The following is a 64,221-nucleotide window of genomic DNA, read 5'->3' as shown; positions in this document are numbered from 1 at the left end:
ACTGTCCAGACAGACGCTGAGCTCGTGGACAGACTCACTGCGTGGAGACAGATAAACCACCCACACGCTGAGGACCTGGTCTGCCTCCTTTTGTTCCCAGCTTCCTGTGCGTGGAGTCCCGGGGGCGGTGGGGCCTGGGGGCCCACTGTGGGGTCTGCTGTCGGCCGGGGCCGTGGAGGGACTGGACCCCCTGGCCGAAGCTCAGGCCAGTCCGTCAGCGTGCCTGGCCCCTCGCCTGACCTGAGCCTTGAAGCCTCGAGGACAGTTTCCTGGGCAGGAGTCCCGAACCCCTTTTGCTTCTTTATAAAGAACAGGGCTCTCACAGGAGCCAGGAGCCCCCGGGTCTCGGTCTGTCTGCTGGGCACATGCCGTGGCCCTGGGTTCCGGCCTGGCCTGGCACATTTCCACCCAGCTGAGACCCGGAAAACCTGCTCTTGGGGGCCCCGTCCCCCCACCTAGTCACACAGGTGTCAGGGACACCCAGACCCCCAAGATGAGCTCAGGGTTTGTGCTGTTGCCCAGATCCCCCTTGAGGCTGCGTGTGGGAAGCAGCTGGCCGCCGGAATGTGCACGTCAGCGTGTGCACACATGTGCACACTTGTGTGCACCTGCACAACCCCAAACAGCAAGGGGAAATGATGGGGGGATCTTAAAAGAACCCCATGAGGAGGTGGGGCTCCATCGCAGACCTGCCCTCGGTACCCATGTCTTCATGTTCCCTCTGGCGTCTCTCTGTGACATGGGAATTTTGGACAGAACAGTGCCCCTTGAAAGTGTACCCCAAAGGCCGACAGCTTGCTAGAGATCCCCATTGTGCGTGGCTCCTCTGGGGAGTGGCGGTCACTCGGTGGGCTCCAGCTCCACCCCAGGGGAGAGCCACTCAGCCCCGGGGCGCCCAGGGTGCAGGGAGGAGAAGCAGCACCCTACACAGGTAGTGTCTGCTACCTCCAGGACCCCAGGGCCACAGTGGGGGAGCCCAGCAGGCCTCGCCCCCTTGGGCAGCATGTCCTGCAGAAGAGGAGGGCAGGTGAGCCTGTCGCCGGCCTCCTCAGGCCCCTATGCCCTCCGCCTGGCTGCAAGGGCAGAAGCCCAGGCTCCGGGCTCCCCAGTGCGTGAGGAGTACAGGTTTTCAGGGTGCCTAGGAGGGGCTGTGGGGAACTTGGTGCACCCTGACCTGGAGGTGAGTGTCATGGCTGGGGGCTGGCCTGGGGCTGCAGAGCCTGGGGACAGTGGAGGCGCCAGGCGCACAGCCTGTTCTCAAAACCACCGCAAGATCCAAGGACCCCACCACCACCACCTCCACCGGGAAGCACCTGCCACCTGTGATGTGATGTCGGGGCAGGAGCCCACCCTTGTCCCGGGGACAGGAGGCTTGCGGGCCCGCCCTTGTCCTGGGGAGCTGCTGTGCTCCCGCTGTGCGCCTCCCCAGCTTCTCTCTGGTTCTCAGTTACTCCGCAGTCCGGCCGGCGCAGGGGGTGCCCAGGGCGGTTTCTCCCGGGTCTTGGGCCCGTCCCAGCCCCTCGGGCCCCTACCCAAGGACGAGTGCTCGGGCCTCCGATGTCAGCCCACCGCTGGGGCCCGCTCAGTCGGCTCAGCAGGCCCTGCTCTGTCCTCCCGGCAGACCTGGGGCGGGCAGCCCCAGAGACGTGCGGTCGAGACAGTGTCCCTGAGCCCCGGGTGGAGGCCAAGGAGCAGCCCTGGCTGGTGGGTCTGGGCCACAGAAGGGACAGACAGAAGGAAGCACTGTCCCCAGGATGGGCAGTGAGGTGGGGAGTGGGTGGAGAAGGGGGGGTGCACGAGGGGACCCAGGGCAGGTGGCTCTGTGAGCCCTGCGCTGGCTTAAACGCGCCATTCCTTGAAAGCAGGCCCTGGTCTGCGGGGCAAGGCTGGGCCCCCCACTGGGCGGGAAGAAACCCTTCACCCTCACAAAATGGGGGAGCACTGCCACCTCCGTGACACTGCCCCCCCATGCAACCTTCCTGCCGGGAGAATGAAGCCCCCTCGTCCAGGAGACGAGGGACCAGGGAGACGTCCCGTCTCCTCGGCCATGTCCCCTCCGCCCCCCTCCTGGATCTGATGGCGGAGGGTGTGGGCGCAGGTGGTGGTGAGGGGCGGCAGCCGGCCCTGCTCCTCCAGCTGCCTGCACCAGCCTGGGCCAGCGTCCAGCCTGCGGGGGGCCGGACCGCCCTGGTCTGCGCTGTCCCCGGTGAATGTCCCGGGCCCTGCTGCTGCTTAGCGCCGGGGGCAGCTTCCCTGAAACCGCTTTTCCGGGGGCACGGGCCTCTGTGACAGTTGGGGGTGAGTTTTGCAGCCACACGCCGGACAGCCCAGTGCTGAGAGCCGGGCGCAGGCGGCGGGCAGGACGGCGAGGCTAGGGCTGAGTGGCCGCTCGCTGCCCTCCCCAGGGGCCGGGCCCTCACGCCACCCGTCGGATCCAGGGTTGAACCTGAGGAAACAGCTGCTTCCGGCTCCGGCTCTGCGGGCAGCTGGGCGGTGCCGGCTCCTCCCCCCCCGTGGAGAGAGGGAGGGCTGCTGGGCACGGCCCCTCCCAGCCCACGTGCTGGCCCTGGTGTCCAGGGCCCGAGGACGCCGTCTCCTGCCCTCCTGCCCACTGGGCTTCCTCCACGGTCAGCGCTTCTGCGAGCGGCCGAGGCGCGCCCCTCAGCCCGCCCGCATCCCTGGGTGGCCGGCCAGGCCTTCCCCACTCCGCGCTGCCAGTGTTGTTGCCACTGGCCCGCTGCTGCTGGCCCGGCCTCTGGCCGAGGGCCCCGCCGTCCCCGCCGACCCTCTGCCTGGCCCGCTGGACCGGCGGCGGCAGCTCGGTAGCGGGAGTCCTGGGTCTGAGCCACCACACCCCGTGGAGCCGCTCCCTCCCCAGCAGCCGGAGAGCAGGGGTGCGTGAGGGGGAGGCGCGGGCAGCTCCAGGCTTGGACAAGGTCTGCATTGCTTCCCGGTGCCTCGGACCTGCTCGGGCTCCCCCAGGTGCCAATCCATCCATGGGCAGAGAGGTGCCCAGGGCTGGGCAGCTGGGGTGGGACCAGGGGTACAGCCCCTTCCCACCCAAGGATCGAGCTCAGGCCCCGAATCCAGGAGCCCAGAGGGGGAGCAGCTCAGGGCTGCTTTCCCAGCCGCTGGGTCTTGAGTCAGAAGACAGGCGTCGTGCCAACCCCCAGCTCCAGGTCTCCTGGGGCCATTGCTGGCACAGGAGCCAGCTCCTTGACCACCTCCTGGGTCACACCCCAGGTATGGAGAGTTCCTGCAGCCTGAGGGCGTGGCCAGGCGCTGTGCTCCATGAACCCCCCCCTCCATTCCCCCACGCAGCGCCCCCCCACCCCAACGCCCCGGTCTTCCCCCCCGGCCTCCGCCATCCCCCGGCCTCCACTGCCCATGCTTTTCCCGGGCAGTTCTGGCCTCGCCATTTCCTGGTCACCGTGACCGGGCTTCAGGCTGCACCCGCACTCTGCTGGGGGCCGCCCAGATACTTTCTCAGGCCAGTGGCCCCCCTCACCTGGCCCGGTCCCCTAAAAACTCCCACACTGGGTCCGACCCTGCACTCTCACTGCGGGCCAGACAGGCTCGCAGCTCAGGCAAGGACGGGGCTGTCGGGGAGGGAGAGGGGAGGGAAGGGTGGGAGTCGAGGGTGGGAGGGCGGGCGGGCGAGGGGGGCAGAGGTGGAATGGAGGGAGGTAGTGGGGCTGGGGCGGGGAGGGCCGGAGAGGGGGAGCCTGAGCCGGCTCGGGGAGGCTCCGGAGGCCTGCAGGCGAGGAGCCCTCTCCCCACAGAGGGAGGCTGCTCACTTGGGGTTCCAGACTCTCAGGCGGCCCTTGCCGCTCCTTCCAGGTCCGCTCTCCAGCGGGCCCTCCTCGCCCTGCAGCCCCGCCCGTCTGGCCGCCAACCAGCCCGGCCAAGGGGGTCTCGGCTTTAGCCCGCAAAGCCCCACGCCTGGGCAGCCCTCGGGGAGCTGGGCCCGGCTGCGGTCAGGGCGCGAGGAGGGCGGCCGGGGCCGAGACCCGTCGCAGACCCGACCTCTGGCCAGGGCTGGAAACACTTTCCCCTGAACCAGAGAAACGCCGGGGTAGCGCGGGCAGCGCCACGCTGAAAAGACGCGGGCGGCGCGGAGCAGGCTGCACGGTGCAGGGCAAAGCTGAGGAGCACGGCCCTGGCCTTTTTATTGACAGGAGAATCCTCCAGCAGCGCTGGCGAGGGGAGGGAGGCGAGAGGAAAGGGGAGGAAGGGCACCAGAAAACCGGGGGTCCCGAGTCCGCCCCCAGGCCCTTCTCACCCGCCTGGTGACTCCGTGCCGTCATGGAGACCACACCCTAGTTCCCCGGCCAGGGCTTCCCTCTCCGTCAGCTTCCGGGGTCCCATACGATACGTCGGTCCTCGCCCTGGACGTTCCCGGGCGGGACGCGTGGCCTTCCCAGTGATCCAGCTTTGTGCGCTTGATGGATCCGAAGGCGCCTTGCAGGGCTGGGCTCTGCACCCGACTGACCGGGCCCTTCTGACCTTGCTTAGGATTTAGAACTGTGGGCAACAAAATAGGGGCCGGACAGGCCGCTTAGGACTAGCAGACCCACGCCCCTGGGAATGAAAACTGAGTTCAATTAAGGGGAATCTGGGGCCCCGAGGAAGCAGCGGGTGCTTTCGTTTCCTGTGAAACGCAGACTCGACAGAGCAAACGTCAGGAGTGAGGCAGCGGCTCCCGGGTGGGGGGGCGCCCTCCGGGCCCCGGGGCCTCTGCTGGTGCTGAGCAGGTGCAGGGCGAGGCCCGTGGCCCCCGGGCGCAGGGCCGGCAGAGCGGCCCGTTCCTGGCAGGTGCACGGGGTCCTGTGGGTCACGGAGTGCGGGCCGCCGTGGTCAGGAGGAAGCCAGGACCCAGGGCCGCAGCACCTGGCGAGCCGAGAGACGATCACGGGGTTCCGCCGCCTTCTGCACGGATGGGGATGGCGCGGGTGGGTTTTCTAGCCCCGACGCCTCTCTGTCCTCTCGCAAGGCCCTCAGCCGGCCCGGTCGGCGCTGCGCTGCGGGCGGGGTTCTGCAGGGCTCCCCTTCCGTGTGCGGGCTGCCAGGCTTGCCAGCCAAGTCACGCTTGGCTAGCGAGAGCAGTGGCGCATTTCTGCCTTACTGGGAGGAAGGGGTCAGGGTCCCTGGACGGCCGTGGGGCTGGGCGCGAAGAGGCGGCCCGTCCACATTCCTGTTTCGTATCTGGGCGTTGGCTCTCGGGGCTCGTGTTTCCTGGAGGCAGATTTTTGTCCACGGAAAATGAAATTTTATCTTATCTGGGAAAAAACCTGAACGGTAACTTAGACGAGCACAGATTCACGCCTCCCTGGACACTTCCCTCCTGGCCGCCGGGGGCCGGGGCGGCCTGTGCCCGGCCTCCCGCGCTCGCCAGCCCCGGGCTGGCTCCTGGCAGCCAGGTCCGCTCGGCCGCTCCCGCCCCCCACGCCCCCTCCTGCCTCCGGCCAGCGACTCTTCTTGCTCTTTTCCTCATCCTTGAAGTCAGCGTCGAGTTCATTTTTCTTTTCAATTGTTTTTTCTTACGTCGTCGCCGTCCCGTCGTTCTCCGGCCCAGCCTGGGAGGCCGTGGCGCCCCTGGTGGCCCTCCCTGCCCCGCCCCGCGGTCAGCGGCCTGTTGTGGCTTTTCCTTGAGCTTTCGCTCCCCTCCTCCATCCCGCCCTCCAGTGTGGGCCTTTCTCCTCCATGGTCCCGGCGGCTCCCTCCCCGCGGAGGCCAACGGCTGATTTGCCGGAGGAGCGCCTGACGCTGCCAGGGCATGCGCTTGTTTCCATCTTCCCTTTCTAAAACCTTGACCTGTTTCGCCTGAAGGTTTTTATTCTATTTATTTATTTTTAAAGATTTATGCACTTATGCACACAAGAGCTGGGGCACAGGCCGAGATACGGGGGTGAGGGGACTCGCCAGAGGCAGAGCGGGGAGCAGAACAGGCAGACGGACTGAGATCCACGGCTGAGGGGCGCAGCAGGAGACAGGCGGGGTCTGCCGCGCCCCGTGGGTAGCTCCCTGGCCGGCCGGGGGTGGAACTCCCGCTGCAGAGGCTGCGACAGCTCCACAGCGCCGCTCGGCCGCCCGCGCCTCCAGGGAGGCCGTCGCGGAAGGTTTTGTCTTGTCTTGTCTCCCGCGCGGCTGCGGGAGGGCGGCCGGCCCGGGGCTCACCCGGCCCCCGCGAGGCGGCTCTGACTCGGCCACCGGGTCACAAGGGAGACGCGACGGATGCAGACAGAGGTTCCTCGTCCTGCCGGACCCCCCCCCCGCCCCTCCCTCCCCAGGGCCCTCCAACCTGGCCCCGCGCCAGAATCTTGCCACTTCCAGAACATTCTGCACGCGGGCCGCACAGCGCAAGGCCTCCGCGGGCTCCGCGCTCAGCGGGTTCTCTGGGGCCGGGCGGGCGCGGGGGTCTCCAGCCGGCCCTGGGCGCAGCGGCCCCACCCGCCGGCGCAGGACCAGCCGCCCGCGCGCCCCAGCAGCGCCCGCGGCCCGACGCTGCGAGACGGGGCGGCCCCGCGCGCTCCAGGCCCAGCGCGGGGCGGGCGGGCCCGGCGGCAACTCGGGCTCGGCCGCCGCGTCCGCGCCCGGGCCGGGGCCCTTCTCGGCCGAGCGGCTGCGGCCGGCCCGGGCCCTCCCGGCAGGGGCGAGCGGCGGCCGGGGACCCGCAGCAGCGGGGCGGGGAGGGGGGGCTGGGCCCGGCCCTCCGCCGCCTCCCTCTGGAGACTCTCCCGGCAGAGCCTCCCCGCGCCCCTCCCCGGCTCCCCGCTCCTCCCGGGGCTCCCCGCGCCCCCTCCGCGGGCCCGCGCGGGCGGCCCTCGACGTCCCCCGCGCCGGGCGCCCACACTCGCCCTCCTCGCACGACCCGCGACGCGGCGCCCCCCCCCCCCCCCCGATGCCGGGCGCCCCGCGGGCTGGGTGTGGGGCGCTGCGGACAGCCAAGGGGGGCAGCCCGCGCGGAGGCGCTTCTCCCGCCGGCGCCGGGGCGGGCGGGCGTCGGGGGCGCCGCGGCAGCGTCGGGGTCGCGCAGGGGCCCCCGGGCGCCGGGGCCTGCGGGGGTCAGACGCCCCCAGCGCCGGGGCCCGGCCGGCCACGTGCTGCGGGAACCGCGCCGCGCCCCGCCCCGCCCCGCCCCTAGTCCCCCCGCCCCGCCCCTGCCCCGCCCCTGCCCCGCCCCGCCCCGCCCCCGCCCCGCCCCTAGTCCCCCCCGCCCCGCCCCTGCCCCGCCCCGCACCCCCTGCCCCGCCCCGCCCCGCCCCGCTCCTAGTCCCCCCCCCGCCCCGCCCCTGCCCCGCCCCGCACCCCCTGCCCCGCCCCGCCCCGCCCCTAGTCCCCCCCGCCCCGCCCCTGCCCCGCCCGGCACCCCCTGCCCCGCCCCGCCCCGCCCCTAGTCCCCCCCGCCCCGCCCCTGCCCCGCCCCGCACCCCCTGCCCCGCCCCGCCCCTAGTCCCCCCGCCCCGCCCCTGCCCCGCCCCGCACCCCCTGCCCTGCCCCGCCCCGCCCCGCCCCTAGTCCCCCCCCCCCGCCCCGCCCCGCCCCTAGTCCCCCCCCTGCCCCGCCCCGCCCCGCCCCGCCCCTAGTCCCCCCCCGCCCCGCCCCTGCCCCGCCCCGCCCCGCCCCGCCCCGCCCCGCGCCCGCCCCGCGCCCCCCCCCGCCCCGCCCCCGCCCCGCGCCCCCGCCCCGCTCCGCACCCCCTCCCGCGCCCCCCCGCCCCGCCTCGCCCTGCCCTGCACCCCCCCGCAACCCCCCCGCCCGGCCTCGCCCCGCCCCGCCCCGCTCCTAGTCCCCCCCCCGCCCCGCCCCTGCCCCGCCCCGCACCCCCTGCCCCGCCCCGCCCCGCCCCTAGTCCCCCCCGCCCCGCCCCTGCCCCGCCCGGCACCCCCTGCCCCGCCCCGCCCCGCCCCTAGTCCCCCCCCGCCCCGCCCCTGCCCCGCCCCGCACCCCCTGCCCCGCCCCGCCCCTAGTCCCCCCCCCCGCCCCGCCCCTGCCCCGCCCCGCACCCCCTGCCCCGCCCCGCCCCGCCCCTAGTCCCTCCCCCCCGCCCCGCCCCGCCCCTAGTCCCCCCCCTGCCCCGCCCCGCCCCGCCCGCCCCTAGTCCCCCCCGCCCCGCCCCTGCCCCGCCCCGCCCCGCCCCGCGCCCGCCCCGCGCCCCCGCCCCGCCCCGCCCCCGCCCCGCGCCCCCGCCCCGCTCCGCACCCCCTCCCGCGCCCCCCCCGCCCCGCCTCGCCCTGCCCTGCACCCCCCCGCAACCCCCCCGCCCGGCCTCGCCCCGCCCCGCCCCGCACCCCCCCGCGCCCCCCCGCCCCGCCCCGCCCCGCCCCGCCCCGAGCCCGGCTTTCCGTCGGCCGAGCGCGCCACCGCCCCTTTAAGGGCGCGCCCCGGAAGCGCTCGCGCGACCCCGGAAGCGGACGCGGCGCCGGCCGGAGCTGCCTGCGCGGGGCCGGGCGGGCGTCGCGGTCGCGGCGGGCGCCGTCAGCGCGGGGCCCATGGGGCGCGGGGGCCCGAGGCGCTGACGCGGACGCCCATGGACGCCCCCGCGGGCGCGCCGCCGCCGGTGGTCTACACCATGGAGAACAAGCCCATCGTCACCTGTGAGTGCGCCGGCCCCGCCCGGCCCGCGCCCCCGCCCCGCGCCCCCCGCCCGGCCGCCTGCGCGGCGCTCGGGCCCAGGGGCGCGCGGGGCGGCCCCGCCGGGAGGGCGCGCGGCCGGCCGGGCCGGGCCGGGCCGGGCCGGGCCGGGCCGGCGGCGCCCCCCGCCTGGCCTCCGGCGCCGCTCGCCGCGGGGTGGGCCCGGCGCTGCCGGCGTGCGGAGGGCGCCGAGCTCCGTCCGCGGCGGGGAAGCCCCGGGGCGCCGCGGCGGGACTGGAGCGCGGGCGCTGGGAGGGCCCGAGGGCCGCCGCCGCCTGCGCCCGGGAGAAGCCTGGCGCGGGGACGCCCGGCCGAGCCCTCGCCTGCCCGCTCGCTGGTGCCCGCCCGGGCGCCTTCCCGGCGCCGCCCGCTCGAAGTCCGCGCTGCTGCCGCGCCTGGACGCGGGGACTCCCGGGAGCCGCCTCGCGGCTCGCCTCCCGCACCTCGGCTCTGGCCGCGGCGTCTGCCCCGGGCTCCCTGCAGGCGCAGGCGGGCGCGGAGCCCTCACGTTGGGCTTCGTGTCCCCCAGACCCTGGCAGCTGCGCCCCAAGTGCCACCCGCCCGCTGCTGGGGTCCCCGCCCTTGGGGCTCCCCGCCCTGGGGCACCCCGTGCTGCTGATGTGGTGCCTGGGCTGGGCTGGTCGGTGCTCAGCAGGGTTTTCCCCAGTTTCTGAAGAGGACGTCCCGGGACTCCCTTGGGTCAGGCGCTGCCCCCCGACCCCGTGTTTGAGGTCCACGTTTCATGGTCGCGGTCATGCGTGTGGCGGGGGGGGGGGGGGGGGGGGGGGGACACGGCCACCCCCACCTCCCCCAGGCAGGGCTCAGAGCGAGAGCTCTGCGGACGCTGGCCTCCTTGGAGTCTCAGCAAGGACAGTGGCTTTAGTGGACTTGCAGGGGATTGAGGGAGGGGGTGTGGCGCCCCCCCCCCATGCCCGAAGTAGTGGCAAGCCAGGCCCGGCCCTCTACCCTCCCGTCCTCCCGGGGCGCAGGGCAGGGAGGAGCTGGCCTGAGCCGCGTAGACAAGGCCAAACCCACCCCGGGCTGTGGGGCTCCGGGTGTGCGTCCTCCCAGCCCACACTCTGTCTCCATCTCTGAGATGCCGGCCTCGGTCCCTGAGGACGGCTGCGCCTGTTCACTGCTCAGCGAGAGCGCTTCTGCTTGTCTGCAGCTTTTTTCACAGGCTTTAGAACATTCTGCTCTAAGTGGAAGCGAGTTGTCCCGAGGCCTCCTGGGGCGGTGCTGACCGCGGCCGGCCCGGTGACTCCACAAGGCCCGTGAGCCGAGGGGAGGCCCGGAGGGGCACGTCCCGACACCTCGCAAACTGTGCCGGCGATTCTCTGAGGCGGAGGGAGGCGTGCGGCCTGCCGTCGGGAGAGGGCCACGGAGGCCACGCCAGAGAAGCCGTGGCCCTGGGAGGCCTCTGAAGGGTGGGGCCGACAGCGGTGCTGGGAATGCCCAAGTTCCTGTTCCGGGGCTCAGGTGCTTGTGTTGGGACGGGCCCAGCGGGCTCACCCCCTACTCTGGCCTGTCAGCTCCGCGTCCCCGGGTTTGGGGCGTCTCTGCTGCAGTATAGAGACAGCTGCACTCCCCAGCTCCCGACTCCTCCCCAGCTGCGGGCATCAGCTTGAGGGGCCCTGCTCCCCACAGGCCGCCTGGTGCCCACCGGGTCTGCCCTCCCTGAGTCTCTGTGTTTGGGGCTCCCGATCTGCCGGATCCTGCCCTGGCGACACCGGCACAGCCCCTTGTGCGGCTGGACCCCAGCCGGTCTGTGCCCGGCTAGCATTTGTGATGGCGGGTGGCAGGGTCAGCGCTCGGTCCCGGGCACCCAGTCCAGAAGTGGGTGCTGGGGACAGCCCCTCTGTTTTCCCGACCAGAAAGCAACCTGCAATGTCAGTTAAAGGGACGATGCACACAGATGCGCCTCGGGGAGCCAGCGCCCCAGAGAAGCACTGGGCAGCCGGCAGCCCTGCTCCCTGGGGAAGCTGCCTTCGGGTGCGGCTGGGTGGGGCTGAGGGCCTGCTGGCTGCCCCTGGCTCATCGTCTCTCCCGCATAGGGTCACAGCAGTTAGATCTTAAGGTGCGTGACCCAGGGTGTGCGTCGCCCCACTTGTGACCAGGCCCCGCCTGCACCACCTGCAGGCTGCTGGGGTACAAGGGTGGGTGTGCAGAGGGCACCAGAACACCAGCCGCGGGGGCGTCAGCCTTCTCTGTTCACAGCCGTGCGTGGCTGGTGATGGTTTTGTGGAACCTCCGAGGCCGGATGGGGTATTTAACCTCGGAATTAAATAGTGGGGTCCGGACAGTATATTAACCCTTGCTAACAGCAGCCGTTTGGAAAAAAGGATGCAGGTGAATGCAAGTCTTTATCTCACGCCAGCCTCCGAGCACCGCGGGAGGCGGGCCCTGCAGGGCCCGCACGGCCTGGGCCTGGGCAGGCTTGGCTGCCGCTGCGTTGACTTTCTGTGATTTGGGGTGCCTGCCTTTCATCGCGGTGGCGCCTTATGCTGTGAGCATAGCGGTGGCTGGAAAGCACAGTCGGCACTGGCCTCGGCTCCTCCGGAGGGTCCGGCGCTCTTCCGTGGGCTGCGCCTGCCTCTGCTGGCTGTGGGTTGGCTGTGCCTGTGGGCCCGCGGGCTCCTGCACGCCGCTGGGGGATTGGCGCGTAGCCCGGCCCTGGGTGAACGTGAGCGTCAGTGGAGAAGTGAAAGCCCCTGTGCGCGGCCCGCGCGCGTGCCTGGCCGCCGTGCGCTCCGAGGAGCTTCCAGGAGAGCAGCCCTTGGCGCACGCGGGTGACTCGCAGCGTTTGGGTTTTCTCCCCGCGCTGATGACGCTGAAACGGCCCCGCGCGATGGCTGGACCCCCAGCTGGTCTTCCCCTGGAAGCCCCCCGCCAGGGCCGTTGACGCATCCGTCTCAGCAGATTCGGGGCCGGCCCACGCGACATTCTCTGGGCCCCGGGGTGTCGTGTGCGCAGCCCCCAGGGGCCGCCCTGCGCCCTCCCCTCCTTCCCACTCCTCAGCAGCCTCCTGTCAGCTGCTCTCGACGTGGCTTTTGCGTGGGTCTTCGGCGTTGCGGTGTTAGAGGGCGTTTGGTACTTTTCACTGACACGTTGATGACCTCGGAGTCCCCCTGACTCTCGCGGCAGCGTCCGGGCTGTCAGCAAATGCTGTTTTCCAAAACACGCCTCAGTTCCACCACCGCTCCCCGGCCCAAGCCCCCTGCGTCCCCCCGGCCTGCTCCAGCCGCCTTCTGCTGGCCCTGGCTTCTGCCCCGGGCTGGCAGAGAGGATGCCCTGCCGGCTGAGGCCAGCCCTCCCGTGCCTGACCCGGGTCAACCGCTCAGGTGACCGCCAGAGACTTCGTGGGCCTTGGCGCCCAGACCTACATCCTCTGGCCCCCGGCCGTGGCTTCCTGGCTGCTCCCGGGACCCCTGCGGCCTCCCCCGACCCAGGCTCTGCAGGGCTGAGTCAGGAGAGCAGTTTGAAATTTGCTTCCGAATCACCCCAAGGGGAAACTGTCCTCCCAACTCTGCCCTGGACACTGGGCTCTCCTGGCCTCTCGTTGCTGGACGAGGTTCAGCTTGAGACTCGCCCACCTGGCGAGGGGCCCCTGGGGTTTTCCAAGCAGCCCTGTGAGGCGCTCACCCAACCCGCGGGCGGTCCGTGAGGTCTGCGCGCTTCTGGAGTCGAGTGGCCTCACCTCTCCATGTCCAGCCTCGCGGTCGGGTCCTTCTCGGCAGCTCCTGGGCCCATGACTCGCTGCTCCCGCCGGCGCACTCTGCTGCGCTGGCCGCGGCCTGCGGAGCCTCTGCTGGAGTTGTGTCCGCTGTGGTCCTGAGTCTGGTGCTGCCTGCCGCGCTCTTTGGGGATGCACCCACGCCCCACCTCCTGTCGTGCGTTTCTGCTGCTAGAGCTGCTGCCCCCCGTGTCCGGAGCGTGCAGGCGGGTCGGGACAGGCCCTTCGCCCGTCACAGGGACGCTCCGTGTCGAGCGGTGAGTCCCCGCCTGACCCTCCGCACCCCTTCCCGCACAGCGGGGGCGCCCGTCTGCGCACGTTAGCCCTTGGAGTGTCTTCTCCAGTGAGATGTCTGCTCAGCTCCTCGGCCCGTCTGTCAGCGGGGCCGCTGTTGCGTCCAGGCGCGCGGCGCTTCCGTAGGCGAGCCCCGTCCGGTGGGCGGTCCGCAGGCGTTCTCCTGGGCTGCGCTTGTCTTGGCGCCTCCTCGGGAGCTGTCCCGAGGCCCCGGGCCGTGCGCCAGCATGTCGTGCGCGTGGAGGTGCCCCCGAGCTGACGGTCGCCGCCACTCTGTGCGTTTCCACGGAGGATCGGGGGCGGCACCCCTGTTTCTGCGGGTCCGGCTGCGCTGGTTCGTGGGGCTGCTGTAACACGATCAGATTCCGGGTGACTCAGGACAGAAGCCAGCTTTCTGGGCCTGGAGACAGGACGCCGAAAGCCGAGATGTCCGCAGGGCCGCCTTCCCGCCTGAGGCTCGGGGGGCACCAGCCTGGAGGCCCCGGCCCGTGGGCGCCTGCGGCGGCTGGACACGCTCCCCGGAAGCCCTGCGCCAAGCTGACCCCGGAGACTCTTTGTCCAAACCGCATCTCGCCGACGTGTGGGTTCCGGGGTCGGGGCCCGGTCGGGTGTCTGGGCGCCCTTGCCTGTAGGATCTGCGTGGGCGCCCGGGCGCCCCTCCCCAGGGCCCTGGCCGTGCGGCTGCCGCTGTTCCGGCCGCGCCTGTCCACGGGGACGGGCCCGCGTCCCGGCCGGGGGGTTTCTTGGCATCTGGGCTCGGGCCGTCGGTGTCGATACGGGGGCGGCCTCTCAGGAGAAGGCCCTTTCCTGCGGTCGCTCTCCGTCGTCACGGGGTTTTTCCCCAGGAAAGCGAGTGGTGTTATCTGGCTTCCTGCTGGTGTGGTCCGTGGGGTTTTTCACGCCTGGATAGCATTTGAGGGCCTGGCTTGCAAGATCAGAAAAACGTGAGCAACTTACGAAGGCGCCGGTAACAGGGCCCCCTTGGTTGCCTCAGGACCTGGTGCGTGCCTGGGGATGTTTCTTTTTCTCATGGATTTGTTTAGTCATTGTACAAATTTTAGAGTTGACGTTTTTTGCTGGCGCCTTGGAACTCACAAGCCGCGTGGGGGTGATTCTGAGTCCGCGGCTCCCCACCCGCCGGCACGTAGCCGGTCGGTTCACTGGGTTTGCAGTGGCGACGTGGGTGTGGGGGGGCGGGCGGGGTCACTGGACACGAAGACCTGGGGCCCCTCGCGTTCGGCTCCCACAGCTTTGCCAAGGGGCCGGGGAGCCACGCCCCATCTGCCCCCAGGGAAGAGCTTGTCCCTCAAGTTCCCCTCAGAAAGCTTGGGCCTTAGCCTGAGCATCGAGGGAGCGTTGCTTCCTTGGGTCAGCGGCTGCGGCCCTGGACGTCGTCAGCATATTCCTGCCCCCCGGAAACGACAACGCGTTCCAAGAGCCGGCCCAGGATGCAGCATCCGGCTGGGGAACCTGTCCTCGGCCCAGGGCGGTGTGAAGGCTCTCCTGCCCTGGCCCTCCGCCCCCGCCCCGGTGAGCAGGGTCCTCCAGGACAGCCCTGAAGGCATCACGAGGAGCTCCAGGGGCCACGCTTGTCTGTGGCTGTTAGTGCCAAGGTGGCGCAGCCTCGCTGGGCGCGTCTGCGCCCTGTGCAGGCCTGACGGGACACCTGCACAGCCGGACCCCGACACGACCACAGGCCTCCTGGGTGCCTGTAACCCTGCGTTCTTTTTTTTTTTTTTTTTTTTTAAAGATTTATTTATTCATACAAGCACTGGGTACAGTCAGAAGCGCGGGAGGGTGAGAGAATTCACCAGAGTCAGAGCGGGGAGCAGAGCAGGCAGAAGGACCGAAGGACACTGCTGAGGGGAGCAGCGGGCGGCAGGAGAGGTCTGCGCGCCATGTGGGACCCTCCTCCGGTGGCCGGGGAGCAGCCGGGGATCGAACTGGCGCTGCAGAGGCTGCGGGCAGCCTCGTAACCCAGCGCTCAACCGCTGCTCCCCCCGGGAGGCCCTGGTGCAGGCTTTCTTGAGACGCTTGCTGTGGTTATTTTGCTGACTGGCAGCCTGCACAGAAATCAATTCCAAACTTGCCTGGAGCCGCCTGAAAATGCATAACCGTGTTTCTCTTCGTTCCCGTTGCAGGTGCTGGAGATCAGAACTTGTTCACGTCTATCTACCCGACACTGTCTCAGCAGCTCCCGCGCGAGCCCATGGAGTGGAGGAGGTAGGTCCTGGCTGGGCCTGCGTGGGGCGGCACCGCTGCTGGGGAGCTTGGCGCACGTCTCCTGTGGGTCTTGCTCCAGGAGCGGTTGGTCGATGTTCCTAGCAGGACAGCTCACCATGAGTGGTGCCCGCTCTTGGCGCTCGTCAGCGCGCCCCGGCCAGGCTCTGCGCAGAGACGTGGGTTCTCAGACGCTCAGCCGGCCTGCGCCCCCGCCCGTGGCCTGTGTGCCTTTCGGGAGGGGCGTTGGGACGAGGACGCCCACAGCGAGCGGAGGCGGCTGGCCCGCCCTGTGTGCACCTGTGCTGTTGGGGGGGGGGTGTTGACTTTGAGTCTCCGCGGGGGAGACTTGGTTGTACTCCGACTCTCCCCGAGATGTACAGACACGCCCTGTGGCTGCTGCCGTGACCTGGTCCTTCCGGGCCGGCTGTGGCTTTGCATGTACCCAAGGGCGAGCGCAGCTCGGGCAGAGGCCCAGGCCCCTGCTCACGTGGCCCATGTTTCGCTCCTGCTTCCAGGGCTGCGGGGGTGGCCTTCCTTGCTGACAAGTGAAAGAGGGCGCAGAATTCTTTCACAAAAAATGGCTCCAAAAGAAAGATAGGAAGAAAAGCTGCCCGGTGTGTGGGGGGGGGCCCGTGCTGCGGCGGGGAGCTCGGTGGGCACAGGGCCGTCGCCAGAAGCGATGGTGAGATTTGGGAAGGATTTCCGCTGGGCGCGCCGCCTCTGCGCAGTCTGAAAAATAGACAAAAACCAGTGTGTCCACAAACAAGGGGACGGGCTGTGCGGGGAGAGGCAGCGAGGCAGGCACGTGTCACGCCTGTCTTTCTCTCCGGTTCTTGAAACCTCGCGAAATGAGAAGAAAAGACCGAAGGGGGCAGGTGCAGGGGGCGGAGCAGGCCAGCAGGGGCGCGTCGGCGCCTTTCTGGGAGAAGGGAGAGCTGGAGGGCTGGGGAGGAAGCCGGCCCCGGTGTGTAGACTGGCGCCCAACCTGGGCTCTGAGGAGAGGCGAGGCCTGGTGGGAAAGGGTCGGCACAGGCAAGGGCGCCCACTGCGAGGGGGTGTGAGAGTCACTCTCGCCCAGCCTGCAGGCCTGGGGAGGCGCGCGAGCGGGTGGGGGCTGTTCCAGTGCCCACAGATGGGCTGAACAGGCGGCAGCTCGGAGCCCTCCACGCCCCCTGGGCCGGAGGGCACTGGCCTGCACTGGGGAGACCGCCACGTTCCCATTCTCGGAAGACACGCGCCCCGCCTCGTCAAGTGTCAGGTGTGGGGAGCCTTCCTGATGGCGGCGGAGGGCAGCCTTTGAGGGGTGCCGGGGAGGAGCTGGCGGCTGCCTGTGTGCTGGGTGGTGGCACAGGGCTGTCGCCAGGGGTGGTGCTGCCCACCTGGGGCGGGCGCCTTACATGTGAAGGAAGGGAGACCGGGCGGCTTCAGTTCTAGAAGCAGCGAAACCGCACAGACGCCCTGGTGCCCTGGAGCTGCGCGGGGACAAAGGCCTCTGGCCCATGTTGGGGAGCTTCACAGACAAGCTGCTCTCGCGCTGTGCCGGCGCGTCTGGGGGCACGGCTCTGCTCCCCCGGGCCAGCCTGCTGGAGGAGTGTCCCCCCGCCAGCGCCGTGCAGGCCTGGGTCCGCGCTCGCCCCAGGCTGGTGTCCGCCAGGCTCACGGGTGCGCCCTCCTGCCTGCCCCCCGTCCCGCAGCGCCTCCCTGACTTCAGAACGTTTCTAGGTCCTACGGCCGTGCGCCCAAGATGATCCACCTGGAGTCTAACTTCGTGCAGTTCAAGGAGGAGCTGCTGCCCAAGGAAGGGAACAAGGCTCTGCTGACCTTCCCCTTCCTCCACATCTACTGGACGGAGTGCTGCGTGAGCACGGGGCTGCGGGGGCACGGGGCTGCGGGGGCACGGGGCTGCGTGAGCACGGGGCTGCGGGGGCACGGGGCTGCGGGGGCACGGGGTGCTGTTGGAGTACCCCAGTTGGGGGACACTTCCTTTGTCTTTGCTGCTCTGCCCATGAAGTGCTTTTCCCTTCAGCCTCTACAGCCGTTGTCTCGAGGCTGACCTCACGCGGCCTGCCCGCGTTTTCTTCACGTTTCTAGTACTTGGGCTTTTTTTTCTGTTTTTTTGGCTGATAGTTGTTACCAAATTCAGGTTGTTTTTGGTCTTTATATCCTTGGGTGTCTTTTCTGCCCCCCATTCTTTCCTGCCATGGGGAATCAGTCCCATCTGTGCTCGGCTGCTCATGGCGCCTTGTGGGGTTCTGTCGGCCTTTTTGTTCTTACAGAAAGTCGACTTTTTGCCAGATCATTTTCCGCAGAGGCTCTTTTGAGTGGTGCTTTTTCTTTTTCTTTTTTTTTTCTTTAAAGATTGATTTATGTATGCATACAAGAGCTGGGGTACGGGCCACAGATGTGGGGGGTGAGAGGATTCCCCAAAGATAGAGCAGGGAGCAGAACAGGCAGATTGACCGAAATCCACTGCTGAGGGGAGCAGCGGGCCAGTCAGGAGAGGTCTGCTGCGCCATGTGGGTTGCTCCCTGACTGGCTGGGGATCAAACTCGTGCTGCAGTGGCTGTGAATTGCTTCATAGTGCAGTGCTTAACACCTTGCGCCACCAGGAGGGCCCAGGTTGTGCTTTTTCTTAATGTAAGCCGAGGATAGCAGTGCTAAAGCGGGGCTGGGGTGGCAGGCGCTGCCTTCTGGAGCTCTCTTGAGTCAGAGCGAGAGGCACGGGGCCAGGTTCGCCTGGTGCGGGGCTCACAGCAGCCAGTGCGCCTGAGCCGGGCCGAGAGCCGCTTGGCTGGGCAAGGGCGCTGGCAGAGGGGCTGGGGCAGTGACCCCAACGGAAGTGCCCGAGGTTTAGACGCCTCATTCTGGGCTGGACCAAGCCTGAGGTCTCGGGCGTCACTGGTGCGCAGGTGCGGGCGTTCCTGCTGGCGTGGCCAGGGCAGGAGGGCGCCGGCGCTGCCCGAGGGGCCGGGCGTGCGGGCTGTGGGGCTGGCGGGATGCCCTGGGCGGGTGACGCGTGGGCTTGCTGGGACAGTGCTCAGGAAGCCTCCGTAGTCCTCGTCCCTGGGGTTGCGTGACATGACCAGAGGCAGCTGGGGTTTTAGATGTGGCTGTGGGGGGCCTCTGCAAGGCCCTGGGCTTCCCATGAGCGCCCTGTCCAGTTGGGACTGCGGCCTGCGGCGTCCCCGGGCGGGTGTCCCGACAGGCTGGGACAGAGGCCTCGGCCCCACAGGAGGAAGTCCCTGCTCAGCAGACGGCCGCCGGTGCAGCTGCTGGGCCACTCCCTCTCAGGCTCCCCGGAGGCCACTGGGCCGCCTTCCCGCAGGGTCTTGAGTCTGGGGGACTCACGCCTGGCCAGGGCCCGTGGGCTCTGTGGCCACTGTCGGCTGTCACGAGGCAGCATCTTGCATCTGGCTGTAAGGCGCTGTTGACGCGCCGTCTCGGGCCGGCTGTTCCAGGACACCGAGGTGTACAAGGCGACGGTGAAGGACGACCTCACCCGGTGGCAGAACGTCCTGAAGGCCCACAGCTCCTCAGACTGGCTGGTCGTGGTGGTGGAGAATGACGCCAAGAGGAAGAACAAGACCAACATCCTTCCCCGGACCTCCATTGTGGACAAAATAAGAAACGACTTTTGTAATAAACAGAGTGACAGGTAAGCGGCCCTCGCGCTCCGCCTGCTGGGTGACGATGCAGACCCCGCACCCGGCATCCGGGTTGCTGCCTCCGGAGTGGGTACCGCAGTGCTGAGGACTGGCCCAATCCTCCGGAGCTCCTGGCCGGCCAGGGGAAAGTGAACAGTGACCCCCTCGGAGGAGACCCCCTTTCTGAACACTGACGGTGTCAGCATGGGGGGAGCGTCGCGGCCCCTGGGTGCTGCAGGGTCCCCGAGTGAGGCTTTGGGCCCCGTGTGCACATTTACCTTGACACCGCCACACACTCCTGAGGACAGACGTGGTCCCAGGGACGGGGACCTCCCCCCGAGCCGGGTCCCCCGCACCCCCCGGCTGTGCTCCTTCTCTCTGGGGGAGGCTCGCCCGGCTCCAGCTGTGGCCGTCCCTGGGGGGCCGGCCTCCTTCAGCCCGGCTCGTTTCTCAGGCGCGTTCCTGCCACAGCGCTCGAGCTCCCCAGGTCCTGGGAGGGGTGGGGGGTGGGGGAGCCAGTCCCCACTCTGCTCCAGTGGGATGTGGCTTCCTGCACACCCGGGTCATCCTCTCTGCGGTCAGCGTGGTACCCGGGCTTACACAGATGGCTCCAGACGCTGCATCCTTGGGGTGGGGGCGCCTGAGAACGCAGCTGCAGGGTCAGGCAGGGCAAGGCGCGAGCCCTAGGTGCACGGTGGAAGTGCCCGCCCCGCTGGCTGTGGCGTGACGCAGCCCGTGCCAGCGCCTGCCCTTAAGTGGCAACTTGCAGGGGCCGAGAGACACGGGACAGTTGTGTGTATGTATGAAGTCAGGGCCGATGGCCTCGGAAGCTGTCACAACAGGCGAGGTCATGTTTGGGGCTTAGTCAGGACCTGACTGGGGCCTGGGCTGTGGGACGCTCACCTCTGGCTCTCCGGAGGGCGCACTGCTGCTCGTGCACCACGTCGGCGCCTCTGTCTGGCCGCCAGTCTGTCTCTGCCGGGCCTGCAAGGCTCCCCGGCCGTTCCCGCTGCTGCTCAGGCACAGAATTGAACTCGCTGACGCTTTTTCAAATTTTGTGGGGCTTTTTTTGTTTAAAGATTTATTTTTACTTTTGCGTACAAGAGCTGGGGTGTAGGCCAGAGGTGCGGGGGTGAGAGGATTCCCCAGAGACAGTGTGGGCAGCAGTGTACTGAGACACACTGCTGAGGGGAGCAGCGGGAGACAGGAGGGGTCTGCTGCGCCCTGTGGGTCGCTCCCTGGCTGGGGATGGAAGTCAGGCCGCAGTGGCTGGCGATAGCTCGATAGCACTGAGACTTTACCCCGTGCCCCAGGAGAGGCCCCCGCTGAGACTAAAGCCCAGGACAGCTCATCTGCAGCAGCCCCTGTGTGCCCTTCGCTGTCTGTTTTTCACTGATTTGCAAAACCGCCTGTAACACCAACTCTGGGGTGGGAAAGCAGGGGGAGTGCTGGCGGGGTGAGAGCTGGCGCAGTGGCGCCTGTTCCCCTGCCGGGTGGCCCTGGGGCACCATGTCAGGAAGTGCACACTGAGTCCTTTCGATTACATGGACCCACGAGGTTTTGGGGCTGCAGGATGAGTGTTGGGGACTGTGACGCGACTCCCTGTCTTCCAGAGAGCGCTGGAGGCAGGGTCTAGGACGCAGCACTTCCGACCCCATCCCCCTTTCTGGTCCTCGTAGCAGCGCGGCCTCCCCTGGTGCGGCATTAAGCAGGTCGCGTGCGGCCTCCTCCAGCCCGGGTTCTGGCCGCCTGCTGTTCTTCATGGCTGGGGCGGAGCCAGGGCACCTCGGAGGCGGGAGCCACCGGGCGGGGGCGCTGTGCGAGGGGAGGGTTTTCCAGAGCCTGTTCCTGTCTTTGCAGGTGTGTCGTGCTCTCCGACCCCTTGAAGGACTCTTCTCGAACTCAGGAATCCTGGAATGCCTTCCTGACCAAACTCAGGACCTTGCTTCTTATGTCTTTTACCAAAAACCTAGGCAAGTTTGAGGATGACATGAGAACCTTGAGGGAGAAGAGGACGGAGCCCGGCTGGAGCTTCTGCGAGTACTTCATGGTCCAGGTGCGTGGCTCCCGGTGCGCTGGCGCCTCCCCGCTCCTTCCTGTGGCAGGCCGCTCTCCCGGGCTCCTTCTTGCCGCGTGGTTGTTAAGGTCGAGAGACAGCTGACGTCTTGTCAGGTCAGAGCCGGCCCCTGGCCGCCGAGTCATCGACGCCTCTGCAGCCTCGAGGGCGGCCTCACTCTCAGAGCAGCCTTGTCTGTGAGTGTCTCGGGACTTCGGGGAGTCTGCCTTGGAAACCGCCCAGGCTCAGGCCACAGTGGGGGCGGCCTGACCGCACAGACGCCCCGGCCACTGGTCTGTGGCCGCCTGCCGGTTCCGGGCACATTTCCTCTGTGCGGCATTTGTGGCCGTGGGCGCCGTCAGATCTTCTAGGCTGGCTTCTGTACTGTGGCTGTGAGATGCTAGGTCTTGGAGTCGTAGCCTGTGCCACCTTTCTCCTCTTTAAGGAGTGGCTTGGCTGAGCGCGGATACGCGAGAGCAGCCCGGGCACGGCCGGACGCAGGGCGGCCTCCCTCGCTCTCACTCAGCACCTTCTGACTAAACAGCCGTGGCTTTCGTATTTCAGCATCAACTCTGTGTCAGCTCCTGAGGCAGTCAGGCTCGCCACACAAAGACCACTTCTGATTAAAAATTTTGATGTTTATCTGTTATTCTAGTGCTTGTAGCTTGGATGAGCTGGCAGTGGCAGGCAGTTCATCAGCTGGTAATCCCTGCCCTGCCTGCTCTGCCCCTTCCGGCTGGGAGCTTAGCTTCTGGGAGCTATAAACAAGGCAAGGGGGAGTCCCGTGAGCCAGTGGTGTTGAATTGGAACTGCAGTATCAGTGTGGACCTGCGGTGGGTGGAGGGGTGACGGGGTGGGGGTGGACAGTGGGTGACGGTGGGCGGGTGGGTTGGCAGCTTATCACACGCATGTTTTTGCTCTGTCTTCTGACAGGAACTAGAAACACAACTTCTTAGTAGCAACGAGCACTTCTGGTGTCAAGATCTTGGCTTCTAACCTCTTTTTTCCTGTAAAAGACCCAGGATCTTTGTAGAAGTGCTTCCCAGGACGGGGGCGGGGGGCGCAGGTGAACCTAGATGGTCTTGCAGAGCCAGAAAGCACGGAGGTGTGCCCACAGAGGTGGCGGGCGGGAGCAGGCGGAAGCGGGCCATAAAATGAAGAGCCACAGCGTTGGGCTTTTCCTCGTGGAGTGAAGCGAGCGGCCGTGAGCCCGCAGAGGGATGCACGCTGGCCACGTCAGCACACGAGGAGAGGTTCGGCCTTTCAGTGCGGGAGGCCCGCAGCCGGTGCCGCGGGTGGAAAGCAGAGAGTCGCTGTTGGCCGTGGCACCGCGTGTGTTCCAGGCACGGTCCTTGTGCTTTAAGGCCGGGCTCGCTGGCGAGCGCTAGGAGGGCCTCACGGAGGACGCTGAGGAGGGAGGGGAAGGAGAGCAGGTAGTAGGCAGGGCGGACCAGGGGCCAAGTCTGGGGCCCCCACTGGAGAGTCGGGGGTCAGCGGAGGACGAGGAGGGAGAGGCCAGCCCTGGACCCCGGGCCGGTGAGGGACGTGCTGAGAGGAAGTGGGTCCTGTCCAGCCCGCACACGAGCGGCGCAGGGTCTCTGGGCCACGCTGGCCTTCTCCGGCCTCTTCCCGCTGCTCCCCATGTACATACTTGCTGGCGTGCTCGTCGTTGGGCCAGCCTGCCCCTGTGGCCTGACCTCGCCACACGCCATGTGTATGTGTGCGTGCATGGGTGTGCGTGCGTGTGTGCGTGCGTGTGCGCGCCGGTGACCCCCCACTGCTGCGGGCCGTCCTGAGGCTGACCGCGCTTGCCCCTGCCCAGGAGGAGCTGGCCTTTGTGTTCGAGATGCTGCAGCAGTTTGAGGACGCGCTGGTGCAGTACGATGAGCTGGACGCCCTGTTCTCCCAGTACGTCGTCAACTTCGGGGCCGGAGGTGAGTGGCAACATCCCGGAAACACCTCTTCCCACCTCCACGTCGTGGGGGCTGCCTCCGAGCTGCCCGGGACTGGCTGCCCGCTGTCCTGCACTGGCTGCCACGGCTCTTCTCACGGCCCCCGCGGGGGACTAAGAGCCCGTCGTTTTCACTTTCTGGGGCATCTCGGGCAACATGGCGTGTGAGGCGTGCTCCAACTGGTGACCACTTGCGGCGCTTCTGGGCCTGTACCTCTCCCGGCGGGGGCACCTGCTGAGAGGCGATCGCCGTGGTGCTGTGTGAGGCTGTGGGTTTCACGGCACTGCTGTCGCGGGTGTTTATCCCTGGAGCCTGGAAACATCTCCTTCCTGTTAGAGTGCAGAATCAGCAGTGCAGTCCTGTGCCCCCAAACAGTCTGTCCCTGGTTTGGAGTGAACTTTGCTTGATGCAAACAGCATCACTCCCTGCAGACGGTCTCTGAAGCCAGTTGTTCTGTCAGTAGCCCGGCGCAGGCGCAGGCACCAGCCGCCGTGCAGCTACACACTGGAGCACGCAGGCTGCACCCACCTCGGCAGTGCTGGCCGCTGCTGCCACTGCGGGCACTGAGAGGAGAGGCTGTCTCGAGTGCAGAGAGCTGGTTGGGCCCTGTGCCCGCTTGCACTGCCGGCTGGTCTCGGCGCCCCTGCTTGGGCCATAGCGGCGTCACTGACTGGGCCCTGCTCCAGGTGTTGACACTCGGGTTTGCTGAGACACAGGGAAACGTGCAACCAAAGCAGAGCGTTGATTAAATAGGAATTTTTAAAAAAGGTTTATTTATTTTTGCATACAAGAGCTGGGGTGCAGGCCAGAGGTGCGGGGGTGAGAGGACTCCCCAGAGACAGTGGGGAGCAGAACAGGCGGATCCACTGAAACACACTGCTGAGGGAGCAGCGGGCAGACGGGAGAGGTCTGCTGCACTGTGGGTCAGCTCCCTGGCCGGGAGCCGCACTCATGCTGCAGAGGCTGTGGACAGCTTCACAGGCTGCGGACAGCCTCTCCCCTGCGCTGCCAGGGAGGCCCCCATAGAGTCCCAAGTTTATTTTTAGGTCACATTTGAGAGGGCGATGAGTTGAGGTTGGGGAGGTGGGTGGGAATGTTTGGCAAGTAGCAAGTTTCCTCCTGGAGCCGGTGTCCTTCCCTCTCGGAGCCGGACTCTGCGACAGACACAGCTGAGGGGAATAAGCATGGAAAGTGCGGGCGCTCAGCCGGCCCACAGCCCGGGCCCAGGACGGCTCCCCGATTCCTGGCCTTCTGGGCGGGTGCAGTGAGTCCGTGGCCTGGGTCACGCTGCCACACGCTCGCCACCGGACGCCCAGTGCCTGCCCCTTGTTCTCTCCGCAGTCCCTGGGCTGCTGCGGGGGAGGGGGCTGCTCTGTCCCAGCAGCTGGGCCTGGGTGAGGGTGGGGCCTGTGGTGGGGCGGGACCTGCTGTGGGGCGGGGTCTGGAGTGGGGTGGGGACAAGGCAGCGATTTTCATGACCCGTGTCTGTCTAGATGGCGCCAACTGGCTGGCGTTTTTCTGCCAGCCAGTCAAGAGCTGGGATGGCCTGATCCTGCGGAAGCCCATCGACATGGAGAAGCGCGCGCTGATCCAGAGGCAAGAGGCCACCCTGCTGGACCTGCGCAGCTACCTGTTCTCCCGCCAGTGCACGCTACTGCTTTTCCTGCAGAGGCCCTGGGAGGTGGCGCAGCGCGCCCTGGAGCTGCTGCACAGCTGCGTGCAGGAACTGAAGCTCTTGGAAGTGAGTCCCAGCTCCCCCATTTCTTGATTGTCTACAGAAAACTCGACCTCAGAACCCCAGACGTCACCTGATGGTGCTTAGAAAGAGTTTCCCCTTTCTGGAAGGCCTGGTCCTTGGTCTGCTGTCGCTTGGTCTGTTGTCTGCGTTCTGCTCGGTGTGGTGGAGCCGTGCTGCCCCAGAGGAAGCCTCTCAGACCCGCTTCTTTTTCTTTTCCTTTAAAGATTGTATTTTTACGTAGAAGAACCGGGGTGCAGGCCAGAGGTGGGGGGTGAGAGGACTCCCCAGAGACAGAGTGGGGAGCAGAACAGGCAGATCCACTGAAATCCACTGCTGAGGGGAGCAGCGGGGAGACAGGAGAGGTCTGCTGCCGTGTGGGTCAGCTCCCTGGCCAGGGATTGAACTCAGGCCACAGTGGCTGCCGATAACTTGATAGTGCTGAGACTTCAACCCCTGCGCCAGCAGGGAAGCCCCTGAGACCCGTTTCTGAACGTGATTTTAAGGCGACTCTGGCTGGTCTTTGGACGCTGTGTCCCACTTCATAGACAGCTCACCTGGTGGACACACGGGTTGGGGTTTGACCATGGGCATTTTATTTCGTATGGACGGTTCTATGCGGGAGCCTCCAGGCAGCAGTGCACACAGCGGCACCTGCTCTGGGTGGGGTCTCAGCAGCCAGGGTGTGCTTGGGAGGCCCGTGGGCACCTACCTTAGCTGGCAGGCCGGGCCCTAGGCTCCTCACTTGCCCTGGCACCCTGGCCATGTGCACCAGGCAGGCGAGGGCCCTCAGAGGTGCTCTGGCACCTGTGACCTCTTTCCCCAGAAAGGTGCACGTGTGCACGTACAAAGCGTCCCAGGGTTTCAGAAGGTGCAGAGCCCATCAGCACAGAGGCCAGATTGCAGGACTTGTCTCCACTTCTCCTTCCCGCCGTGTGGCCACTGTCCTGCCCGAGAGGACGTGCGGCAGAGGAGCTGGCCGAGGGCAAGGCCCTGGTGAAGGCCACGGCACCCAGGCCACTTCCCCATCCTCCTGCCCACGACCCTGCAGCCGTCTGAAGCTGTGGACCCGCCCCGTGACATGCTGTGCCTTCCTGGCCTGGCGAGTGGGTCCGGGAGGCAGCAGGGATGTGGGCCACAGGGCCTCCGTGCTGTCGTGTCTTGTCCCCCATGGCCCCTTCTTGTCAGCATGTACCCAGTGTGGCAGGTGCGGGGAGCAGTATGTGGCGTTGGTCTCAGCTTTGTCCACCCCTTAGCTGCCTCCTGAGCGCCGAGGAAGGCACCACTGGTCCCCCAGAGGTGGTGTCAGAGACACCCAGTGTTCACAGCGCATTGTGAGCGGTTGGGCGACACCAACAACGGCTCTTTGGCCTCTGGGGCTCCTCTCGGGCAACGTCAGGGACAGGACCGAGGCCCCGTCCCTGCAGAGGTCTTCGGCTCCCCTCCCTCCGTGGGGGTGGCTGCTGGACGCTGCTCTTCTTTTCTTCGGAGCCAGGAACAGAGTCTTCCTCTTCTTGCTTCTTCCTCTGGAGACTAGTATTGTGTCTCCTCTTCAGGCGCTGGCATCTCTCCCTCGGCTCCCCTGGTCCTGGCTTACATCCTCTTTCAGGGAGCCCACCCGCACGTCCGATTGCCCCATTTCCCTGTCAGCTCCCGGCTCCCATCTATTGGTCCAGTCCACGATCCAGGAAGTGCGCTTCCCATGACGGCCCGGAGGCGCACCTGCCACGGAGACCTGTGGAGCGGCAGGGAGAGGCCAGCCCTGCTGCTGCTGCTCCCGCCACTTAGCCACCGGGGTCTGCTAACAGAAACCTCCACTTTTTCTGTCCGTTTGCTCTGAAATTAGCCTCTTTGCCGGCGTCCAGATGTGCTTCACGTGGGTGGCGTCCCCATGTCCAGGTCTGTGGCCGGGAGGGTATCGTGCTGAGGGTTATGGCACGTGGGCCGAGGGGGCTTGGGACTCGCCGTGGCTGGGCCGGCGCGTGGCTTCTCTCAGGAGGAGGCGCGGGTGCAGGAGCGTGGCGGGCACGCTGCGCGTTTCCTGTGTGCTGCTGCTGCAGCGGCAGGTGCTCTTTGCTTCCGTGGCTGCCACCGCAGACGTGGTGCCTGTCTGGCTGATGGTCAGTTGATTTTAAGCTCCCTGGTTTAGAGTAGAGACGTGTGGTGTCAGGTGACAGGATAGCCAGCCCCCTGGTGCCCCCTGGGCCGCGCCTCCTGGGCAAGTGCCCCCTCAGGAGAGCAGGGCTCGGAGACGCTCTGCTGCCGACTTGCGTGCGGACAGGGGCTTCCGATGCTGTCCCCCGCCCCCTCGGCATATTCTCTAGAAATCCTGGGGACGTGGACGAGTGTTCCAAGGAAGAGCCGCTGCTTGCGCGACGGCTGAGATTCCCGTTGGGTCAGAGGCCCGCCTGCTGCCTGCCGGGCCCGGTGCCGTCCCCGCGTGAGCAGCGCAGCTCGGAGTCGGGCAGCCTGTGGTCCCTGTCCCGCAGTCACCATGTGTGCCCGAGCAGGGCTGGGGGCAGCGTCTCCGCGGCTGGTGGTCTGTGTTGGCATGCGGCTGCTCCGCGGGCCCCCTTGCGCCCAGCCCCGCTGCCCTGTCTCTTGCATCTTCAGTTTGAAAAAAGCGTGGTGTGAGGATGTGTAACCGTGGCCACGCTGCCGAGCAAGAGCATCCCTAGAAGGTCGTTGCACACGTGATCCAGGCCCGCCCTGCCCAGGCCAGCGCCCTTTCCACTTCCCCTCGCACTGCTGCAGCGGCAGCGGCTGCTCTGTCGACACGCGCCGGGGCAGGCCAGGAGGTGGCGCTGGGGACGTTTCCGCGGATGGAAGAGGCTGGTGGGCGGTCGTAGGCACGCAGGCGCCTGGCGGCTGGGCACCCAGGGGACCGGGAGAGAAGGGCGCTGTGAGCCGGGCTGCGCGGGGGCCTGGCCGCCGGCAGTAGGAAGTGCTTCTCGGCGGTGAGGCTCGGGCGGACGGGCACAGCACCGCCTGTGGCCTCAGCCCCCGCACCTCGTCTCCTCCCCTCTCCTCTCCCTCCTGCCCCTCCCCGGGTGACTCCTTGGCCACCTCCTGATGTCCTGTTTTGCGTGTGAGTCTGCGCGTGTGGTGAAGCAACAGGCGCCCTTTTTACAGACGTGGTCATCCTGCTGCCGCCGCTCGCCCCGGCGCCTGTGGCTCTTCTGAGCTGGTCCGCCCCGGCCTGCTGAGCTGAGCGGCAGCCACTTCGCAGACCGGGATTAAGCGACGCCAGCCGGCCTGGGCTGTTGAAAGTCGAGGTCGCTGGGGAGGGCGGGCCGGTCACGCCCGGGCCAGGCCCCTGCCTTCTGAGTGGGGCTGGTGTGCTTTCGCTCGCCCTCCCTGCCCTTGGACTCTGGCAGGCGCCGCACCCGGGTGGGGGGGGGGCACCTCTGGGGCCTACTAGCCATCCCTGGCCCCTCACGTGCTTGTGCCCCCAGGTCTCTGTCCCACCTGGTGCGCTGGACTGCTGGGTGTTCCTGAGCTGCTTGGAGGTGCTGCAGAGGATAGAAGGGTGCTGCGACCGGGCGCAGCTGGATGCCAACATCGCCCACACCGTGGGCTTGTGGAGCTACGCCACAGAGAAGGTGTGGGTGCCTGTGGGCACACGTGGCCCCTGGCTAGGGCTGGTGGGGATGTCGCATGTCTAGCGACCGCCTGGCACATGCCAGGGCTCGCCCAGCTGTGCTGCGCTCTGGTGAGCTCTAACTGGGGCGGGAGCGGGCGTGGGAAGAGGGTACCGTGAAGCGTGTGAGGTGCTGAGCTGAGTGGCTTCCAGCCGGGGGTCACCGCGTCCTGCATTGCAGCACACCTGCTGGGCGGGCTTTGCGTGTGCGTGCAGTGGAGGCCCTGGTCTAGGAGCCTGCCAGCTGGCGGTGCCACTCCAAGCCGCTTAGCCCTCCAGGGAAGGCGCATCCGAAAGGTCAGAGCGACTCCGTGTTCGCTCCTGAGAGGACGGCGCGGGGGACTTGGCGTCTCTTCCAGAATTTCATTGAATTTTGATTTTTATGTTTAAACTTAGAAGTGCTGTGCTGGCTTATTTATTTTTTTCCAAAGATTCGTGTATTTATACAAGCACTAGGGCATAAGCCAGAGGCGCAGGAAGGTGAGAGGACTCACCAGAGACAGAGCGGGGAGCAGAACAGGCAGATCTGCTGAAATCCACTGCTGAGGGGAGCAGCGGGGAGACAGGAGAGGTCTGCCGCGCCATGTGGGAATCTCCCTGGCTGGCCGGGAATCGAACCGGCACTGTAGAGGCTGCGGACAGCTTCACAGCTTGGCGTTCAACCGCTTGCACCACTGGGGAGAGGCCCGTGCTCTGCTGACTCTTTTTTTTTTTTTTTTTTTTTAAATAGAGGCATGTTTTACATTTGTTTGTTTGTTTGTTTATACAAGCACTGGGTACAGTCAGAAGCGCAGGAGGGCGAGAGAACTCACCAGAGCCAGAGCGGGGAGCAGAGCAGGCAGAAGGACCGAAGGACACTGCTGAGGGGAGCAGCGGGCGGCAGGAGAGGTCTGCGCCCCATGCGGGACCCTCCTCTGGTGGCCGGGGAGCAGGCGGGGATCGAACCGGCGCCGCAGAGGCTGCGGGCAGCTTCGCAACCCAGCGCTCAACCGCTGCGCCACCAGGGAGGCCCGCTCTGCTGACTCTTAACACAGAGTAACTGGAGTTGTGGCTTCCCTCACAGCTCAAGTCTCTGGGCTATCTGTGTGGACTTGTGTCGGAGAAAGGGCCAGACTCGGAGGACCTCAACAGGACGGTGGACCTCTTGGCAGGGCTGGGAGCCGAGAGGCCGGAGACAGGTACTCCACACTGTGTCTGCCGGGGGCCCGGACATGTGGTGGGCAGCATGTGGTGGGCAGCAGTTTGGTCCATTTAGCTGGAGTCCTGATGCTCTAAGTACTTTTATTAGTGAAACACCAATTATTGACTCGCCAACTGAATGTCTAGGATGTTTTATCTTCTAATAACACAAAGAAATGCCAGAAATAGTTTAAAAAGTTGGGAGGATTTTAAAATGAGGGGCTGCTTGCCCCCGGGGGCTCCTGAACACCCCCCCACTCCCCCCTCTCTGGTTCCTGGCGGTGTGGCCAGACCCCACCCCCTCAGCCACGTCTGCTGGTGAAGCACCGTGGGGCGCTCGTGCTCCTCGGGCACCTCAGAGGTGGGCTGAGTGGCACTGCCAGGAGCCTCATGCGGGGTGCAGGCTCTGCGTTGTGCCCTGCCCGCGGGCACCTCAGGCCACTTTGAAAGTGACTTACTGGAGGGTTTGTAATAAGTCCCTTTAAAGATCCTAGTCTCAGTCTGAGATAAAAGCATTAAGTGGGCGGTTAAGACAGTCCTGTCGACCTGTTGATTGGGAAAAGCGTAAGGACGGTCCATCGGCACGGCTGTTTGAGGTGTCCGCTTGGGACTGGACATCATGGGGGAGAACAAGGACTCCTGTTTCTTTTCTTTCAGCCAACACAGCTCAGAGTCCTTACAAGAAACTCAGAGAAGCATTGTCTTCAGTAGAAGCCTTTGAGAAGCACTACTTGGTAAGGGGCGTGCGCACCCGTCCCTGCGGAGCTCCTGGAAGGTCGGGGCCTCCGAGGGCCCTTTGAGTTGGGTGTGCACATGCTGAGGCCTCCTCCTGTTGCCCTTTGACCTCGCACCAGTGCCCTGGGGAGTAGTGGTGATGCGAGGGGTCATAGCTATTTAGCCAGTGTGTCTGTTCTGCCTGGTGGTGAAGCGCTCAGTCGGGAAACGCCTTAGGCGGGAGCAGCACCCCGGCCGCCCCTCCACGCACCCGCTCCTCCAGGATGTTTGTCCTGCCCCCCAGGGGGGAGGGAGGAAGATCAAAAATGCTGCCATTTGGGAAGGAGCTTTGAAAAGCTGAGCTCCTGGGCATTTATTGCCATGCCCGCTGCTCACGCACACACGTGTTCCCGGCTGCGTGTCCCAGCGGTAGGCGCGATGAGGAGGCGCGTGTCTGGCCCTGCTTCAGCCCGGGCAGGCAGACCGGGCCGGCCCGCCTTCGCGTGGACGCACAGTCACGCGCTGTCCCGCTGTCCGCAGGACCTGGCCCACGCCGCCATCGAGATGTACACCAGCGTCGGCAGGGTGCGCTCGTCTCGGCTCGTGGGAAAGGACCTGGCGGAGTTTTACATGTAATGGGTCTTGAACTTGCCTTTGAGTCTTACATGTCTCGTGCCGTGGTAAGAGACGGGGCGGGTGCGGTTAGTAGGAAGCGCGCACAGACCGTGGGGCGCAAAGCGCAGGCTGCCGACCCACCGTTCTTTTCAATTTTCTTCTGAAAATCAAATGGAGAGTTTTTCGGTGGGTCGCCCTCAGTAGCCCTTACTGATCCCGCAGGATCGGCTCGGTTAGGTTAGCGTGAGTCACTGTAACAGGCTGCAGTAAGAGCTGTGCAAAGGAAACATGCACCGGGCGCGCGCGTCGCTGGGCCGCGGCTGCGCTGTGGCGTGGGGCGCTGCGATCCGCTGGACGCGGCGTGAGGGCTTGGGGGCTGCGTCAGTGGCAGGTAAACTGGGACTCAGATTCTTAAATATTTTGTCCTGTCACACCTTCTCGAGTTCACAGCTAGAGTGTGCGCTCCTGTCGAGAAGCGTGGCGTAGCACAGCTGCATGTGTCTGGAGGGGCGAGGGGCGGGCAGACTCCAGAGCAGACCGCACTTCTGGGTGCTGCTGCCGCGGCCTGCGATAGGCGGGGGCCCCACGGCGCGCCCCCCTCAGCACCAGGGGGAGACCTCCGTCGTGGGGGAAGGGGGTTAAGTTTCCTCAAAAGACACCGTTTTGAGATGCAGTCTTCAAGTCTGTCATCGGTAAAGGGAATTTACCGGCTGAAGCGAGAGAGGAGGATTAGGTGGTTGACTCAGGGGCTGGGTCAGACGGTGCCCTCCGGAGGGCGCGCCGTCTCCGGGGCGCGGGCGGTGGGGGGGGGGTCTGCACGTGGCGGCGGCGTGGCCACTAATGAGAGCTCTGTCTGTTGATTTGCAAGGAGGAAAAAGTCTCCACAAAAGGCGGAAGCTCATCTTCAAGGGGCGTTGAAGACGTACCTGGCCGAGGGCTGGGCGCTGCCGATCACGCACACGCGAAAGCAGCTGGCCGAATGCCAGAAACTCCTCGGACAAGCTGAAAAGTATCCTTTAAGGCCCGCGTCTCGTGCAGCAGGGGCATCGCCGTCTGCATGTCCCGGCAGCGCCCACGGCCAAGCGCTCTGACACCTCCGGTTCGGAAGCCCTGCGTGTGCGCGTTCGCGTTCGCTCCTGGTCAGCTCCCAGCTCCCAGCAGCCCTCTGGCTGGCTGGCTGGCGGCTCCACGGGCAGGATCTGCGCTGTGCCGCGCTCCTCGGGGTCAGGCCCTCTCCTGCCCCCTTGACTCTGCACCGCAGCTACCTGCAAACCAGCAGCCTCCTGGCCAGCGACAGCCACTTGCCTGAAGAGGAGCGGAAGCACTTCTGCCAGGAGATACTCGACTTCGCCCGCCGGCAGACGGACGGCCCCGGTAAGACAGAGGGCTCAGGCCTGCCCCTGCGGAAGCTTCCATTATCATAGGCAAGGGAAAAGACTGATGCGCTGTGGAGCGGCCGCCTGGATCTGGTCGCTCGGTGCATGATTTTTATCGCTGACTAAAAGTTCTTTACCCCACGCGCGCAGGGCAGCAACACTTGCAGTGGTCTTTGGGCATATCTGCGTTAAACAGGAAATCTGGCTGACAGACGGCTGTGGCGGTGTCCGCAGCCTTTCTAGGGACGTGCCTGCAGGCTTCAGGCCCAGGCCAGCCTGGGTGCCGAGAGGCCCGGCTGCACCTGCCGCCTCCTCCTTGGTGGCCGTGTCTGCAGCTCCCGATGTTCTTTCCCGCTCTGGCCACGCCCGACCCAGGCCGCAGGCAGCCGGAGCAGCGTGTGCACCCCTTGGCTTTGTCTTTGACCCAGCACCGCTCCCGCGGGCGGGCCCTGCTCGTCTGCCTCCTGGCCGCCCGCCGCCTTTGCCCTCGGGCGCTCGCTCCCTCAGCCCCTGGCCTCTGCCACTGCCGCATCCTTCCCTTGGTGTGCTGCCGTCGCGTCGCTGTGAGAACAGGAGTTGCTTTCTGTGCCATCACTTTCTGAGCCAGCTTGCCAAGGCTGGAGCAGCGCAGCAGCGCCTGGGTTGGCGGCCCCTCTCCCCAAGCCCCTCGGAGGGCTCTGTGGTCCCTGCCCCAGTCTCGGGCTCCGGCCCTCCCTGTCTGTCTTTCCCGGCTGTGGTGTCGCCTCGCTGGAGCCGCGTCCCAGGGCGGGCGCCGCGCTGCCCAGCTGGGGCCTGGGTGTGGCTCCTTTCCTTCTCCTTACCTTTTTCCTTTTGCTAAACTTGAGAGCAATTTCCAGACCACGTGTCGCACCCCCCGAAGCAGCTCAGTCCACACCTTCTGAAAAAGCACCCTGAGGAGCTGGCGAAGATTGCCCCTTGCCTCTAAGCAGTGCGGGTTTAATCTCCACGTTGGCATAGATTCCTGTCAGCAGCATCAAGCAGGCCTCCTGGACAGCGGTTGGTTCTCGGGTCTGGATTCTTTCACTTAGAACAGTTCTTCTCGTCTCTTTCTCTTTTCACACCTTCTGGGATGTGACAGCTTCTGGGACAGACTCGCAGGCCTCACGGTCCTCACGGTGCCCGTCTGCAGGGCGCTGTCCAGCGCCCTCAGCCATCACGGCCCCCGCGGGACATCCCGTCCCTTCAGGCGGAACCCTGAAGGGTTTGCCTGCCGCCTCTGGCCATCACGCGCCTGCTGTCAACACCTGCTCAGGGGCCGTGAAGTGCGGTCCTGCTTGCTGTGCGTTGCCGTGTGTCTCCTCGGGGGAGCCTCTTCAGGAAGGGTGGCTGAAAGGCAGTCAGCTCCAGCTGCCATAGCAAAACCACATCATTCCTCAGCGCTCCGGAGGCCAAAAGTCCGAGACCAAGACCTGGTGGTCTTGTTTCCTGGCGAGGCCTTTCTCCTGGCTTGTCCTTCTGTGGCATGGGGAGAGGCGAGCCAGCGTGAGTGTCCTGTGAGTGGACACGGGTCCTGCCAGGAAGGGGCGCAGGCTCGTGACCACATTAGACTTAGTCTCGGCCCAGCTCAGTCTGCAGGACAGGCTGCTCGACTGCAGGTTCCTGAGGCTCTGGCTGTGGCCGGTGTGGCTGCAGACAGCTGAGTGCACGTCACTCAAGTGGGCCTCGGGGTGGTTCAGGAGCAGCCCGCATTGCGTTGTTGGGTTTTTCTGGCTGCTTTGCCGTGCTGGGTGTGGGCGGAGTCATGTGCCCGTCTGCCGAGTGTGACGTGCGGGCGGGAGCTGTGCCTTGCTGCCGGCGTCCAAGCATCCGTATGGCTGACATCTGCCGCGGCCACGCGCCGTCTCCTTGTGATTTTATCACCTGGTGCTTAATGAATATGTGGGGTCAGTGCTGTTGCCGTGGGGTTTCCTAGACGAAACCGGGCGCCTGTAGAAAGGGAGTCCGAGCCACACTCTCCTCCTCGGTGACCAGGGCTGGCTGCGGGGGCTCCTGTGTGGCTGGCTGGCAGAGGCCGGGGTTCGCATCCGGTCCTCAGGCCTCCACTCCTCTGGCGCGTCGCTCTCCGTGGGTGGGAAAGTGCTGGAATTCCTTGGGCTCGTCACAGGTTTTCCTTAAAATTGAGGGACCAGTTCATTTGTATTTCTCTTAGGTTTGCCAAAACAGAATTTAGACACCCGAATGTCCTCAGAGGGCACGATTTTCAGGGGCCAGCTGCGCACAGGTTGAGAGCTGCTTTGGAGCCTCGCTCTGTGGCGCGTGCAGATGCCGCAGGGTCGGGAGCTCTCAGCCGCCTGTGTCGTGATGACACGTAGCTCCTGCTTTGCGGTGTGTGTGCCTTCTGACTGGTGGGGCCCGGAGTCCGGCGCCGTGTCCCCTGCACCCGGCCTGGCTGGGCGTCAGTGAGATGCCGCTCTCGTTGCAGGCCGCCAACTTGTGCTCCCCATGCACGCCTTCGCCCAGCTGCGGGAGCTGCGCTTCTGCCCGCCCAACGCCGTAGTGCACGCGGGTGGCATGCTGGCCGTGGAGGCCACTGTGTGCAGCCGGCTGCCCAGCCCCATGCTCGTGGAGCAGGTCGCCATCAGCGTCCACTTCAGCATCGAGAAGAACAACTACCGGAAGACGGCCGAGTGGCTCACCAAGCACAAGACTTCCGGTGGGGCCGTCAGCTTTCCCACGGAGCCCTCGCCGTCCCCCGCACCCCAGGGCAGCTGGCCGGCACTGGAGCTGGACGAGATGTTTGAGAGGAGTCCCCCCGACAATTCCTTGAGCACCACCGGGATCATCTGCAAGAATGTCCACATGCTCCTCCGGAGGCAGGAGAGCGGTACCCCTGGGGATGCCCCGGCGGGCCTGGCTCTGGAGACGGGGGCCCACACGCTCAGGTGCAGCCACGTGACACTGCAGCCGGGTGCCAACCGCATCACCTTCCAGACGCAGGTGGGAGGATGGGGCTTGGCAGGGCCGGGGCAGCCTGGTCCCCGGAGCTGGGGGGGCCCGGGCTGGAAAGCCCCTTTGCTCACACAGTTTAAGGCAGCTGCGGGGTTTCAGGGGGTGCTGACGTGCATCGGTGCGCACTCACCGGGCTCAGTTAGGATCTTACCCCTGCATGGACGTGCAACCCCCAGAGGAGGAGGTCTCGGCCTCGTTATGTGGGCCATGGTCCTCTGTGGCTGCACAGCCTGGTGCTGGCCCCTGGGTGCTCCCTGTGGCAGGGGTCTAGCCTTGGACTCTCCGCTTGGAGAGTGACGGGGACGCAGGGTCAGCTCCGAGCCTCGGACCTGGAGACCCTCCCTGGAGAGGCTCAGGCTCCTTGACAGGCCGAGTGTCTTGGTCCCAGCACCGAGCCGGGCACGGAGGGTGGGGAGGCTGGCGGCGACTAGGCAGCAGGGCTCAGCAGCGGAGCGGCTGCCCCAGCGCTGGCCTCTGTCCTAGGCCCGTGAGCCAGGTACCTACACGCTGCGGCAGCTGAGCGCCTCGCTGGGCCCGCTGTGCTTCATCCTGCCGCACCTCTACCCGCCCGTGCAGTACGACGTGTACTCACAGGAGCCGCAGCTGACTGTGGAGCCGCTGGCCGGTGAGTGCTGCCCGCCAGGCCCCGCGACATGGGTCCGGAGCACCCTGGGTGCTGCCCTGTTCTCCCAGGGGCTGTTTTCCCAGCGCTGCTGGCGTGTGTGAAGCGTGGCCTGAGAGTTGGGGAAGGGGGTGGCCCAGTGATTGAGACCCCCTCTGGGCACCTGGGCGGCTGAACCCCTGGTGCTGCGCTCTGGTCAGGAGATCCTCCTTGGAAGTGTCGCTGCAGCCTGACCCTGTGCGGTTGGGGGCGTGGCGGCTGCCCTGTCCTGTCCTTGGGTCGGGCTAGTGTGGACAGGTGGCTGTGGGCGGCGCTGGGTTGGACCTAGCTGCGCCCCACATGCTCACCCGTGTGCTGCTTCCCTTTGGGGACAAAAGCAAGGGACGCGTCTGTCCTGCCAGATCTCCCCGCCCCTCAGCCTCCTCCGCCCTTGGGCTTGCCCTGCCAAGGCCGTCTTCAGGCACCACACCCAGCCAGCCTGTCCACGGCCTCTCGTCAGAGCCGCTCATGCCGAAGGGCCCAGCCCTGTTGCTGTGAAGGCCGGAAAGCGGGGGCCCCCCAGCCTCCCTTCACCTTGGTGCCCCCTGCCCCAGTGCCCTCAGCCCCTCCCTCACCTATTTGGCCCATCTTGATTCTTAGCCCTGCTCCGTTCTTCCTGCGCTCGCTGGGCTTGGAGACCTCGGCCTATCCCCTCGGGCAGGCCGCAGTCAGACCTCTCCTCGCACTGCCCTGGCCCCGAGCCCCTGGGCTGTCCTGAAAAGGCGAGGGTCGGGCAGCGCTTGAGCCTTCAGTGTCGCCGCAGCCTGCTCCTCAGCACCGGGGCCTGCTTTTCTCGCTTACTTGCGGCATGTCGATTCTTGCGACCCTCCCAGACAGTTGTCGCTGCCCCTGGCTCTCTAAGCCTCCCCGGGGGTGGTGCTCAGCAGGGGCCGCCTGGGATGGAGGCGAGCAGTGACGGGGGCAGGGAGTGAAGCAGCCCCCGTGAGGCAGTCCCTGTCCCGAACTGGAGCCCCTCCCTAGCAGCTCCTGGCCGGTGGCTGCTAACTGCCGTCTTTCCCTTGCAGAGAGCCTTTTGGCTGGTATTCCTCAGAAGGTCAAGTTCACCGTCACCACTGGCCATTACACGGTGAAAAATGGTGACAGCCTCCAGCTCAGCAACGCGGAAGCCATGCTCGTCCTGGGTCACGCCGAGAACAGAGCCGTGGTTTACTCTAACGCACGAGGTGAGGCGCGTCCGCCTCCCTGGGCTGTGTCCCCGGGGCGGGGCAGTGCCTGCTGGGCAGCTGTCCTGGGCAGACTGAGCCTGCTTGCCCTCCTGAGTGTGCCGTGGCCTCGGGCCCGGCCTGTCCCTCCCTCAGATGGCACCGGCCAGCGAGCTCCTCGGCACTCTCCCTCCCCCAGTCGCCAGCCAGGAGGTGTCAGATGGGGAGGCCCCTGCTGCCCTGCGGAGCTGTCTGTGGGGTGTCCATGAGGGCCCGCCCCTCTGCCTTCGCGGTGCCAGGTCTGGCGCCGCCCCTCCTGCTTGCTGCCCCATCTGGGCCTGTTCTCGCCGTCCTCCTCCTCCCGCCCGCCACCTGCCTCCGCGGGCAGCAGGCTTGGGCTGTCACGGCTGCCCCTGGAGGAAGGTGCGCGGGGACAGGGGGTGCGTCCCAGTGACCTTTCCTGTCTTTCCTAGAAAAGGCCTCCGAGGCGTTGCTCCGGGTCCAGGCGTCCGACAAGGTCACCAGCATCAGCCTGCCTGCCGCGCCGGCTTACCATGTGATCGAGTTTGAGCTGCAGGTCCTCTCTCTGCCTTCAGCTCCAGCTGTTGCCCTGGAGAGGGGCCTGGTGGGGGCGGCTGAGCTCCCCGGGCAGCACAAGGACACGCAGGGTGCTGCCCCCGGCATGGTGACCACGGACCACAAAGTAAGCAGCCACGCCAGCCCGCGTGGCCCAGGGGTCTCGGAGTCTGGGGTCCGGTCCCAGCCTGCGGCGCTGGCACTCGCTCATGGGGCTGGCGCTGTCTGCGCCTCAGTGCTCTTGGGTGAGATGGTCGGCGCTGACGCGCCACCCAGTGCGAGAAGACTGGGCCGCCTCTGGTGAGGGAGTGTGTGTTCCCCTAGGTGCTGGGTTTGGGCGCCTGGTCAGCAGTTTGGGAGGGAGATGGGGCTGAGGCCCGTCCCCCAGAGTCCGGCTTTGCGCTGGGCTCCTGCCTGCCTGAGAGCTCAGGCCCTGCCCCGGGTCTGCAGTCGGCGGGCTCGGGGTTGAAAAGCCACCCAGGGTTCCTCGTGCCTGACCCGGCGTGCGTCCTGGGGCTGTGGGCAGCCTTGTGGAGAAGGCGCCCCCAGTGGTGAGCCAAGGGGCCAGAAATACAATGGAGTCTCCTTTTGAGAGGGCATGTCAGCACCAGCCCAGAGCAATGGCCCTTGCTGCCCAGAGCTGGGCCATGTGGCCCTCGTGCAGGAGCGCAGCCCGTGCTGGGACCCTGCTCTGCCGCTCTGGCCACGCGCCTCCGGGCAGCCGTCTCAGTCCCTGCTCCTCCCCAGGTGTCCATTGACTGCCCCTGGTCCATCTACTCCACTGTCATCGCGCTGACTTTCAGCGTGCCCTTCAGAACCACGCACGCTCTGCTGTCGGCAGGGACTCGGTAAGGGCGCTCTCGTCGGCCCTCCTTTCCCTGAGGGCGCGTGGCCCGGGTGTCCTGCGCCCTGCCTGGGCGTCCCCAGCTGTCCCGGGGGTGGCCACGCGGCTGCCTATGGCAGGCAGGCCCCGAAGCAAGGCCTGCTCGGTGGCGACACCCCTTTGTGCCCCTCGCCCTTTTGGCAGCCGAGACCTGTTGGCAGCCTTGGCCGTCCTGGGCTGCAGGCACACCTTGACCGTCTTCCCGAGTCACCCAGACCCCGCTGCGTGTGGGCCTGGGGGCATCGTGACGGCCCCATCCCCCAGGTGTTCCCTGCGTCCCCTCTGCTCCAGAGGCTCAGCTGGGTCAGTTCAGCCCCGGACAGGCCGCTTGGCCGGGATCCTGCGTCAGGAGACGGTGCCCCCTCCACCCCCGAGCTCCGGCCTCACCCTGCAGTGGGAACAGCGGCAGGGCCACACTCGGGGACGCGTCGTCCCCGTTGCTGAGGCGGAGCACGTGAGGCCCCTGGAAGCCGGCGGCCTCGCTGCCCCGCGGACACTGCTGCCGCGTGGCGCTCTCCCGCCCTGACCTCATCGCCGACAGGCGCTGTCGGGGGCAGAGGTCTCTGAGCTGTTCCTTGGGGGCAGTGCCCACGGTCTGCTTGTCCGTTGCTCTCGCTCCTGCGGAGCCGGAACGGAAACGTGCGCGGCTCCTCCGCCTTGCGGCAGCCGGGAGCTGCAGTTCCCAGCATCAGGTTCGCGTGTGTGGCTTCTCTGCTTCAGGAAGTACGTCCAGGTGTGCGTCCAGAACTTGTCAGGCCTGGACTTCGAGCTGTTGGATGGCGACCTCGTGTGTGCCGGGCCCGGCCCCGACCTGCAGCTCGTGCTGCTGAACACACAGCCCCGGCAGGTGCGTTTCCGACTGAGCCCACGCGGGGCCTGGCCTGGCGAGGGGCGCAGGCGCTCGGGTGCAGGGTGGGTGTCTCACGGGCTGCCCCGGCCCAGGCAAGGGTGCTGCGGAGCTGTAGGGGGCAGGGTCGGGCTTGAGTCTTAGAAGCCCTGAGCCTTCAGCCTGCCCTGCTGGAGGGGGCCTCTGTGCGGGTGGGCCTTGCGCACTGCGTGGAGCTGGGGCTCCCGCCCGAGGGAGGGGATGGGGCCCTTCCCCCCAGCCCAGGAGGACGCCAGCGGCCCGTGCACGGATGGCCACGTGCAGACTGGCGTTTCCCTGCCCGGCCACGCCTGTCTTTAGGCAGGACGTGCTGACGTTCTGGAGACTGAGGTTTTCTTGACGGGTGGCTGGTGTGTAGCTCTCAGAGGCTGTTTCCCAGGTCCCAACTGACGGTGTCGGGTGTCCCCGGCCGGCTGTGCTGGGGTGTGGACGTGGGCGTGAGGCTGCGCGCTGGCCCCCGGTAACGGGTGTGGCTGCAGTTTCCCTTTCCGTTGTTGGATGCGGTTTCTCGTCTGGGAAATGATGGGACCCTAGAGCTCATGAACAGCCTGTGCTGTGACGTGGACAAGCCATAACAACTAAAACCCTTTTGGCCAAATCCATGCGTCTCCTTGGGGAGAGTGCCAGCAGGAGGAGCCCGCTGCGGTGGGGTGTGGTGCTGACGGCTGCCCCGCCTCTCCCCAGCCCGGCTGATGCGCACCTGCGGCCTGGAGGGGCTCCTTCTGCCCGGCCGCGGTGACGCCCCCTCTCTCTGCAGCGCGTCCACAGCGGGCAGTCCGTGTATTTCGTCTGGGAGCTGAGGTGGACGCGGGCACCACCCACCTCGCTGCAGTGCCGGTTCTCCGTGGGATTCTCGCCGGCCTCGGAGGAGCAGCTGGCCGTCTCCTTGCGGCCGTACACCTACGAGTTCCACGTGGAAAACTTCTTTGTATGTGCTGCGTCGGCTGTGCGGGCGTGGGCATGCTGGGAGGCGCCTGCTGGCCTGTGCCATATGCAGACCGGGCAGGAGAACTTGGTGGCGGGAGGTGGTGGAGGAGGGGCTGTGCCGGCCTGGTCCTCGGGGCAGGACGTGGTGGCTGTGCAGACCTGCCACCCCTTGCCTTCTGCGCCCTCTGCCAGGGGCAGGGCTTCCACAGCCTGCAGGTGGCACGCACAGAGCTGGCCAGGCCTCCGCGCATGGGGTATCGGGCGGGCAGAGCTGGAACTTGTGGCTGCGTGGCGTCTCCTTCGCTGCCCTTGGCTCTGGAGCGGTGCTCGGACTCCAGCTCTTGAGACCAGCGTGCTGGGGAGATAGGAAAGCCGAGCGAGGTGGAGGAAAGGCCTGGTGGCCGCCCACCCCACCCCCCGACTATACTCTGGGACCGGGCCTGTAGGTGCACCCTGGAAAGGCGGCATGTCATGGAGGCCACGTGCCCTGCGCTTCAGCCGCCCCAAGTGCGGGCGGTGATCAGGTGGTTTGTGGGCTGAGGGCTTGCTCTGGGTGCTCCCGCCCTCCAGGGAGGGCCTGGCCACGCCTCTCGCCCCGACACCCAGCTGTACACCAAGCCTCTGTGTTCTCTGACCGCGGTCCCCCCAGCGAGGGCTCTTGTCACTTGGCTCTTGTCACTTGCTTCCATGGTCTGGCCACCCAGGTCCCTGCCTGCTGGGCTGCCCCTTCGATGGCCGAGTGCCGTGCCCTCGCATGGATCTGCCCACGCGGGCCCCTGGCCGGTGCCGACACCTGGGCAGTGCTCACCCTGCAGCGCTGGGGCCTAGGTGGCTGCCGTCTGGGCATTGAGTATGGGAGCCGCGGTGTCGTGTGCTGGCTCGGGGCTGTTCTTTCAGAGATCACATCCCTCCAGCGACGTCACGGACCCGTGTCCCCCTCCCGTGCCTGTCCCGCTGTCTTCTGGCTCTGCTGTCCCTGGGGTGTGACGCGTCTCTTGTGCATTTCCTAATGGCCGGTGCTGCTGGGTGTTTTCTTTGCCTCTTCTGTGGAAAGACGACTCTTCCCAACCCTCCCTGTGCCTGGCAGGGCCGCTTGGCACCTGTTTCTGAGGCGCGGAGTCTTTTCTCGCAGTCCCCCCTCGCCCCATGTGCCATGCGGGCCCCTCCCACTGGGCCGTCCTGCTCTCCCAACCGTGTCTTCATGTGGGGCCACCGGCCCCGCTCTCCAGCCCCTGGCTAGGTGGAGGGAGGTGTCTGCCAAAGGCCCGTGCCAGATGGTGCTCCTGGGCAGACAGGCGAGGGCAGGGGAGGCCTGACCAAGCACTCCTGCCCCTTCTCCATGTCGGGGCGGCTCCAGGGCGGCCTCACCCCCACATCTCTTGAGCCGCTCATACTTGCCTCTTCTCTGCCTCTGTGCAGACGCTGTACGACGTGAAAGCTGCGATCTCGCCTCCCGCGGGCGCGGAGCACTGTCGCACAGGCTCGCTCTGCTCCCTGGAGGTGTCTATCACGCGGCTATCCGACCTCCTGGAGGTGGACAGGGACGAAGCGCTGACCGAGTCCGACGAGTATTTTTCGACTAAGCTGATGTATGAGGGTAGGTCCGGGGCTCGAGTCCTCGCCGTGCCCGAGTGGCCGTGAGCGCGGGCACCCTCGCCCTCCCAGACGGTGGGCCCGCGGCCGAGGAGGGCTTGCCGCAGTGACCGGCACTGCTGCGGGGGACCTGGGCGTGGGCTTCGGGCGGTGGAGCTCCTGGCCTGGGTCCTCTCCTGACCAGGGTGGCCCAGCGTGGAGAATGGGTCACGCTTCCAATGCCCGAGCCTGGCCCCTTCCACGCCGGCCCCTCCTCTGCGGCCCCCACATCCCTGTAGCCCTGCCCTGGCTGGGGCGCGAGGTGCTGGTGAGCTCGCTGTGCTCTCGGCCGCCGCCCGTCTGGTGCTCGCCTGTCAGCTCCGTCTGTGCGGTCTGGGGCTGGTCTGAGGGCAGAGCCGGGCTTCAGCTCCCTTCCTGCCCCCACCCTGAGGGCGTGCCTTCTTGGAGGCGTCGCCCTGGCTTCTCAGGCGGCCCCACCTAAGGGCCCAGGGTGGTGCCAGCGCGGGGCCTGCCATTGCACTGGAGACAGCTCTGATTGGCAGGAACCCTTTCCTGGGGCGGAAACAGTGGTCTCGTTGCAGTGGTGGACAACAGCAGCAACTGGGCGGTGTGCGGGAAGAGCTCTGGCGTCATCTCCATGCCGCTGGTCGCCCGGGCCGCGCACAGAGTGCACATGGAGGTGATGCCCCTTTTTGCGGGCCACCTCCCGCTGCCCGACGTCAGGCTGTTCAAGTACCTCCCCCACCACTCCGCGCACTCCTCACAGCTGGACGCCGGTGAGCCTCTCCCGGAAGCGCACGGCTGTGTGGGGTGAGGGGTGCCCATGTGGAGGGTTGGGGTGTACCTGCTGCCGCGAGGCTTGACCTTCGGCCAGACCTAGGCAGGCCACCAGGCGCGGCTCCTGCTCAAGAGGGGCTCTGAGGGCTCGGCCCAGAAGGCTCTTGGGGGCTGTCCCGCCCATCCCCGGCCCGCGGCGCGGCTCGGTGCGGCCTGTCCTCCCCAGGCTTGCCCGAGGGTCCGTTTCGCTGTGGCCGCGTCTCATAGGGGCATGTGTTGCAGATAGCTGGATCGAGAACGACAGCCTCTCCGTGGACAAGCACGTGGACGACCAGCTGGACAGCAGCAGCGTCAAGAGCAGGGGCAGCACGCACTCGGCCGCCAGCAGCGAGCACAAAGGCCTGCCCATGCCCCGGCTGCAGGCGCTGCCGCCCGGCCAGGTCTTCAACTCCAGCGCGGGCCTGCAGGTCCTGGTCGTCCCCAGCAAGGATGACCACGTCCTGGAGGTCAGCGTCACATGACCGAGCCTCAGGCGGCCAGCCCGCCAGCCCGGCGCGAGCCCCTGGAGGGGCCCGCGGACTGTCTCCCTCGCGACGTTCCAGCTGTGACCGGACTGTGGGTGCCGCCTGCCCAGAGAGGCACAGCCGAGTTCCGGCGCTGGTGTGTGTTGTCTGTGGTGTGGGGTGACCTGTTCTGTCCCCCTCCCCCGTCCCCACGCGGGTGTCCCGCCCCAGCAGCCTGCCGTTCGCCGGGCTTTGACGCACGTCCCTGTGTCTCAGACAGCGGGGCCTGCGTCTCCTCGGTGACATGGGGGTGCCAGGCGGGGCTGTGAGTCTTCTGAGGGCAGAGCGCGAGCCGGTGCCCGGCTCTGGGTCGTGCTTCTCTGGAATAACCCCTGTGAGGGCTCGGGGGAGGGTCTGAGGGCTAGGGTGGGGGCACCGACCCCTTCTGTGCCTTGGGATGTCAGGCGGGGCGGGGGGCACCGTTCGCTGGAATCGTTTGAAGGTACTTTACAGACAGACCAGGGCAGACCAGCGCCTCGGTCGGGGCTTTCGGGACGGTGCTGCCGGAGCCCCTCTCCCCGTGACGGTGGGCGAATACCATATGCACTTGAAATCAAATATATTTATTTTAGTTATCATTAGCGCCTGGGAGTTACTCTGTGGTGGTGGTTCCCTCTCACCTTTAAGTCTGCAGATGTGACTGTATGAGCAGTACTTTCTTTTGCACCTTAAGTCTTAGAAATCAAGAGGTTCCATTTGAAATGCAGATGCGAGGGGCCCCGCCTGTGCTCCTGGTCTGTCATAGAGGGGGTTCGGGCACCCTCCTGGCCGTGCGCCGCGGCCGCGCCTGCCCACACAGGGACTTGCTTTGGTTGTAAATTTAATTGTACATATGGTCGAGTTATTATTTTTACAAGTACAGACTAACGGATGTAATGTTTATGTATAAGTTGCACCAAAAAATCAAGGATCAAATAAATGTGTTTGTTTTTACTGGCGAGCGAGTCACGGCTTGTACATAAGTGTTGTGTGAACCAGCCCTGCCCGCGCTCCAGAGCCCCGCCTTTCTGTAGTGTGCAGTGATGCTCCCGGCCCGCCTGCTCCGGGGAGGCGCCGCTCGTGGACCCCCTCAAGGGCGTGTGGCCTGGGCCTTGCTAACCGCTGACGCCCGGCTGCTCCCAGGGGCCATGCCTATGCCGGGTCGCCCAGGTCCAGGCGAGCGGAGCCCAGAGCCGCTCCTCTTGCCCGTGAGTGGCCCTGAACTCGTCCGCCATGGTGGGGGGCCTGCTGTCCCAGGCCCTTTCATTCATAGAAGCTGGAGGCATGTAAAGAAGGTAAATACTTGTGTGTTCAATGAACCCTTCCAGAAAGTTTCCTTAGGTGCAGTTTAAAACAAATACACTTAGCCAACTAGTCAGGCAAACTAGAGCCAACGACTCCTTGAAAGACGGTCCAGGTTTCCTGTCAACACTGGCGATGGCCCTGCAGGTGTGCCTGGCCCGCAAGTACTCGGCCTCTGCGGCGGCAGCCATCGGGGCGCCTCTGGCCCGAGTGTGGCCTCCACCCAGGGGCCCCCTCTGGGGCTGGCCCCGTGGCCGCTTGCCAGGCGGGGCTGTGGTCAGTGCTCAGCTTATTTCTGTTTGGTTTGCACGTGTGTCTGGATGCCACCCCAGGATGAAACGCCCTCTTGGAAATTTAGAGGGTCTAGAAATGTAGCGGGGGCCCCAAATGTTCGTGGTTTCTTACTGTCTAGAAATTGAATGAAATCAGATTTATCTCTCCCTAATTACCCACAAGGTCTTCTGTGAATGGGTGCCTCTGCGGTCTTTGTTTTTTGACAAAAGAATGTCACCTAAAACTTTGTCATTTTTGATTAAAAGACTAATTGGATTTTTGTTGTGTTAAAACTACGTGTCTGGGGTGGAAATGCAGCGCCGGGAGAGCTGGACCAGGGAGGAGCGCGCCTCTCACAGCGCGGCCGTGGCGCAGATGTCCGGGCACTTGTCAATAGTAAGAAACGAAAAAGAAGATGAGGTATAATTTTAGTGAATTTCACGGGGTCGCCTGTGATTGGAAAAATTATAACTTCTGATTCTCATGTGGAATTGCGGTCCTGTACCTGAAACGCCTCCCCCTCCCGACCCGGGGTCTCACATCCTGGGCGGTCCTGTTGCGGGTTGGTCAGAGGAGACGCCCCTGGAGGAAACACAGGCTCCCGTTCAGTTTTTCTTTAGGGTTTCAAATTCAGTTGCAAAATGAAATCAAACACTCGGGCTGTGTATATAAAGTGAAAAGTTACTTTTTATAAAGGAACAAATAGGCTGACCTAAATGTTTTATCGTGAACTGTGATCTTTATATCCTCCATGATTTCAAATTTTCTTTTTTTGTAAAGATGTCCCTTTCTCTGAATTCATTCATCCTGTGTGGACTGAAAGACTCGGGGGCGGGGGCTGCTGGATTCTGGGCCTGGAAAGGGGGCAAGGTGGGGCTTGGGTGCTGCAGGTGTCACTTCCGTTTTCATGGTTTACTGTGAAAGTCATTTCTCACATCATTCTGTAACATACTGTTAGATTACAGCGTTGTATTAAGACTTTCAAATGTAAGTATAATCTAAAAATACACATTTTAAGAAGACACAGCTGTTTCGACTTCATTCTTTCGCTGTGGAGTGTGTGAGGTTAAGGAGTCTTCCTGACCCGTGTTTCTGAGTCGGCGTGGATTATTAATGTGGGAGGACGGGGCCTTACGGGTTTTTCCTAACCTGCTGCCCATTATCTCAGGAGCTTGAGGTGTTGAAGTGGTCAGGCATTGGTGGACATGCTCGTCCACTGCAGGCTGACCAGTCGCAGCCGGGTGATGTTGGGGAGCATATTTCTCACCCAGGGGTGGTTCAGTCTGCTTCCTGGCGCCCTTGAGTTATCCAGAACCTCCTAAGTAGCGTGGCACGGGACCTTCTCACCTTCGCGAACGAAGGGGTGGTTTGGGCAGCGGGACGCAGGCCCCGTGCCAGCTGCGGGGTCCCCAGTCCCTGTGTCAGCCGCAGGGGGAGGCTGGGTGTCCGCTGGGCTGGGGGCGTGGCCAGGCTGAGCCTCCGCCTCTGGGGCGGAGCCGGGGCGGAGCTTCCCCGCGGGGCGGGGCTGAGCCTCCCCGGGGCGGGGCCGGGCGGAGACTCCACCCTCGGGCGGGGCCGGGACGGACTCCCCCTCGGGGCGGGGCCGGGGCGGAGCCTCCCCCTCGGGAGCGGGGCGGAGCCTCCCTCGGGGCGGGGCTGGCGGCGTCCGAGCGCGGCTCCTCCGGGCCGCCGGGGGCGCTGTGGACGCGGCCCGGGACTCGGGCGTGCGCGGCCCGCCCGGAAGTGCGGCGGCGGCGGCGGCGGCGGCGGGCCCTGCGCGGGGACGCACGTGCGGCCGCGATGAAGTTCTCGTACCGGGTAGGCCGGGGGGCCGGGCTGGGGGCTGGGGGCCGGGGGGGGCGGGGGGCCCGGGCCGGGGGGCCGGGCGGCGGGGGCCGGGGGGGGCGGGGGGGCCCGGGCCGGGGGGCCGGGGGCCGGGGGGGTCGGGCCCGGGTCCGGCCCCGCCCACGCGCCGCTCCCCCGCAGTTCCGCAGCCTGCTGGGCGCCGTGTACCGCCGCGGGGACCTGAGCTTCACGCGCGACGGCGGCGCCGTGGTCAGCCCCGTGGGCAACCGCGTGTCCGTGTTCGACCTCAGGAAGTGAGTCGGCGCCGGCCGGGCCGGGCGGGCGGGGCGCGGGCTCGGGGCCCCGGGGCTCCTCCGGCCCGGCTCGCCCCCCTCCCCCCGCGGGTCTCCTCGGGGCCGGCTGGGGCTCCCCCCCCCCCGGGCCGGCCCGAGGCCCCCGCAGGCCCCCTCGGCGCCGAGGGCGCCCGCGCCGCCGCCTTCCCCGCAGGGCCGGCTCCGGGCCTGCCGCGGCCGCGGCCCCTCCCTCGGGCGCTCCTGCCCGCCTGAGCGCGGGCCCGGCCGCGGGGCTTCTCCAGGCGCCGCTGAGCCCGCGCGGCCGCCCTCGGGCCCCTCCTGGAGCCGAGCCTTCCCGCGGGAGCCTGGCCGCGCGTCCCCCGTCCTCCAGGGCGGGGCGGGGGGGGTGGTTGGGGGAGCGGCCGCGGGGCGGGGGGGGGGGTGGTTGGGGGAGCGGCCGCGGGGGGGGGGGTGGTTGGGGGAGCGGCCGCGGGGCGGGGGCAGGCCCGCCCGTCCACGGGAAACCCCCCATCGCTGCGGTTTTGCTCCTCAGCAACAGATCGGACACGCTGCCCCTGGCCACGCGGTACAACGTCAAGTGCGTGGGGCTGTCCCCGGACGGCCGCCTGGCCATCATCGTCGATGAAGGTCCTGCCCTGGGGGAGGGCGGCTCTGCGGGGCGGGGCCCAGTGCTGCGGGGGTCCTGGTGGCTCTGGGGTCGGGGCATCTGCCCTGGCACGCATGTCATCGCGGATGTGGGCTGTGCCCTCAGGCCTCCGCACGGGGGTCACTGTGCCTGCCTGTCTTCGCAGGAGGCGACGCGCTGCTGGTCAGCCTGGCGTGCAGGTCCGTGCTGCACCGCTTCCACTTCCAGGGCTCCGTGCACAGCATCGCCTTCTCCCCCGACGGCAGGTAGGAGCGGGCACCTCCGAGGGGGTCCGCAGGCCGGGGGTCCCTGGCCTGTGTCCCCAGTGGGGAGGGCAGAGACCTGGCCAGGCCCAGACCTGCTTCATTTCAAGGACGGCAGGAAAAGGCCTTGAGCCCAGCTTGCGCACGTCCAGGTGGCCGTCGCGAGCGCGGAGCCTCCCCGCCGCCCAGCCCGGTCCAGCCCACAGGGCAGTGGCCACAGGTGCCCCCGCGCTTCCTGTCTCTCTCACCCTGACCCTTGCCCCCTTGGCCTGGCAGAGGCCGTCACTCCCGACAGGCCCTGGTGTCCGTGTCTGGTTGCTTTCTCCCGATTTCACCCCATCTGTGGGTCTTGGTGCCGGGGTGAGAAGAGGGCCGGGTGGGTGCAGTGCAGGCTGGCCCCGGGGCGCCACTCCAGGAAGTGGCCCCGGTGCTCCCAGCGCCCGCAGGGCCGAGGCTGCTGCTGATGGCCCTGTCTCGCAGGAAGTTTGTGGTCACCAAGGGCAACCTGGCCCAGATGTACCACGCCCCCGGGAGGAAGCGGGAGTTCAACGCTTTTGTCCTGGACAAGACCTACTTTGGTCCGTACGACGAGACCACCTGCATCGACTGGACGGACGACTCCCGGTGAGCCGGGCGGCGAGGTTGGGTGCAGAGCCGGTGCCGGGCTGCCGCGTCCCCAGAGGCCCCTGGGAGTGGCCCGGCTGGGCCTCCGGGGGGCGGCCCCAAGCCTGAGGCTGAGCCGTGCCTCCGCCAGGTGCTTCGCGGTCGGGAGCAAGGACATGTCCACCTGGGTGTTTGGGGCCGAGCGCTGGGACAACCTCATCTATTACGCACTGGGGGGGCACAAGGACGCCATCGTGGGCTGCTTCTTCGAGTCTGGCAGCCTGGACGTATGTTCCTACCGCCCAGGGCCCCTACTTGGTCAGAGCAGCAGGTGTGGGCGGCCCCGGGGCCCCTCCCCAGGTGTCCTTGGGGGCTGTGTTGGCCAGGGCGGATTGTAGGGCCTGGCTGGGCGGCCCCGCCCACCCGCCGCCTCCCCCGCAGCTGTACACGGTCAGCCAGGACGGAGCCCTGTGTGTGTGGCAGTGTGACACGCCCTCCGAGGGCCTGCGGCTGAAGGCGCCCGCGGGCTGGAGAGCCGACCTGCAGCAGGGGGCGGGCGAGGAGCAGGAGGAGCCGGAAGAGGAGGAGGAGGAGGAGGAGGAGGGCAGCGGGTGCGGGAGCACCATCCGGGGCAAAGCCGCGCCGGCCCCAGAGGAGCAGCGAGGGAAAGTGAAGTACTCCCGGCTGGCCAAGTGGGTCCCATGTGGGGCGGGATGGGGCAGGGCGCCCTGGGCGTGGGGGGATCTGCTGAGCCTGGCCTTGGGGTGCGCGTGGGACGCGGAGGCCCGGCTATCGCAGCTGCAGGCCGTGGGGCGGGCGCAGGGGCGTGTGCGGGGCGGGCCTGCCTGGGCTCGGCCCCTCCACGCTGCCGTCTCCTCGTCAATCAGGTACTTCTTCAACAAAGAAGGGGACTTCAACAGCCTGACCGCCGCGGCCTACCACAAGAAGACCCACCTCTTGGTCACCGGTTTTGCTTCTGGAATCTTCCACCTTCACGAGCTCCCAGAGTTCAACCTCATCCACTCCCTGAGGTGCAGGTGGCTCGTGGGCGGTGCCGTGCCGGCGGGGTGGGGGGGTTCTGGGTGAGCTGTGGGCCGCTGGGACGAGGGGGATTGTGTCTGGAGCCGGCGTCCGCCACCCCTCACCACCCCTCACCCCGCACCCCCAACAGCATCTCTGACCAGAGCATCACTTCCGTCGCCATCAACAGCTCCGGGGACTGGGTCGCCTTCGGCTGCTCAGGTGTGTGCTGTGCCGGGCTGCAGGCAGCGAGGGCCCGGGGGCGGGCGGGCGGCGGGGGCGTGGAGCCAGCTCTGTGTGCCGCAGGCCTGGGCCAGCTGCTGGTGTGGGAGTGGCAGAGCGAGTCCTACGTGCTCAAGCAGCAGGGCCACTTCAACAGCATGGTGTCGCTGGCCTACTCCCCCGACGGGCAGTACATCGTGACCGGCGGGGACGACGGCAAGGTGGGCGGCGCCTCGGGTAGGTGGGGCTGGGCCCCGGGAACCAGCTGTGACTTTGGGGTTTTGCCTGAAAAGGCATGGAGGGCCAGGTGGCCGGGCCGTGGACCTCGGCCAGCACCCCCACCCCCAGGTGCGGCTCCCCGGGCCCCGCGTGGGTCTCCCTTCGTGGGGCGCACGAGGCCCCGTCGGCCCCACCACGTGCCCCTGCCCGCAGGTCAAGGTGTGGAGCACCCTCAGCGGCTTCTGCTTCGTCACCTTCACGGAGCACTCGAGCGGGGTCACCGGCGTGGCCTTCACCGCCACCGGCTACGTCATCGTCACCTCTTCCATGGACGGGACCGTGCGTGCCTTTGACCTGCACAGGTGATCTCCGCGTGGGGGCGGGAGCCCGCGGGGGCCGCCCGGGGGGCCCACGACGCCGACCCGCCGCCTCCCGCAGGTACCGGAACTTCCGCACCTTCACGTCCCCCCGCCCCACCCAGTTCTCCTGCGTGGCCGTGGACTCGAGTGGGGAGATCGTCTCTGCGGGGGCCCAGGACTCCTTTGAGGTCTTCGTGTGGTCCATGCAGACGGGCCGGCTCCTGGATGTGAGTCGCCTGCTGGGCGTGGGCCGGGCCGGCAGCTGCCAGGGGCCTGGGGAGCCAGCGGGGCGTGGGCAGTCCCGGGAATTTGGGGCGGGTGGGCCGGGCGCTGCCACAGTGCTCCCCTCTTCACCGCCCTAGGTCCTGTCTGGCCACGAGGGGCCCATCAGCGGTCTGTGCTTTAACCCGACGAGGTCAGTCCTGGCCAGCGCCTCCTGGGACAGGACGGTGCGTCTGTGGGACCTGGTGGACAGCTGGAGGACTACTGAGACGCTGGCCCTGACCTCAGACGGTGAGCTGCTCGCGGTCAGCGGCGGGAGCGGGGCCGAGGACCTGGCCTGCTCCCTCTTGGGTAGGGTATGAATGGAACAGGAGCCCCGCCCCCAACTCTCGGGGTTGGGGGCCAGTCGGGGTCACCTGGCCTGCGGCTCCTGCTGCTGTCTGCACCTCCTGGGTTCACCGTGGTCCCTGAGAACTGGCCAGTTCCCTGCTTGGGGGAGCCCCGGGGAGAAGCACCAGTGAGGGCCGGCGCAGGGGTGCCTTTCCCAGCCTCCTCAAGCCTCATGTCACCCTTGACGACAGAGGTCCCCCGGGAGGAGAGCCCGGCTGCCCTGTCCGGTGGCGGCAGGGCTGGTCAGACACAGTCCAGGCCGGGCTGCCCGCTGTCCGCTGGCCCCGGATGGTGTGGGTCTTGTGTCTGGCCACTCGTGCCAAGCCTGGGCAGCTGGCTTCCCACAGGCCTCCCGCCTCTGGCAAGGTTGGGTACCTCAACAGCCTGGGCCTCAACAACTGCCACCCTCAGGCTGGTGCCGCCCCGCTCCCCCCTAAGGTGGGCGGCCTGCTGCCCATTGGCCAGCGTGGGCTCCCAGCTGCTCATGCCGGCCTCGAGGCCCCTTGGAGAGAGCAGCCCACGGGTGCCTGTGGGCCACCCACCCGCCCCGTGGTGCACAGCTGGGCTCTTTCTGGGGGATGCCCTGCCAGGCTGTGCTGCGGGGCCCCTAACCCTGATGGTCTCATGGCAGCTCTGGCCGTGACCTTTCGCCCTGACGGCACGGAGTTGGCAGTGGCTACGCTGAACTCCCAGATCACCTTCTGGGACCCCGAGAACGCCGTGCAGACTGGCTCTATCGAGGGCAGGCACGATCTCAAGACCGGCAGGAAAGAGCTGGACAGGATCACCGCCAAGCACTCGGCCAAGGGCAAGTGCGTGCCTGGGCTGCGGTGGCCAGGGCTGCTCCCAGGGACTGTGATGCAGCCGTGGCTGAGGGATGTCCCCCATGGGCTGGATGTCTGGTTCTCTGGGGGTGAGTGGAGGGACACGCTGGTGACCGCATGTGACCTGCGTTTGGCTGGGGATGACCCGCCAGTGCTCCAGCCGCCCCAGCCCTCCCGGTGGGTGGGTGGCGGCCTGTGGTGGCGTGCTGCTGTCCCCCGCCAGGGAGGCCTCGGGCTGGCGTCTCGTCTGCCGTGGCGTCCTGGGGGCGTTGCGGGCTCCAGCCTGTTGTCTGCTCTGCTCCTGCTGCGCCTTTGGTGTCGTTTCCAAGGGTCTCTGCCCAGACCAAGGTCTCTGTGTGGTGCCCAGGGCACATCAAGGCTGGATGCCCCTTAGGACGGTGCCGGCAGGCACAGTGGCCGCCGCTCCTGTGACGTCAGCTCGGGGCCGCGCCTCGCCTGGTGCTGTCCTGGCGGGCGGGGGCTGGGCCTTGGGAATCCAACTCAGCCTGGCTTCTGGGTGGGCGGTGTGGGGCGTGTCTGTGTCCTGGAGGGGTGCGGTGCTGCGTGTAGAGGGCCCCGGGTGACAGGTGCGTCCCGCCTAGGGCCTTCACCACGCTCTGCTACTCGGCGGACGGCCAGAGCATCCTGGCGGGAGGAATGTCCAGGTTCGTCTGCATTTATCACGTCAAGGAGCAGATACTCATGAAGAAGTTTGAGGTCTCCTGCAATCTGTCCCTGGATGCCATGGAGGTGGGCGCCCTGTGCCACGCACCCCTCCCAGCGCCTGCTCCCCCTCCGTGTCCTCGGCATGTCCCTGGGGATGCTGGCCGGGAGTGGTGTGGGTGTCCCACGGGAGCATCCCCTGGGGGCGGGCTGCGGTGGGCCTGGCCGTTGCCCCTGGTGGCCAGTTGGGGCTCTGCCGTGGCAGGAGTTCCTGAACCGCAGGAAGATGACAGAGTTCGGCAGCCTGGCGCTCATCGACCAAGACGCCGGCGAGGAGCAGGGAGTCGCTGTCCCGTTGCCGGGTGTAAAGAAAGGTGGGCAGAGGCCCCGGTCCCGCAGGCCACCTGCTCTGGGCCCGTGCGGAGCCTGTTGCTGGCTACCCCGGGGGGAGGGGCATAGGCACCTTGTAGGAGCTGGGCAGAAGCCTTGGGCCTGGCCCTGGTTTCCCCCTGGGAAGCCCACATCACCAGCCTGGTCTGGTTCTGTCCAGCCCTTGGGCTGACCCAGCATTGGTCACCCCGAGACGCAGAGCTCCCAGCAGAGCCCCAGATGGTCTCCGGGAGGGGCCCGAGTGCTCGGGGCCCGGGGGTGCTGGTGGTGGTCTCCTCGTCTGCGCGTCCCCCTGCCACCTGTCTCTTGCTCATGGAATTCAAAACCATACTGGGCGGGGCCGGGCCTCCCTCCACAGAGCTCCCCGTCTGGTCGTGGCAGGGCAGAGGCCTTCCCCAGCTCTTTCTGCTGTCCCACTGCCCGTGGGGACGTGTGCCCAGGCTGGCAGGGACAGCAGGCCATGGGGGTGGGGGAGGCGGGCTGGGCCTGCAGCTGGGGGGCACTGGGGCCCCCATGATGAGTCGCCAGCCTGAGAGCATCTTTGTTCTCAGGCGACATGAGCTCCCGGCACTTCAAGCCTGAGATCAGGGTGACTTCGCTGAGCTTCTCCCCGACTGGTGAGCCCAACCAGAGGGCAGGGGTGTGGGGGCTGGGCTGGGGAGCTGGCGAGGACTGTCGGGCGCACCTGCCCGCCCAGGGTCCCACGTGGCCCTTTTGCCCTGGCCGGGCATGCTGGCACCGCTCCGGCCCCGCCAGGGTTCTCTCCTGCCGTCAGGAGCCTCAGTGCCGGCCCTGCCCACCCACAGGCAGCCCCAGAGGGGAGCTGTTGGCATCGCAGAGCTGGACGGGCCTCCGGGTGGGCGGTGGATGCCGCACACACTGAAGACATGGGGACGCCATGTGGTCAGGGGCACAACCGCGGCCTGAGGGGCGAGCGTGGGGCGGCCTGGCCTGGCGGGGAGCTCCCCGGCCCCGCCTTGTTGTCTTTGTTTCCGTGTCCTGTGGGGTCAAGGGGCTGCCCCGGAGATCATGGTGGCTAAGCTGAAAGGGCCGCCTTCTGGGGAGGGTTGGGGCCTGGCGTGGGCACAGGGATGGCGCACATGCTCGCAGGCCACTGACTGCTCCGTTTCCAGGGCGCTGCTGGGCGGCCACTACCACCGAGGGGCTGCTCATCTACTCCCTGGACACCCGGCTGCTCTTTGACCCATTCGAGTTGGACACCAGCATCACCCCTGCCAGGATCCGGGCGGCACTGCGCCAGCGGGACTTCACCCGGGCTCTCCTCATGGCCTTGCGGCTCAACGAGCAGGCGCTGCTGCGGGAGGCGCTGGAGGCCGTGCCCTGGGCCGAGAGTGCGTGGGATGGGGCCCTAGAGCGAGAGCGTCTGGGGGGTGGGGCCAGGGGTGAGAGTGCGTGGGGGGGGTTCCCCTGCCGAGTGTCTCCTGGAGCAAGCGGGGCGCCCCTTTTCTCGCAGTTGAGGTGGTCAGCGCCTCCCTCCCTGAGCTGTATGTGGAGAGAGTGCTGGAATTCTTGGCTTCCACCTTGGAAGTGTCTCGCCACCTGGAATTCTATCTCATCTGGACGCAGAAGCTGCTCCTGTCGCACGGACAGAAACTGAAGTCCAGGTGGGTGCCTGCACCCCCTCGCTGGTGTCCCCGGGTGGCTCTCCAAGCAGCCGGCCGGCGGGTCGGGCAGGCTGTGCTGCCACGAGCTCACGGTGTCTCCGCAGGGCGGGTGTGCTACTGCCGGCCGTGCAGTTCCTGCAGAAGAGCATCCAGCGGCACCTGGACGATCTCTCGAAACTGTAGGTCTTGGGGTTGGGGTGGTGGGGTGTGGGGGCCTGGCCCAGCCCTCGCTGGGGCTCGGGGGCCCCGGGCTTGCAGGGACCTGGAGTTCCTAGACAGCGAGGCCAGTGCAGCGCCGGCCTCTCCCCTCCAGGTGGTCAGGTCCCTACCTGCGGTGCTCCCTCCCCTGGGGCCGGGTGGAGCCCTGAAGGTCACAGCTTGGTCCCTCCTGGGGTTGCCCCTAGACCAGGTGTGTGGTGTAAGGGGGTAATGGTTCTGACCGGGGCTTGAAGGCCAGGGCTCCCGGCTCTGCTCCTGATGCCTGCCCTGGCATGGCGTGGTCCGCAGTTGTCCCCAGTCGTATTCACGTCGGGACGAGCCCTTCCTCGAGCGCAGAGCGCTAGCCCTGCCCTATGCGGGGAGAGCCGCTGAGGCCGGCACTGCTGTGCTGGCTGCACCTGGCCTTTTGAACATCGGTGTGGGGGCCCCGGCTACCTGGTCGGCCCCGGGCGCAGTCCTGGGGCCCTGCCTGTCCTGGTCCCACCAGTTCATTTTTCCGTGACTCTGGGCCCGTCCTCCCCGGGGGTTGCTGCATCAGCCGTGGCTGGGTGTCCACCAGCACCAAGGGCGTGTCTGTCTGGTCGGGCTGGCGTGGGCAGTGAGCACCGCTGGCTCGCATCGTCCGGCTGTCCCCAAGGGGCCATTGCTCCAGGGCTGTTGGGGGCAGGAGTGGGGTCTTGGGAGCGGGCCAGGGAGTGGGGCTCATGCTGTCCACGACAGGTTCCTGGGGTAACAAGGAGGTATTTGGGTGCTGGCTGGGCCTGGCGCCGGCGACCCTGCTGCTCCCTGACACGCGTGCACCCCCCACAGCTGCGACTGGAACCGCTACAGCCTGCAGTTCGCGCTGGCCCTGTCCCGGCAGCGGGGCCTGAAACGCCCCTCCGAGCCCCTGGACGGCGGGGACGGGGCCGTGTCTGGAGAGGACGACGGTGGCGAGGACAGCCTGAACCTGCTGGGCTAGAGCCGCGCGGCTGCCGCCCCCGATGGACGCGCCGGCCCCGGACACGGGGCCGGGGACTGTGGACTGGACGCCGGGCTGGCCGAGTCCCCCCGTCGGGAGCAGGGCGGGCCTGGAGCCCGGGCTGGAGGCCGAGCGGGCCGCGGACTGGAGCGCCCGGCGCGGGCCGGGACTGGGGGCGCCTGCGCGGCGCTGGCGGGGGCGGGGGCCGGGGCCGGGGCGCGAGGGGCGGGCCCGGCTGGAGTAAAGGCGCAGCTGTGGCCGAACTCGGCGGCTCTCGGTGACTCTCGGTGACTGCGGCCGCAGGGGGCGCGGGGCCGTCGGGCCTGGAGGGGGGAGGGGGCGGCCGCCCGGGCCGGGTCCCGGCGCCCAGGGGCTGGGGGGGCGGGCGCAGCCCCGGGGCGGCTCCGAGTCCGCGGGCCGAGGCGCGGTGCGGGGGATGCGGGGACCCTGCGCCCCGGCCCGGGCGCCCTGCACGCGCAGGCAGGCCGGGCCCGCGCTCCCCGCGGAGTCGCGGCGGGGCGGACGCCCGGGGCCGGGCCGGGCCGGGCCGGGCCGGGCCGGGCCCTCCCCGCGCGCCGCAGCACCAGGGGCCCGGGTGGGCCGGCGGCGGGAGTGCGCAGGCGCGGGGCACGACGGGCGGGAGTGCGCAGGCGCGGGGCACGACGGGCCGGCGGCGGGAGGGCGCAGGCGCGGGGCGGGCCCTCCAGCTCCCTGGGTCTGCGCAGGCGCGGGCGGGGCGCAGGCGCAGTGGCGGCCGCACAGCGGCGACCCGGGCTCGGCCGCGCGCGACCTTCCGACCCGCGGGCGCCCCGCAGCCATGGCGGCCGTGCGCGCGCTGCTGGCGCCCCGGCTGGCGGCGGCCTCCGCCTTCGCGCCGCGGCCCGGCGGCCGGGCGGCGCCCCCGCGCGCGGCTCTCCACGGCTCCGCGCCGCGCGCCGGGCCCCGCGTCGCGCTGGTGAGCGGGGCCCGGGGGCGGGGGGGGCGCGCTGGCCCCCCGGCCGCCCCTCGACTGCCTCTCCCCGCAGGTGCTGTCCGGGTGCGGCGTCTACGACGGCGCGGAGATCCACGAGGCCTCGGCGTGAGTCCCCGGAGGCCCCTCCCGCGGCCCGGGGCGCCCGCAGGCGCGGGGGGGGCGGGCGGGGGCCGCTGCCGGCCCCGACCTCTCCGGGCCTCGGCTCGGGGGGCTGTTGTCCCGCACGGCCGCCCTGGGCCGCCGCTGCGGGGGGCAGGTGGGCAGCGGCCAGCACTGCTCCGGGCCTCGGCCTCCCCGGCAGAAGCTGGGGGGTCAGCAGCCGAGCCCCCGCAGCCTGGGGCAGGGCGGAGCCCCCCAGCAGCTCGGGCACTGCGCCAGGACAGCCGGCTTGCAGAGGGCTGTGCGCACTAGCTGGCTCGTGGCCACGAGCTGGGGTTCCGGGTCACTGGGCTGCCGCTGGCAGCGGCTCCTTGTCCCCCGAGGAGCTCACCCCCGCCGCTCTGCTCCCCGCAGGGTGCTGGTCCACCTGAGCCGGGCCGGGGCCGACGTCCAGATCTTCGCTCCCAACGTCCCCCAGATGCACGTGGTCGACCACACCAAGGGCCAGCCTTCCGAGAAGGAGACCAGGTGCGGTCCTGCTCTCCCACCGGGGGTCCCTTTGTCCTGCCCGATGGCAGCCGCCGCCGCACCTGTGTCCTCCCCTCGGCAGCCGCTCGGGCAGCGGGTGACACCGGAGCCTCAGGTGCACCCTCCACCCCGTGGCCGTCAGTGGGGGCAGACTGCTGCGGAGCGACTGCCTCAGGCCTGTCTGCACCAAAGGCCATACGGTTCCTCGCATTCTCCCACCACTCACTTGGCCCTGAACGTGTCTGTGTGGCTCCCGGAAACACGTCTGTGGCGAGGCCCTTGCCCCTGGGGTTGGGGTGCACCCAGGCCCTCTTCTGCCATCGCCCACGGGTCCTGCCCAACCCTGTTGGACCTGTAGGCAACGGCCTTGGGGCTGTGGTTCGGGCTCTGCCGCTGGGTGCAGACCACGGAAGGTGGGAAGGTGGAACCGCAGCCGCTTCTAGGGCTTGGCTTCCGGAACCAGGGGTCACCCCTGCCCTGTGCTGCTGCTCGCCACCAGTCGTTGTCTGTCCTGGATCTGTGTGCAGACGCAGACGTGACTACTCCAGGGCCCAGGCGGACCCTGCGTGCTGCTGCCCCGGCTGACGGGGGAGCCTGGCCAATCAGGCCTGGGGGAGAGTTTGTGTCAGGAAGGTCCCCCGCGCCAGGCCTGTGGCCCCGTGGTCTTTCCGGGTAGCCACCTTAGAGGTGCGTGTGGGAACTTGGCTGCCTGCTTGGCGTGGGCTCTGCCCTCCCCATCTCGCACCCTCGCCTGAGCCTCTCGGGGCTTGTTCGCGTCTCTTCCAGGAATGTCCTGACTGAATCGGCTCGGATCGCCCGCGGCAAGATCACTGACCTGGCTGAGCTCAGCGCTGCCCGCCACGACGCCGCCATCTTCCCCGGGGGCTTCGGAGCCGCCAAAAACCTGTGCGTGTTAAACCCTGGGGCTTGGTTTTTGCACTCGGGAGGTGGGTGGGAGCGATCTAGTCATGTGACTGGCTCTTAAGGGCTTTGGGGCCCAGGGACGTAACTGGGGCGGGGTGGCCCAGAACTGCTGCAGGCCTGACTCAGGCTGTGTGAGTACCCTAGGCCTGGCCGCCGTGTGGCCGAGGCCGCCTGTGAGATGGCCACTGTGGGCGGTGGTCCTTGATCTCCGCAAAGATGTTTTCTCTCCTGCGGCCTGGTCTTGCCACAGGGCGGCTGCCCGTCCCCTGAGCCTTTCAGACGAGGGTTCTGGCTGGGGAGGCCGCCCAGTGCGGCCGTCCCGGGCTTTCATGTCCTTTTCTCGCGCCTTTTCTGCTCTTTTGCTTGTAGTTTTCGGGGACGTCCTCTGTGCGGCTTTGGTCCTGCCGCCCTCTGCGGTGGCTGGGGCTGTGCTGCTCCCACCTCACCGTGCCTTGGCAGTCTTTCATGCTGCCAGCCACGTCCTGTCTCTGACGTTCCCGCTGGGCTTTTGCTGCGACACGCTGTGTGGCTACCCCCCTCCCGCCGCCTGTGCAGCTGCCAGCCTGCACCCTCTCCCGTGGACGCGCAGACGTGGGCGTGCGGGTGGTGGTTCTGGTCAGCGGGTGAGCCCAGGACACACACTCAGGGGAGCTGTGGCCTTTGGTTTCTAACCATCTTCTCCCCGCCTTGGCAGGAGAAAGCGAGGTCCTCTCGGGCAGGGCTCTTCTCTGTGGGGCTGCCGCCCTCACGGGGGCGGGAGGCCACTGTAGGGACCAAGGGTCTCGAGCCTGGGTCCGGGCCTTTCGCACGTGTTGCCGATCTGGCATGTCCTCGCGGGAGGCCTGTGGCGGCGGCGCCTGCCTCCCGTCCTCGCCTGGGCCCTGGCGGTCGTTTGCAGGTGCTGAGGCGCACCCCGTGGGGACCTCGGGCCGCGGCGCCGTGGCAGACACGCAGGCGCCCCGGGAGGGCGGGGGCAGGGCCGTGCGCGCCGAGACAGGCGGGCCCGGCCTGGGGAGATGGCCCGCGCCTCAGCTCTGGCTTTGGGGGCCGCTCGGCCAGGCCGTGGCTGCCGCCATCTGCTCCACTCGCCTCGCCGGCCCTCCTGCGCCTGCACTGCTCGCCGTGACGCCCCAAGAGCCGCCGTCTCGTGAAAATCCCTCTGCGTGGAGACACGCTCCTCTCCCCTCCCCCCACCCCATCCTGCCGGGTGTCCTGAGACGAGCGCGGGCCCTCCTCCCCCAGGAGCACCTTCGCCGTGGACGGCAAGGACTGCAAGGTCAACGGGGACGTGGCGCGCGTGCTGAAGGAGTTCCACGGGGCCGGGAAGCCCATCGGGTAGGTGGGGGCCGGGGCGGGCCCCATTTGTGCTGGGCGTTTGCTTGGCCACCCCCGCACAGGAAGGGGGGGCTGGAGGCGGGGCGGGGGGAGGTGCCAGCGAGTCTCTGTGACCGCGCCCAGCATCGGGCCTTAGCGCTGCCTTCTCTGCCGTGACCTTGGTGCTGGACGGCGAGTCGGGCCAGGGCTGGCTGACACCCGGGGCTCGGGCTCAGGCACGCGGGCAGCTGGATTCCTGGCGCCCGCCCCCAGCTGGCTGGGCCGAGCCTTGCAGCCCAGGTGCGCGGCAGTGCCACTCCCCACCCGCCCGTTCTGGGGTCGTCACGTCCCTCTCGAGGCATGTGCTGGCCCAGCCTGAGTGGGTGCCCCCCCCCCGCCCAGCCTGTGCTGCATCGCGCCCGTCCTGGCGGCCAAGGTGCTCCGCGGCGTGGAGGTCACCGTGGGCCACGAGCAGGAGGAGGGCGGCAGGTGGCCGTACGCCGGGACCGCGGAGGCCATCAAGGCCCTGGGTGCCAAGCACTGCGTGAGGGACGTCAGCATATCCTTGTGGGGGGTGCGGGAGGGGCTGCTGGTCCTGCCTCCACGTCCGTCCAGGGGTCAGCCCTCGGGCCGGGAGTCCCCTGGAGCCGGCGTCGGGGCCGGGTGAGCCACGTGCCGGGGGCGGGCAGCCCCCGCTCTCCTTGGGCTGGTGCTGGTGGGTGGGGCATCCGAGACCCCTCGCGGAGCTGCTGGTGGCCGAGCCAGAGCCCGCATGGCTGGGCAGGGCTGTGGACGCAGGCCCTCCTGGAGGTGCCGCTGCCCTGATCGCCGCCGGGCCCCCGGCATGGTGGCAGGGCCAGGGGGGCCGCCGTCAGCCCGTCGGCTGGTCCTGCAGGAGGGCCCCGTTCCCAAGGGCATCTGGGAGAAGGGCGGGCCCCTGCCCCGCGGTGTTTTCCCTAACGGCTGTGCACGAGGCCCACGTGGACCAGAAGAACAAGGTGGTCACCACCCCGGCCTTCATGTGCGAGACGGCGCTGCACCACGTGCACGACGGGATTGGCGCCATGGTCAGGGAAGTGCTGAGGCTCATCCAGAAGTGACCACGTGGCCCAGCGGGTGCGAGGGCTGGCACCGGCCCTGGGGCGCCCCGGCTGGCTGCTGCCCCTTTCCTTGTGCGCCCCGAACACCAGAGGCGCCAGCCTGTCGGGTGGGGTCAGTCGGGAGACGGCCATCCTGGGTCCACGTCCCTGGAAGGAAAGATTAAAGTTCTTCGGTAGTCAGGAAGCCAAAATGCCACGTGTGGTGCGGCAGCCTCTCTCAGGGTCCTGCTGGCGGCACAGGCCAGGCGGGGGCCCCTGGCGGGAGGACGGGGCGCCACGCAGAGGGCAGCGGTGTGCCAGCGGCCCCCTGCCACGAGCTTGGAGAAGCTGCTGGGCCGGCCCTCTGGGCCTGCGTGGAGGTCCCTTGTGCAGCGGGGGGCAGCGGACAGCGGGCCTGATGCCCATGTTCGCCCAGCCCCCGTGGCTCCCTGGCACCAGGGCTGTGGCCATGACCTCACTGCCCTTCTTCCACTGGCTCTTGGCCGAGCGGCCCTTCCTCAGCTGAAACTGGGGCCCGGGCTCCCCGCAGCCCTCAGGGCGTCACCCCATCCCACGCGGCCTGGGCCCCCAGCTGTCGGGTGGGCGTCGGCCGGACACGCTGAGAAGCTGGTGTGTCACGAGGCCGTGAGAGCGCCAGAGCACGAGGTGACCTTGGCAGGTGGCCACGGTGGAGCGCCCTGGGGCCTGAGGACAGAGCTCTCTGGAAACAAGACCCTGGCCCTGGCTGCTCGGCGCAGCGAGTCCTTGGGTGCCCTGGCACGGGAGGCGGCGTGCAGACCGGCAGAGCCGGGGCCCGGGCAGCTGCTGCTGTCCAGCCTGGGCCGCCCCCCTCACAGGACTCCAGAGCGGCCAGTGTCCCCCTCCTCAGATCCCTGCGGCCTGTGTGTGGCCACATCCCAGGCCAGGCTGGCAGCGTGTGACCCGACACGAGAGGGCGGGTTCAGAAGTGGGCTTGCGGCGCAGGGGGAGGGGGGCTGGGCGGGGCCGGCCAGGGCAGGTGCGTTGTGGGCTTGGGGCAGACGGGGTCCCCCTGGAGGGGGAGCAGGCTGGGCGGGGACAGGCGCCTTCACGCTAGGGTAAGCAGGAGTCGGGCGTGTGTGTGAAGGGTGGTCCCGGAGGAGGAGGGCCAGTTCTTCCCAGCAGGAGCAGGAGAGACTCCAAGGACATGAGGGGAGTGTGGGCGTTGGGGGTGCCCGGAGGCCGCTTGGTGCGTTCGGGCCGGCGAGGAGCACCTCAGCTGCCTGTGGTCTGGTCGAGGCTGTCCCCGTGGGCGGGTGGCCTGCCTGAGCCCCACTGGCCAGCTGCACCCCAGGGCTGCAGTGCCTTGGACGCTGGGCGCCCCACGGCTCCACAGGCCGCCCGGCTTCCTTCTGCGGCCTCCTGTCGTTCCTGCGACCGTGGGTGGGAACCTGGCGCCACGTCAGCACCCCCGACCACGCCGTGCCCGAGGCTCGGGCTAAGCTGCTTTCGCTCGTCCCCCAAGTGCCATTTTCCTTCCACGGGCTTTAAAGACGCGTCACGATCCCTCCTGGGCCCGCGCTGCCGGGAGCGGGCTGCCTGCCCCGGCAGGTTCCCAGCCCAGCTGTGGCGCGCCGTCTTCAGCTCTGTCCCCGCACCCAGAGGCGGCTTTCTGTGGCCTCAGGCCCGTGCAGGTGTGTCCTGCGACCTGGGGTGGCCAGGGTTGGCCGGCCCTTGGCCCGGGCGTCCCTGCGACCCACACCACGACTGCACCGGGTGAGCACCTCCGGGGAGGTTGAGGCCAAGCCCACGCAGCAAGCCGCTGCACTCCCTTGCGGGGCTTGGTCTGGTCAGTTTGGGTCTTGGGCCACCTCTGAAGCGCTCCCCAAAGTGGATTATCTAGTTTATCCCTCGGCGGCTCTTCTCTCAAGTGCTTTAGTTAATTTTTTAAAAAATATTTTTGCACACAAGAGCTGGGGTGCGGGCCAGAGGTGCGGGGGTGAGAGGACTCCCCAGAGACAGAGTGGGGAGCAGAACTCAGCTTCTGGCTGAGTTCCCAAGAGTGAACACCCAACCGAACTGCCTCTCCCCGAAGTGGGACTCTCAAACCCACTTTTAAATCTGGGGTGCTCTGGGCAGCAACCAGCGAGGCCTCCACCTGGTGGGGCCCTGTCTCCCTGGCAGGCTGTGTCCCCCGCAGTCCCGTCACCTCCCCATGGGCAGGACAGCTGCCGGCCGCGCCCGCGCTGTGGGCCTCTTGGTGCAGCCAGGGGCTCTGGCCCAGAGCAGGTGCGCGGCGGCTGCAGGTGCAGACGCCTGATCTCCAGGTGGCCCCGGGCGGGAGCGCCCACTGCTGGCAGCCCTGGCACAGAGTGACCCCAGACAGGGCCGGGGGTCAGGCGCCCCCTCAGCCCGTTGAGCTGTGTCATGCCGGAGCAGGTCCCGCAGGTGTCGCACACTCGCCGCGGGGCTCCCCTGGGGCACCCCCATGTGCCAACCAGGCGCTCACCACCCAGGTGAGGACGGGACTCTGGGCTCCCGGGCCTCACCACTGCCGGGCCGGAACTCCGCCTTGCCCGGGGTTGTCACACCCATGGCCACCCTGCCCGCTCTGCGCCCGCCCCTGCGCCCGCACCCGGGCTGGTCCGCCCCTCGGCACGGAGGTGCACAGGCCCGCGTCGCTGCTCAGTCCAGCCGGGGCCAGCCCCGAAGTCCTCGCTCCGGAGGCCTGTGGAGCAAACGGGACTCGAGACTGGACCCCGTGTCCGCAGACGTCCAGGTCGTGCTTTGCAGAGAAACCTTCTCCCAGTTCTTGAGAACACAAGCCCCGGCTGCCGCGGGGGCCTGCGCTGCGCTCACCCCAGCCAGGGGGCGCCACTGTGGCCCCGCGTCCTGCCCAGGGTCTCGGGCTCCCGTGCTGCGCGGTGGCAGGCACCTTGCCGCCCACTGCCAGGTGGGGCCCCGTGCCCGCGGCCCAGAGAGGGCGTTCTGGGCGCCCGCCTCTGCGCTCCTGCCCCGCCGCGGCAGGCCCCTGCGTCTGGGGGCCGGCCCTCCGGGTTCGGGTGGCAGGAGCACGCGGTGCTGGGCCCTCCTCCCAGCTGCAGGCTCCTCTTGGGGGCGCCCTCTGCAGGGCCCAGGGATGGGGGTGGCGCCCACAGGACCACCCGTGGAGGGCTGGTGGCCTCCACGCCTCCTGGACAGCCTCGCCTGTGAAACGGAGCAGGAAGGATGAGGACGCGCTGCTAGAGCCCGGGGGGTGGGGGGTCACGCCGGGGTCTGGAGAGAAGGTGCAGCTTTGCACCGCCACCGCCCACGAGGGGGCGCCCCTGTGCAGGGGCAACCACCACTGGGCCCGAGCCGGGGTCACCCGGGAGGCTGTGGGGTGCAGGACGTCTCAGCGTGGTCAGGCCTGAGGGCCAACCGGGGACGGGGGGAGGCCACAGTGCCGGGCGACAGCCGAGTCGGAGCCCTGGAGCACGGCGTCCAGCCCGTCCCCCCGGGGGGCCCGCGGGCCCTGTCCGCCATCTCGGGCCCGGCCGCTCCCACCCCAGGGCCTGCGCTGGAGGCCGCTGCGGCACTGAGACCCCTCCCGCTGGGCCCCTCTGCATGGCCGTCCAGGGGCGGCTTCTCCCCCAGGCGCCCGTGCCCCCGCCGCTCCGGCCCCTTGCCCGGTCCCCTCAGCCTCCCCGGCACCGGGGGGACTGCAAGGTCCTGGCTCCAGACCTGGCCGCCCCCGGCCTCTGCTGCCTCTGCCGGCACCCCTGTCTGTTGACACCACCCTGCGCCCCCCCGCGTGTCCCCCACCTGCTGGCGCTGGAGGTGGGGCTCTTCCCACCTGGCCCAGGCTTATCCCCCTCGCTCTGCCCTCGTGGGCCTGCCCTGTCCCTGAGCGTGACCGCACAGCAGAGGCAGTCGAGGGGCTGCCTCTGTGGCTGGGTGGGCTGTGCGCCTGTGCCCGGGGCACCCGTCCTGGGGGCCCTGCGGCTCTCTGGCCCGGGGCCAGACTTCCCTGACTTGAGCTGGGGCTTTCCTGGGGAGGCTCCTGCCGCAGACGGTTCCCGGGGAAACCCCGTGTGAAAGTGGAGTCAGGAGGGCAGGGCCGTCAGGCTGGCCCTGAGCCAGACTCTCTTGCCACTTCGCCGGCCCCTCGCCCTGGCCTGTGCCAGTCTGGGGGCCGCTTCCTGGGCTTCCTAGCCCCCAGAGGGCGCCCACCCCTTCCCACCTGGCTCTCCACAGACCCCGGGGACCGGGAGGGACCCAGACAGGGTCCAGC

General features: G+C 67.8%; 3 protein-coding genes across 7 annotated transcripts; all 3 read left to right on the top strand.

Annotated features, from left to right (window-relative positions):
* The first annotated feature begins 8,519 nt into the window (after positions 1 to 8,519).
* On the top strand, positions 8,520 to 45,365 carry TRAPPC10 (trafficking protein particle complex subunit 10). Of its 3 annotated transcripts, none has more exons than XM_037524866.1 (23): positions 8,520 to 8,597; positions 14,803 to 14,884; positions 16,607 to 16,742; positions 18,343 to 18,539; positions 20,389 to 20,584; positions 22,407 to 22,518; positions 24,030 to 24,277; positions 27,727 to 27,873; positions 28,975 to 29,089; positions 29,748 to 29,824; positions 30,345 to 30,436; positions 31,288 to 31,428; positions 31,681 to 31,793; positions 34,239 to 34,753; positions 35,249 to 35,390; positions 36,452 to 36,610; positions 37,063 to 37,292; positions 37,913 to 38,013; positions 38,769 to 38,895; positions 39,692 to 39,862; positions 41,281 to 41,458; positions 42,036 to 42,230; positions 42,514 to 45,365. In XM_037524866.1, the coding sequence occupies exons 1-23, from the start codon at positions 8,531 to 8,533 to the stop codon at positions 42,750 to 42,752; spliced, it is 3,780 nt and encodes a 1,259-aa protein (XP_037380763.1). In that variant the 5' UTR covers positions 8,520 to 8,530; the 3' UTR covers positions 42,753 to 45,365. The 3 variants fall into 3 exon arrangements, with proteins under 3 accessions (XP_037380763.1, XP_054556220.1, XP_037380764.1); XM_054700245.1 differs by lacking the exon at positions 8,520 to 8,597 and adding an exon at positions 13,905 to 14,191; XM_037524867.2 differs by lacking the exons at positions 8,520 to 8,597; positions 14,803 to 14,884; positions 16,607 to 16,742 and having other exon boundaries at positions 18,501 to 18,539; positions 20,502 to 20,584.
* A 756-nt stretch (positions 45,366 to 46,121) lies between these two features.
* PWP2 (PWP2 small subunit processome component) lies at positions 46,122 to 55,158 on the top strand. Of its 2 annotated transcripts, XM_037524868.1 has the most exons (21): positions 46,122 to 46,166; positions 46,335 to 46,447; positions 46,980 to 47,074; positions 47,239 to 47,338; positions 47,816 to 47,959; positions 48,090 to 48,225; positions 48,380 to 48,630; positions 48,826 to 48,969; positions 49,110 to 49,180; positions 49,265 to 49,401; positions 49,613 to 49,761; positions 49,838 to 49,985; positions 50,121 to 50,271; positions 51,002 to 51,182; positions 51,797 to 51,944; positions 52,123 to 52,231; positions 52,799 to 52,864; positions 53,381 to 53,599; positions 53,722 to 53,872; positions 53,977 to 54,051; positions 54,902 to 55,158. In XM_037524868.1, the coding sequence occupies exons 1-21, from the start codon at positions 46,149 to 46,151 to the stop codon at positions 55,050 to 55,052; spliced, it is 2,757 nt and encodes a 918-aa protein (XP_037380765.1). In that variant the 5' UTR covers positions 46,122 to 46,148; the 3' UTR covers positions 55,053 to 55,158. The 2 variants fall into 2 exon arrangements, with proteins under 2 accessions (XP_037380765.1, XP_054556222.1); XM_054700247.1 differs by lacking the exons at positions 53,381 to 53,599; positions 53,722 to 53,872; positions 53,977 to 54,051; positions 54,902 to 55,158 and adding an exon at positions 53,054 to 53,374.
* Positions 55,159 to 55,301: 143 nt separating this feature from the next.
* Positions 55,302 to 60,206, top strand: GATD3 (glutamine amidotransferase class 1 domain containing 3). Of its 2 annotated transcripts, none has more exons than XM_037524872.2 (7): positions 55,302 to 55,329; positions 56,078 to 56,130; positions 56,539 to 56,652; positions 57,439 to 57,558; positions 58,819 to 58,911; positions 59,293 to 59,449; positions 59,862 to 60,206. In XM_037524872.2, the coding sequence occupies exons 3-7, from the start codon at positions 56,603 to 56,605 to the stop codon at positions 59,988 to 59,990; spliced, it is 549 nt and encodes a 182-aa protein (XP_037380769.1). In that variant the 5' UTR covers positions 55,302 to 55,329; positions 56,078 to 56,130; positions 56,539 to 56,602; the 3' UTR covers positions 59,991 to 60,206. The 2 variants fall into 2 exon arrangements, with proteins under 2 accessions (XP_037380769.1, XP_037380768.1); XM_037524871.2 differs by lacking the exon at positions 55,302 to 55,329 and adding an exon at positions 55,870 to 56,007.
* The last annotated feature ends 4,015 nt before the right edge of the window (positions 60,207 to 64,221 follow it).

Source organism: Talpa occidentalis, unplaced genomic scaffold, assembly GCF_014898055.3.
Source record: "Talpa occidentalis isolate TD23 unplaced genomic scaffold, MPIMG_talOcc4v2.1 talOcc4.4, whole genome shotgun sequence".
Taxonomy (NCBI): Eukaryota; Metazoa; Chordata; class Mammalia; order Eulipotyphla; family Talpidae; genus Talpa; species Talpa occidentalis.
The sequence above is the reverse complement of the archived record's forward strand: the minus strand, read 5'-3'. Positions and strand labels throughout refer to the sequence as shown.

Bases quoted from the DNA above. Each gene is read 5' to 3' on its own strand.
- PWP2 (XM_037524868.1), top strand. The intron at 48,226-48,379 runs GTATGTTCCTAC...CCTCCCCCGCAG, and splicing joins TCGAGTCTGGCAGCCTGGAC to CTGTACACGGTCAGCCAGGA. The intron at 53,600-53,721 runs GTGCGTGGGATG...CTTTTCTCGCAG, and splicing joins GGCCGTGCCCTGGGCCGAGA to TTGAGGTGGTCAGCGCCTCC.
- GATD3 (XM_037524871.2), top strand. From the start codon at position 55,870: ATGGCGGCCGTGCGCGCGCTGCTGGCGCCCCGGCTGGCGGCGGCCTCC. The intron at 56,008-56,077 runs GTGAGCGGGGCC...CTCTCCCCGCAG, and splicing joins CCGGGCCCCGCGTCGCGCTG to GTGCTGTCCGGGTGCGGCGT. The intron at 59,450-59,861 runs ATATCCTTGTGG...ACGGCTGTGCAC, and splicing joins ACTGCGTGAGGGACGTCAGC to GAGGCCCACGTGGACCAGAA.
- TRAPPC10 (XM_054700245.1), top strand. From the start codon at position 14,110: ATGCAGCATCCGGCTGGGGAACCTGTCCTCGGCCCAGGGCGGTGTGAA. The intron at 27,874-28,974 runs GTGTGGGTGCCT...CTTCCCTCACAG, and splicing joins GGAGCTACGCCACAGAGAAG to CTCAAGTCTCTGGGCTATCT. The intron at 35,391-36,451 runs GTGAGTGCTGCC...TTTCCCTTGCAG, and splicing joins GACTGTGGAGCCGCTGGCCG to AGAGCCTTTTGGCTGGTATT.